Here is a 72,089-nt window from a genome sequence, read left to right as displayed (position 1 = left end):
GAAATATATTCATTTATACATACATGCAGAAAGGCGAAGAGATCAATCATGGACACATTAAAGTAAATAGTGTTGTAAGGTTTCTGACTTGACGGGAGGAGTAAGTGGGGAACTTGCAAACTATAAGAACGGTTAATGGCAGGCTGTTGAAATTTACGGTTAAATAGATATTATGGGAACGGCATTCATTGAGAAAGAGAACCGTAAATTTAAGATAAGCACGTATAGGTTCCAAGGAGACCATGAAGAAATGGGAGATTTAGGATCAAAGAGCAGTTAAGAGGATGCAATAAAAGAATGGGAGTGCAGAAAACAGATTCATGTAGGAATTTAAGAAGGTGGTAAAGAGGCTTCACTCACAAGCTCACATGAAAAAGCCTACAGCTTGATCCAGAATCATATGATCTCAGGGAACGTTGTGTGAGATACCTGCAACCAGAAGCATCTTGACAGGTGGGGCAGATCTGCTATGCTAGGTTCATGGCACTGTTGCTTGCCAGGAGTGATGGGGAACTGGTGATAAGGCAGAAAGGTTGGTACGGAGCAAACTCACCAGCAAGACCACTGGATTGGCTCCATGGTACATTTGCACCTAGCTGACCTCCCTGCTGCCCCTCCTTCTTTCTCTCCCAGTAAGAAATAGCTATCCACTATTTGCCAGGAGGACGCAGGTGGCACTGTGGGTTAAACCACAGAGCCTAGGACTTGCCAATCAGAAGGTTGGTGGTTTGAATCCCCACGATGGGGTGAGCTCCTGTTGCTCGGTCCCTGCTCCTGCCAACCCAGCAGTTCGAAAGCACGTCAAAGTGCAAGTAGATAAATAGGTGGGAAGGTAAACGGCGTTTCCGTGCGCTGCTCTGGTTCACCAGAAGTGGCTTAGTCATGCTGGCCACATGATCCAGAAGCTGTATGCCGGCTCCCTCAGCCAATAAAGCGAGATGAGCGCTGCAACCCCAGAGTCGGCCACGACTGGACCTAAGGGTCAGGGGTCCCTTTACCTTTATTTGCCAGGAAGCAAGAGTAGGAGCTCCACCCCACCCAATAAACTGCTTCTGGCTGTAACAACGCCTGACGACTCCCTACTTTGTTTCTCTGTTTTAATTTCTTCCAACAGGAAATGCATTCTGGATGTTGAATATAGAGGGGGGAAGCGAAGGAGAGGCTTGCTGGTTTTCCTTTGATGGACTGCCTAGTGCAAGATGGAGGAGGACCATAGCTCTATGGGAGACTTATACATAGCTGCCAAAAAAGCCGCTGTACTTTTGCAGGGGACAAATGGCCTTGCAAAAATGTGTGTGCATGTAGATTGTTTGACCCTCTGCTACCAAGGCTGAGTTAGTTGGAGAAAGAGTTTGACAATGTGGCTTCCTACATTTCATGATTTTACTGGAGTGGCATTGGCTTGGTTCAAGCCGTGCATGCTGATCAGCTGACTGCAATCTCCAACGCTGAAGTGATTGTGTAAACCTGCCATCACAGATCACAGATATACAATGCAACAGATGGAACTTCCGCTTTCCAACCGAGTCAGATCGAACAGTTAGCGTCTAACAGCCAAGTGTTCAGTAAGCAACAACAACAACAAAAAGTAAAGGTAAAGGACCCCTGACAGTTAAGTCCAGTCGCAGACGACTCTGTGGTTGCCTTGCTCATCTCGCTTTACAGGCTGAGGGAGCCGGCGTTTGTCCGCAGTTTTTCTGGGTCATGTGGCCAGCATGACTAAGCCGCTTCTGGTGCAATGGAACACCGAAACCAGAGCAGCACATGAAAACACTATTTACCTTCCTGCCGGAGTGGTACCTATTTATCTACTTGCACCTTTTGATGTGCTTTCGAACTGCTGGGTTGGCAGGAGCTGGGACTGAGCAACGGGAGCTTACCCTGTCATGGGGATTTGAACCGCTGACCTTCTGATCAGCAAACCCAAGAGGCTCAGTGGTTTAGACCACAGCGCCACCTGTCTCACAAGCAACAAAAGGAAAGAGGAATTAGGAGGTGTGCATGTTTGTGAACTGGCTCTTATCACTGCCACTTGGTTGCATTGCTACCACTACACCACCTCTCCACCTCACAGGTTGCCAGGGACAGTTTGCACAATGAGTTGAGGTAGCATTTTGGGGTGTGGGTTTCCTGCACGGATGCAAGCAGAAATGACTTGGTGGGCAGGGTGCAGCCACTATATGCTAGCTTCCAAGCAGGTAGGTTGCTGTTGCTTACTTGGGGGGTTGGGGAGGCAGCAGGGTGCAAATGACTGTTTGGTGTTCCTGCAGGTGCATTTGCACTGCACCCACCTCCCTGCTCCCTCACTCTATCCCAGTAAACAACACTGCAACAGTGATCCACCTGCCAATAAATTATCATAGCAGCTCCACACCAAACCACTTCTGGATGCAAGACAGCGATTCATGCAACGACTATTCCACTTCATCCAACTCTTGCTTTGCATTGTAGCCCATATGAGGAGGCTGTTAAAACAGCTGTTCTTACACTCTGTTTTCTCAGTTGAACACTGAACTAATGTCTTAGATCAGGCACCCCCAAACTCAGCCGTCCAGCTGTTTTGGGACTACAACTACCATGATCCCTAGCTAACAGGACCAGTGGTCAGGGATGATGGGAATTGTAGTTCCAAAACAGCTGGAGGGCCGAGTTTGGGGATGCCTGTCTTAGAGTTTATGGCTACAGTCCTATATGTACTTACCTGGAAGTAAACTCCATTTAATTCAGTGGGCCTTACTTCCTTGCAGGCACACATAGGGTTGTACTGCCAGTCGATTTCTAGTCCTGTGAGGAGAGCCTATATTTTAGTTCCACAGTGGTCAGAGGGATCCATAAAACAACAGTCACCATACCCCACACCATAATAAATAGCAGTCGGGAGGGATATGTTACTGAGATGATGTTCTGCTATAAAACATTTAATGTTCACTGGCATCAATATCTATTACAAAGTCAACTGCATTGATATTGCAGTAAAGAAGAGTGAATTTTTTTGTAAAGCTTGAGATAATTAGTGAGCCCAAGCCAGGGCATGGCAGAAATATATCGACAATAGATAGCTCAACCAAAGAACATGACAGGTCCCAAAGAGCTAACCCCAAAACCATCATTCAAAATAGGCAGGTTGTTCAATAGGCAAGTTATTCAGTTCAGTTTTCCACATTTTTGCATTTCTTTGCAGCTTTTTTTTAAAAAAAGGCCATTTGTATTTTTGTATGCATTTCTCCTAATAATAATGCTTTTTGCATGCAATTTAAAGACATTTTTTCAAGCATCTTTCTCCCCTAATATAACTCGTCTTGTGTGCTGTTTTCACCAATTTGTGCATTTTTATTATGCGCTTTCCCTCCAATATACACATGTTTGCACCTTTGTGTTTGTTGGAGAACTGCACCCTCAAATTTGGAGAACACCCATTCATAATATAAGCCAAAACCCATGATGTAAGCGAGAGAAGGTATCAGAGGCCATCAACACCACCTGCTATAGCGGCCATCCAAGACAATGGTGGGCATCACTTGGAAACGCAGCTCAATAATGGCATTTCTTCAGGAAACTAGCAAGAGTTTGGTCAGATAACTAGCTCTGCAATGCTCTGTTCTTGGGAGCAGATACCAAGGGGGAAATTGGGTATTTCAAAGTAGTTGCAGTTAGATAGAATCCAGAAGAGACCATCTCTTCGTTGGCACTTATTCAAGGTCAATGCAGAGCTTACTGAGGTTGATGGGGCAAAAATCTGACTCAGTGTAAGGCAACTTTTATGTTCCTTTGTCTTGAAATGTCTGTGGACTCTTTAATGAGGGACTGACTTTCCCAGAATAAAGACAGAACTGGCTTTTCTTGGTTTGTCCTGGGGTGTATTTCAGAAAAAGCTGGAAGAAACTTACCAAGAATACAGCTTTTGCTACTAACTTAAACCAAACCAGGGTTTTGCTTCATTATTTCTTCCATGTTAACTGGCCCAGGCTCTTCACCATTATTTCAAAGAGATACCCTTTGATCTATTGCACCAGATGGGTATGTGTGTGTGTGAAGCATCCCAGCTTTTAATGCACTATTGATAAATCCATATAGTTCAATTGCAACCTCCTGATAAATCTTTTTTATAGCTTTTAATGTTGCTGCCTCTCCCCCAGCATTTTATATAGTTTAGGTTTTGTTTGGTATTTTAGCGTCGACTGCTTCTGCATTTGATACCTGCAAACCAATGGTCTGGTTGCTAATTTCAAATCACCACGTGAAATTCGCTCTCCTATGACACCTTTGCTCCCTCGGCTCCTTGATCTACAGTCAGAAAGCAGAATTATGTCAGGAAATTGGGGTTTCCTAATTCCTTGTTGCCTCCAGGGTCAAAAGAATGTTGTTGTTTTTTTAAAAAGGTGATAATTGCATTTGCAAGCAGATGTTGATAAAGGTAGAAATTCAGTATCATCTTCTAAAAACACATGCTTTAATAGCACAGAGCATCATCAACAGCCAAAAGTTATAGTTGTACTACTGTATAGTAGCCAACATGGTACCCTCCAAGTGTACCATGGGACTTCAACTCCCATCAGCCCCATGCAGCATAGCCAATAGCCAGGGACAATGGGAATTGTAGTCCAACAGCTGCTCGAGGGCACCATATTGGTTGTTCCAGATTTAAATGCATTGTTTCCACCATCCATACTGGGTAATACAGTTAATGTACATAGCATTAAGGGACACGGGTGGCGCTGTGGGTTAAACCACAGAGCCTAGGGCTTGCCGATTGGAAGGTTGGCGGTTTGAATCCCCGCGACGAGGTGCGCAGGAGTGCCCATCGCCCACCCTTGACACACACTCACTCTGTCTCTCTCTCTCATTTCCTGCTTAAAAGAGAACAGTAAGTTCCCGAAAGGTGGCGCTGTGGGTTAAACCACAGAGCCTTGGACTTGCTGATCAGAAGGTCAGCAGTTCGAATCCCTGCTCCTACCCACCTAGCAGTTCAAAAGCACGTCAAAGTGCAAGTAGATAAATAGGTGCCGCTCTAGTAGGAAGGTAAACGGCATTTCCGTGCGCTGCTCTGGTTTGCCAGAAGCAGCTTAGTCATGCTGGCCACATGACCTGGAAGCTGTACGCCCTCGGCCAATAAAGCGAGATGAGCGCCGCAACCCCAGAGTCGGCCATGACTGGACCTAATGGTCAGGGGTCCCTTTACCTTACATAGCATTAAGGGACAATGCAATGCATATTCATAACGTGGGGCCAAATATGATGCTGTAAGGGATATGTGATTAGTGCTGAGCCATAACTGTTCCTCTTGTCTTCCTGGCAATGCCTTAGCTAACCTGGTGCCCTCCAGTTGTTTTGGACAAATCACTCCTGACCATTGGCCACTGTAGCTGGGATTTATGGAGTCCAACAATATCCAAAGGGCATCTGGTTGAGGGAGGATGGTCTAGTGCAAAAGGCACATGAGTTGGCTGTATTTACATGCCCTTACCTTACCTTACCTCCTGGCAAATAGAAGGGGAAGAAATGGAGGCAGTGAGAGATTTTACTTTCTTGGGCTCCATGATCACTGCAGATGGTGATAGCAGTCACGAAATTAAAAGACACCTGCTTCTTGAGAGAAAAGCAATGACAAACATAGACAGCATCTTAAAAAGCAGAGATCTCACCTTACCAACAAAGGTCCATATAGTTAAAACTATGATTTTCCCCAGTAGTGATGTATGGAAGTGAGAGCTGGGCCGTAAAGAAGGCTGATCGCCGAAGAATTGGTGCTTTTGAATTATGGTGCTGGAGGAGACTCTTGAGAGTCCCATGGACTGCAAGAAGATCAAACCTCTCCATTCTGAAGGAAATCAGCCCTAAGTGCTCACTGGAAGGACAGATCCTGAGGCTGAGGCGCCAATACTTTGGCCACCTCATGAGAAGAGAAGACTCCCTGGAAAAGATCCTGATGTTGGGAAAGGTGGGGGGCACAAGGAGAAGGGGACGACAGAGGACGAGATGCTTGGACAGTGTTCTTGAAGCTACCAGCATGAGTTTGACCAAACTGCGGGAGGCAGTGGAAGACAGGAGTGCCTGGCGTGCTCTGGTCCATGGGGTCACGAAGAGTCAGACATGACTAAACGACTAAACAACAACCCCACACTGGGGGCTGCTTGTGGGAATCCTTATGGAAGAGAAGGCTCCCAGTGGTTACATGCTCTGCCTCCATGGTTGCAGGCAGTAATGCTTCTGAAACCAGTTGTTGGGGATCACAGGTGGGGAGAAAGTTGCTGCATGCTTGCAGGCTTCCCACTGGGACATCTGGTTGGCTCCTGCGAGACCAGGATGCTGGAATAGATGGACCATTGGCCTGATCCAGCAAGCTCTTCTTATGTTCTTGTGGATCAGGAAACTGGGGTAGGCATAGCTGGTTAGCAATGGCTGGTGCTGTTGTTGGGGATGGGGCAGCAAACAGGCTTACAGTCAGTGTTAGACACATTTTCTCATATTTCTCTGGTTGAAGGCTGCCAGCATCGCCCTTGAGCCAGTGCCACCAACTGGACTCATCCACTTCAGACCCGACTGGGCTAGGCGAGCTGGGTAGCACTTCCAGAGACCACCTTCTGCACAGGAACAGGTCAAAGTGCTGTGGACTCACAGCTTAGAGTTGTGAGCACCGGATTCACTCCAACAAGAAGACAGTCGTCGCACAGCAGAGTACTGCAGAATCTAGCAGAGTATATAAACAACTCGGAGAGTAGCTCTGTAGAATATCTTCTTTATTCTATAACTACAACTATAATACAACTATATACAGAGCTAAATAGGTCTAAGCATAAATGAATGCTGAACCGCACTGAGTGTCTGCAGCTGCTCTTAGCAGCAACCTTATCTCTACACACGATCTCTAACACTCAGTCTCGCTCTCTCTCCGACACTGACTGACTGACTGACTTGTTGCTGGAGCAGAATAAGTAGAGAGCAGAACACGCCTCCTCCTCTCTGGAGAATCAGCAGACTCCTCAAGAGATTCTTGGATATGGGAGGGGTGAAAGGCTCTTGAAAGGCACCTCCTGCCTGCCTCCCAAAGTGTAAGGTGAAACGGCTTATTTGTGTGTATCGAGCCCAAGCTCCTGATAGCCAAGCTATTGTTGCATCATTAGCACTTTTGCTTCTACTGTAATCCAAGAAGACCAGGCTCTGTGCTTTGAGGACACTTCCTAGGCCAGGGGTAGGCAACCTAAGGCCCGTGGGCTGGATGTGGCCCAATCGCCTTTTCAATCCAGCCCGCGGACGGTCCGGGAATCAGCATGTTTTTACACAAGTAGAATATGTCTTTTTATTTAAAATGCATCTCTGGGTTATTTGTGGGGCTTAGGAATTTGTTCATTATTTTTTTCAAAATATAGTCCAGCCCACCACATGGTCTGAGGGACGGTGCACCAGGCCATGGCTGAAAAAGGTTGCCAACCCCTGTCCTAGGCTGCAGTACCAAGCTAGCCTGAGCATTCAGCCAGCTGGTCCCTAGAATCATAGAATCATAGAGTTGGAAGAGACCACAAGGGCCATCGAGTCCAACCCCCTGCCAAGCAGGAAACACCATCAGAGCACTCCTGACATATGGTTGTCAAGCCTCTGCTTAAAGACCCCCAAAGAAGGAGACTCCACCACACTCCTTGGCAGCAAATTCCACTGTCGAACAGCTCTTACTGTCAGGAAGTTCTTCCTAATGTTTAGGTGGAATCTTCTTTCTTGTAGTTTGGATCCATTGCTCCGTGTCCGCTTCTCTGGAGCAGCAGAAAACAACCTTTCTCCCTCCTCTATGTGACATCCTTTTATATATTTGAACATGGCTATCATATCACCCCTTAACCTCCTCTTCTCCAGGCTAAACATGCCCAGCTCCCTCATAGCCGTTCCTCATAAGGCATCGTTTCCAGGCCTTTGACCATTTTGGTTGCCCTCCTCTGGACACGTTCCAGTTTGTCAGTGTCCTTCTTGAATTGTGGTGCCCAGAACTGGACACAGTACTCCAGGTCCCTGCCTGCTTTGAGATGCACAACTGCTTCTGATCAAATTAGATGGACAGATGTCCCTTATCCCTGCTTCTAGGACTGCTTGGAGCCTCCAATTACTCAAGAGCTTTGAGACCTGGGCATTCTGATTACAGAGGCAAAAATTAAGACAAATTGCTTGCAGAACTTTAAATTCAAATTATGATTAACTCCAGAGCCCCTTTAGCACTCAGCAGGTGATGACACAGTGAGATTGGCACTGTATCCCAGGGTGCTGTGACATCAGAGCAAATCAGCCAATGGCAGGGCACTATGGGGGCTTCAGGGTCCCTTGTAAGTCTGAGGCAAGCAGAGGATGAGATGACTCGCTTGCGAGGAGAGAGGTTTTATGGGACCCACAGTCCATTGTATGGATGAACCTTTTGCTAATACTGCATATGAACTTTGATATTTGCAGTAGTGCTACGCATAAAGGCAAGAAAAATAATTCTGCTGAAGAATCATAATGAATCTTTAACAGCTGAGCATTGCTCTGAGACTATCAAATAAAAGGTTATTCTCTCAGTCACAATACGGGAACATTCACCATGGCTTCTTTAATTTACATTAGTACTTAAAGTCACAAAAATGTCACATAAAAGAACAAATTCTGCTTATGCTAAGGCAGGATTACAGATTCATCTTGCCTGATCCAGCAGGGGGGAATACAATGTTTCCCCCTTGATTTTCTTCCAGCAGAGTTCCCCAACCAAAAAAACAAACAACAACCCCTTTTATTATGGGTTAAGAAATGAAGCTATAACAGTGTACTATAACAACCTCTGATATATGATATCTGTGCAGCCCGTCCCCATGCGTATCCTGGCTAAATTATTCATTTCAGATATTTATAACCCACCCTTGCCTGGGTCACAGGGTGGGAGGACAGCAACAAACATTTTAAAATCTGATGCAACAAAATATAATACCGAGCCAAACTAAGTATAAATCACCGGCAATGGCCGAATCAAAAGGCAGCAGAAATGAATCACAATGCACCCCTCGACTTTTGAAGGGTCTGGACAAAGAGTGATGTCCTCACCTACCTTTGTAAAGGCAGTAATCCTGAAGCATGATACACCTCAGAGGGAAGGCCACTCCCAAAACATGAAGTGACCATAATAAATAGTAATAAATAGTACAGGTTATTGTTAAGTTATAAAAATTCAAGGAGAGGGAATGGGAAGACACAGTAAGAAGAAGCATGGACAAGGATTCTCCCAAACGCTTGTTGCAAAGGCACCAAGATGTCCCTTATATTTTTATTATAAAAGATCAGTTCTCCCATAGCCAGATATCCCAGGCCCTCAAACCATGCACTTTATGTAGAACAAGTTTCCAGTGACACTTAATCAACCTTCTATGAAGAAAGGTTCGAGAACCCAGGTCTTATGAGCATGATGGAGTACCATAGTTGTATTACCATCTTGTAATTTGGAGCCATTGGTTTGAGTCCTGCCCTCCAGAGCAGGAGAAAAAACAACTTGCTCATCTTCCATGTAACAGCCCTTTAGATATCTGAAGATGGCTGCCATATCTCCTCTCAGTCTCCTCTTTTCCAGGCTAAACATACCCAGCTCCTTCAACCGTTCCTCATAAGACTTTGTTGTTTTTGGGGGGAAGAAATACTCATTGAATTTTTATTTTTATTTATAGAGAGGTGACACATTTATATTTTATAATTTTTTATTAGTTTTTTAACATATCATTTTCAACAGTAATTGAACATACTTTTACATCTTACACAACTTTTTTGACTTCCATCAATCACCTCTGAAAATTTTCCAATCTAATCACTTAATATACATTTCTTCCTTTCACTATTACATTTGAATCTCATAACTAATATCTCTATTCTTTTTCTACTTTGCAATGTTTCATATATTTCTCCTTACAAAACATCTTGTGGTCCTACTAGCGTAATTTGTTGATTACAGTTGCTCTTCAAATAGTTTGTATATTTCTTCCAATCTTCTGTGAATCTCTGGTCCCACAGTTTTCCAATCCTTCCTGTCATTTTATCAAATTCTGCGTAGTCCATTCATTTTGTCTGCCATTCTTCTTTCGTCGGAGAGGTGACACATATAAATACATCTGAGAATATGACCTGCAGGACATATTTTGAGAATATTTTTTTAAAAATTCTCAGATTGATGTGGAAACAGAATGTAATAATGAGTAAAACCACCTGTAAGTGCCACAGATTAGAAATAGACAGATTTCAGAACATACAAATAGCTTGCAGGATCAGACGAGTATCCCTTCAAGTTCTCACAGTTCTCCCTTCTCCCACAGTTCTCCCTTCAAGTTCTCACTGTTTTCACAGTGGCCACCCAAATGCCTATTAGAAGCCAGTTGGTCTAATGTTTTAGAGCTACCTAGTTTGGTGGCTCTCGCTACATCTTGCGAGGGGAAAACCCCATAGTTCACCTCTGTGCTGTCCCAAACCTTTTTTGTCTGTCAAACCTTTCAACATTCAGTTTCCTTGTATGTTCATGAGTTCTAGTGTTATGAGAGAAAATATATTTTCTCTGTCCACTTTCTCTACGTCATGCATATTTTTACACACCTCTATCATGTTGCTTCTTACTCGTCTTTTCTCCATAAGCTTGTTGTTGTTTAGTCGTTTAGTCGTGTCCGACTCTTCGTGACCCCATGGACCAGAGCATGCCAGGCACTTCTGTCTTCCACTGCCTCCCGCAGTTTGGTTAAACTCATGTTAGTAGCTTCGAGAACACTGTCCGACCTTCTCGTCCTCTGTCGTCCCCTTCTCCTTGTGCCCTCCATCTTTCCCAACACCAGGGTCTTTTCCAGGGAGTCTTTTCTCATGAGGTGGCCAAAGTATTGGAGCCTCAGCTTCAGGATCTGTCCTTCCAGAGAGCACTCAGGGCTGATTTCCTTCAGAATGGATAGGTTTGATCTTCTTGCAGTCCATGGGACTCTCAAGAGTCTCCTCCAGCACCATAATTCAAAAGCATCAATTCTTCAGCGATCAGCCTTCTTTATGGTCCAGCTCTCACTTCCATACATCACTATTGGGAAAACCATAGCTTTAACTATATGGACCTTTGTTGGCAAGGTGATGTCTCCATAAAGCTACAAAGCCCCAAATGCTTTGTCCATGCCTGCTGGTTTCTCCAAACGTATCTTGAGCATCTTCAAATTCACTACGTGGCAGGTCATTCTGGTCATTGGTATGGATAGTCCTGAGTTTTGCTGCGCTCACATCAGAATATTGGCTCATGTATTTGCTTACTGTGTGAACAGAATGCAAATTCCTCATCTAGCCCTATTTTTGCACATATCACCTCATCGCCCACCGGCTTAATGAAGTGCAGCTTTCTCTCGCAGGCAATATAGATGCTGTTGCCTGCGAATCTAATTCGACATCCCACACCACGCAAGGTTGATGGCTCTGCCTTTGTTATTCGGCTAGCTGACTCGGCTGTCACATCATGAAAACCCTTCAGTAGCTGCTCACAGAGATTGGAGTCACCCTGAGCCATTGAATAAGAAATCACCCACATAATGCTGCAGAGATACTAATGGCATCAAAGTCTGGGCAGGGAAATTAAACAGCCCATCGGCCTAAACTATGGAAGTGGGATGGGTGGGGAGGTAGGATGGGTGGGAAAGGAGGAATCAGTTTGTCTTGGGAAAGAAAGAAAGAAAGAAAGAAAGAAAGAAAGAAAGAAAGAAACATACTATTTCCAAAATCTGATGTGTTTACTAGCCGAAGGAAATGACATGCAAAATTGATGTCACCCTCCTTCAACTCCCCCAAGTGTCTTTGCCTGGTGCTGCTAAACCGAACTTTGCATTTTCAGCACCTACATGCAGGGAAGATTAATGGAGCAAACTGTGGTTTGCTCTGTCACGATGAGAGCCCATTTCAGGGAGCCTCAGGCTTGCAGTTTCATTTGAATTGTAACTGGTGAAGAAACCAGGCTATCAAAGCAGTGCAATCCCTGTGGCTGGATGCTCTGATTTGTTAGCTACAGCTTGGGCAAACCACAGTTTCCTGCAGTGGTTCTACATGGGAAACGGTTGTTTGTGATAAATGTGATGTGAAGCTTTAAATCTCTACCCCCCTGCATGCAAGGATTGAATGAAGGGGAAGCGTATGAGCCTGAGGCTCGCTGCTCCACCCTCTCATAATGCTAAATCATTGTTGAGTGTTATGTCTGCATATCCTCATCTCACACAAATACGCTTTCCATGTTTTATGTAATGGTATCCAAGGCTGTTAGGTTGCTGTTGACTTAAGTGGACTATTGAAAATTGTTATCTTACAATGCAACAAAACACAGTTACGTTCCAGCAGGCTAAAACTATGAGCATAAATCAAGATGTCTCTGCAACCTTGGTGCTGAATTGAAATGCAGTTGAGTGGAGCCATTCCCGGGCTGTGAAACAGGGGAGGAGGCATTTCAGATATTTTGTGGGGCAGGGTTTTTAATTTGAGGACGATGTGTATGCAGCTGTCTGGTGCTTTCCCCAGCTCCTATCTGCATGTTAGTTTCCTTGGAATGCCCTGGAATTAGAGGTGGGGGAGAAATTCAGCCCAGTTTGCATTTTAATGTGGATCTACTTTATTTGCACTTCTCAAAACCATGTGCGTACCGAAACACAGCTTTCAAAATTTGCCAAGAGTTTAGGTGGGGGCTTCCTATCTTGTTGAGTGGTGTGAGAAGTCCTTTTTCGCTGACGAGGTCAAAGGCTATCATCAGGTGTAAGAAAGCAGTGTACTAGGGAAATCCAGCCAGATGGGCAGGGTATAAATAAATTATTATTATTATTATTATTATTATTATTATTATTATTATTATTATTATTATGGCCATCTCTGCTCCCGGCATTTCTCCTGCAGCTGACACAGTGAAAAAACCATGCTGATTGTTGATCTTTGAACTCCAAAGCTGCATTGTGACTCTGGGTAAACCTTTTCAGTGAGTGACTGTAAATCTGTTGAATAGTACACAGGTGCTCAGCAGGGAGATTGCATGGTACAGTGGTACCTCAGGTTAAGAACTTAATTTGTTCTGGAGGTCCGTTCTTAACCTGAAACTGTTCTTAACCTGAAGCACCACTTTAGCTAATGGGGCCTCCTGCTGCTGCCGCGCTGCCAGAGCACGATTTCTGTTCTCATCCTGAAGCAAAGTTCTTAACCCGAGGTACTATTTCTGGGTTAGCGGAGTCTGTAACCTGAAGCGTCTGTAACCTGAAGTGTATGTAACCCGAGGTACCACTGTAGTTGTTACAGTTGGTGGTCACCTTTGTTCCAGCAGAGGGTGACATTGCTGGAGTTGTGCATATCTTGTAGCATGGCTCCTGTTCCCCAACACTGCTAGAGAAAACCATGGAGGTACGTCATGAGAAGGGACTTGAGGTCAGCTTCTGTTGCGATTCTGTCCTACCTGGGGCTTTCTCACATGCTTGAGAGTCGATGGCGTTCTTCTGCTCATCAAGTGAGAGACATCTAGCTCTTCCAAGACAGGCAGAGTCTGGATGCTATGATTTGCTGTGTCAAAGACCATGTTTTCCCATGAGTACAATTCTCAATAGTGATCTTCCCATTGTTTCATCTGCTTGCTGCAGTCTGTGATGGTCTCTCCATCACAGGTTTTCAATGGTGCAGTGTTTTGACTGTTGGTACCAAATAGTCAGCACTTCTCAACCTATGGATCCCCAGATGTTGTTGGACTACAACTCCCATCATTCCTGAGCTCTGGCCTTGCTAGCTAGGGGTGATGGGAGTTGTAATTCAACAACATCTGGGGACCCACAGGTTGAGAAAGGCTGGCATAAGTGCTCTCTGCTTCTGAGCATCACTTTTACAGATTTGTGCCCTCCCTTTTTGGGTTTCTCCAATGGCCCAACCATCTAAAAGTACAGCAACCTCTGTAATGGAATGGCATGGCCTCTCATATTCAACTGCATGCACAGGACGGAGTAGTAAAACCTCCAGAAACATCAACGGCATATTCACTCTTCATTCTTAATGTATGCTATTTGAGTACGTAATATGCTGGTCATTTAATCTGGACAAATCCGCCTAGAACTATAAATCTGGAATAGTTAAAGAGCAGAAATTATTAAAGGGAATATCTAAATTTGACTTTACTCTTTGAAATGGTGTGTGAGTGTGTGAGTAGGAGCCTTCAAATCAGGAAAAAAACTGGAGGACAAATAATTGGAGGACAAATAATTGGAGGAAAAATAATTGGAGGACAAATAATTGGAGGATATGCAATAGATGTTAGGCTAATTTTATTTTCTGAAATGGTATATATATGTGTATTTATAACCTTTTTAATGAAATTGTGGTATACAAGTATTTTGATAAAGAAATATCTCTGTGTTATATCCAATTGAATGATTCTGCATGCGAAATAATTGCATGAGAGGAATGGAACATCCCCTCCATCTCCTCTCTATGTATCATCTCCAAATTTGCTCCAGATGGTAGGGGTTCCCTACATGACCTGGAAAGAACTGCTAACATCCTGACCCTAATAGCTGCAGAAAAGATCAGAACACTATTCCTTGTATTTGCTTACAGGGGTTAAGATGTACACCTAATAATTCTATCCTATCTATCTATCTATCTATCTATCTATCTATCTATCATCTATCTATCTATCTATCTATCTATCTATCTATCTATCATCTATCTATCATTCTATCTATCATCTTATCACCCAACCAAGAGAATGATACTAAAACAACCCATTTTTAGGTGCAAGGCAAAAACATTCCTTTTCTCCCTGGTTTTTGGCTGTTTAAGTGATTTATGGCCTTTAAAACTATGTGTGCGGAGGGGTAGTTTTGTTCGTTATTATATTATGCATTTTTGTTTTTTAATGCTGTAAACTGCCTTGTGATTCTCAGATGAAAGGGTGGGATATAAATTTAATGAATAAAAAAACAAAAAAACAAGCAGTGCTTGTTTCGCTTGATTTATTATACTGCAGCATCTTTTTTTAGATGTAACCTGCTCTGACACCTTATGGTGAAGGATGGGTATTAAATATAATATGTGATGATGATGCTACCCATGCACAATATTTAATTAAATGTCTTACAACTGAGAAAAATAACTGGGCGACCCTTGCAGGAAATTCAATTAAGTGCTGTGTTTTTAAAGAAGCTGTAGTCAGATCATCACTGAGCCACAAATCCACACAACCACTTTCTGTCCCTTCTTCAACCTTTGGAGAAAAAGAATGTAGGAATTTCTGAACAATACTGCCCAGACTTTCCTTGGCACAACATTGATTCAATGAAGAGGGCCTCCAATTTCTGCCCATCTCTCAAAATTTGAAAAGTGCAAAGGAGGGAAAATATTTTGAAGTTTGTCACATATTTTTTTCCCTTTCCAGTGGCAGCTGTTGGCAAAGTAATTGGAGTTAGTTGGTCTTCTGGGAGATGAAGCACTCAAGCGGGAGCTGGAGGGGGCAGTGAAGTAGACTGAGAATCTGACATTGTTGCTTTGTTTTCAGCAACCAGAGTCTTCTGTTTTTTATATGTGCAATTTTCGGGAAGCGATCTGGTGCTGTCTTTTCTTAGGATGCTCTAAGGAAAATCAACTTCCTCCAGACGGTTATCTTTTTTACCGTTTGGATCCCCCGAGGGATGAATGTCAGCAAACTGCAGCTTCGTCGCTTCCCCTAAAAAATATGTATGCTGATGTAAGTAGATATAGATATGGCCGAAGGTTTACACCGTGTCTCTTTCCAAGCGTCGTGGGATGGAAGGTCGGTGGTTTGAATCCCCACAACGGGGTGAGCTCCTGTTGCTCAGTCACAGCTCCTGCCAACCTAGCAGTTCGAAAGCAATCTGGCCAATGGGACGCAGTCCAAATGGTTTGAGGGACCTATTTATGCCCATGCACGTGACCCAGAGCTTCCTCTTTCAGTGAGTGCATTCGGAACACCCGCCCACGTCTCCCTACTTTTAGGGCTTGTTGCACTTGACCTTGCTATGCCATTGTGTGTCATCTGTCGTTGGGACAGGGGCACGGCAGGAATTTTCCCCACTGGGTGGATTGGCTGTTGCCATTTGGGTTTCGCCTGCTGTGTAGCAAATGATCACAACTTGTAAGGTTGCAGATAGGCTCTGGTTCAGGTGATAAGGATGTGAGAACACTGTCACCATCCCTATGTGAAGGGTATTCCGTTAAAGGAATCCAGGGACTCAATGGTTTGGTCAACCCCTGGGAGGGGGTTGTGCCCATGCCTGACTCCAGGGGGACATTTGGGTGGTGGAGAGAGCCTGTTTCCGGCTTACTGCTTATTCAGGTGTTCACCCTTGACTGACCTATGCTGGAACCCTGGGGCAGCGCTACCTGCATGGCAGGGAGCTAGTCGAACCAGATCCTATGCAACCAGTCACTTTCTGTAATCAATAAAGTTGTGGCCTAAATTCTGCCAAAAACCAAACCAAAAATTTGAGTCAAGTGTGAATTTATTTAGGGGGGAGGTTTCTGAGTCTGAACACACAAATGGCTTTAGTGATTAACTGCGGGTGGCACTGTGGGTTAAACCAGAGAGCCTAGGACTTGCCGATCAGAAGGTCAGCAGTTCGAATCCCTGCAACGGGGGGAGCTCCTGTTGCTTGGTCCCAGCTCCTGCCAACCTAGCAGTTCGAGAGCATGTCAAAGTGCAAATAGATAAATAGGTGCCACTCCAGCGGGAAGGTAAACTGCATTTCCGTGTGCTGCTCTGGTTCGCCAGAAGCAGCTTAGTCATGCTGGCCACATGACCTGTAAAACTGTCTTCAGACAAACGTCGGTTCTCTTGGTCAGTAAAGCGAGATGAGTGCCGCAACCCCAGAGTCGTTTGCGACTGGACTAAACTGTCAGGAGTCCTTTACCTTTTTTTTTTTAAGATCATAAGACGAATCAATGGCCCACTTAGTCCAGCATCCTGTTGGGTTGTCCCAACCCTGCACTGCATTGGCTCAATCTTCCCATGTGTCAGGAAGCCGTCAAGGAGAGCAGGTTGCTTGTAGATCAGAGAAAGAGAGTGAAACACCTGGCTAGCTTACACCAATTATTGCTATTATAATGATTATTAAGGAACAAAGAACACACAGAGGCTTCTGAAGGTTGCTCCTGTCTTGGTGAAGCAGTTGTTGCCTTTAGCTTCCCCTTCTTCACTCCCTAACCGTCTATCTCAGGCCCCTCCCTCTGGCTACGGCAATCCCCAAGGGACCCTCTCTGTGTCTGCTTGGCTCTCTGCCTGGCAACGTGCAACAAACGCTTTCTTCTGGAAGGGCGGGCTGCAAGCTGTCAGCAGAGAAGCTATCAGAGTGGTTCTGCCAAGTCTGATTCCTGTCCCTGCCCTGTTTCCTTGCCTGTTTCCTCCTCTTCACTATTTCTCAAGCTCCCTGCCTTCATTACTTCCCAGCTCATCCCCTCCTCTGGGGTGTGGCTGGTTTCCCACCAACAGGAGTCAGGGTCCAAATCCTCTCCCTCTGTGCTTTCCCTGGGAAGCTCAGTGTTAGAATTCCTGCTCCATGACTGCAGTCATGGGATTTTTGTCTATCACATGACGGTGTATGTTTTGACTCCACAGAGTCGGAAGTGACGGAAACAGGATGTTTGTGTTACTGTGTTCCATGAAGTGGGACTATTGTCCTTTGTTCGTTTTCTCTTTGCTGCCTGATGCTAGAGAGAGAGGGAGCCATGTTGCAGTGCTCCGTGTGTGTTTATATGTAAATAAAGTAGATTAGCCAAAATGCTGAGTTGCTGAGAGGTCTGTTACGCTGAGAGGTCTGTTACGCAAGCTGCGAAGACTCTGCAGATCCCTAAGTGTGCCGATGTCCGTTGGCATCGGTTGCTGTGATATTCGGGCTGAAGAAAGCTTTTGAAGCTCCCGAACGATCGACCAGGAGGGAGAGAACATGCCAGTCGGGCATGTGTCTCTGCCAGGGTCCTACTCGAGTGGTGGACAAGCTCCTGACACTCGGGTGGCTTCCACCACTCCTCCTCATCTAGTCAGTCCCTGACACCATGCCTTACTCCTTCCTGCTCTATCTGGCTAAAGGCTGGTGTTTTGTGAAGCTGGGAGAGCAATGGTGCCCCACCTGTGTGGCCTCAGTGGCCACTATTGAATTAACCTACTGGACCAAGGTAAAATCTACATTTGCTGCTCCACCCACTTTTGCAACACCACTGGCATGTAGTCCTTGGAAGCAGTGGAGGCTGTTCCATTAGGTTGAATGGGGCAGTGTCCCACCAACCTCAATCTGCCTTAACCACTCCACAGCCGACTGCCTTCTTGTTCACAACCAGTCAGAGGGGCGATTTTCCTGTCATTGGCTCAGGCCCTACCTACTGTTGCTCTCTTTGCCTTCCTTCCTATGAGTCACAATGGGCACCTGCCACCACTGCTGTCACTGAGTCTGGCTCCACCTGACTTAGAATATTCTACATGTTTAAGCAAGCCTTGAAAACATGTCTATTTTGGGCCTCTTAGCCCCAGTGGTTGTTTTTTCAGAATTGGCTATTTTAACATCAATGACTCTGTTGGCCGGGTGGTAATTTATATGGATATTTGTTTTAAGTGGCTTCGGTTTTTAAAGGATGGCAAATCCCCTTGCTATAGTTCTGTTGTTTTTGCTATTGGATTTTATAGATGTACTATTTTCTGCTCTGGAGGGGCTGTGCTCAGAAAGGTGGCATCCAAATGATATATAAATAAACATTAAAATAGTGCACACCTCTCCTGGTTGACTTACCAATATGTTAACCCTCAAGTTACAAACTGAATGATCCCTGCTGCTGCAATTTCAATAGTTGCCCCATGTGATGAACTACCAGTCCTGCAACTTGAAACATCCTTTTGATTGCGATATAGACCCTGGACTGGCACCACACATTGGGTCCTCCTGGATAGGAAGGGATACACAGAAGATCCTCTTTTGTTTGGGACCTTGTCTGACCACCTAGGTCTTCCTTTATCTGGTGTATCCCTGTGTGTCCCCTGAACTTTGATTCCTAATTTCTGGTTCCTGCATTCCTGGCTCACCTTTTACAGATGTCCTTATACCAGCAGCCATCTCCATGTGTCTAGCATAGAATGAAGGCATTGGTTCTGGAGCACAGGTAGGCCCTTTATCAACGTGTCCTTAATAACAAAACACAAAACAAGGGCCTGATATTTGGGCTGGCAGATTGCATGATAACAATTCCCCCCACCTGAACGCAATGTTATCCTAATTCTGATTCCAAGGCATCAAGACTAAGTCTCATATTGAACAAAGGCAATCTTTGGGTTGTATCCATGGCAACCGCCTCTCGGAGAACTAAGGATTGAGAGTGAGTGTCCACCGCCAGTGACAGATCCTCGTTCTGCAGCAGACCAAGCAGGCAGGTGTGCTGTCACAAAGCAGCTCAGCCCGTTTCCCCCTGCCAATCACTTTGACGTTCACATAATTACAAGGAAATAGTTCTGCTGCCTCACGATGCAAATCGGAAGCGACTGTATTTGCAGCAAATGCCGGGAGCACAAAACTCAATCTTTCTTTCAAATACATTTTAATAATCCCGTCCCTCCAGACTCCCAACTTTTGCAGCAGGAAGGGGTTCTCTCGTCTTGCTATCTTGTCAATCTATGTGGTAGGGACTCTCCTCAATTTTGGGGTGCCTTAGGCCTAGCAGAGGGAACCAGGCTTAGCAAGGAGTTTCCCATAATGCACTGGGCCTGTAATCCAATCAGTGTTCTGCCAGATGTGGAATGCTTGCAGTTCTGAAAGTTAAAAGCTTCATTTAAGCTTTCTTTTTTACAAACAAACAAACAAACAAACAAACAAACAAACAAACAAATGGTGATGCTCTGCTTTATGGAAAACAACAATTCAGAGCTTTTCAGAACTCCACAGACAGTGTTTTGGAAAGCCCAATGTTATAAAGTCCATTGAAGAAGTGTAAGACCTTTTCAAGCCTATAATGAGTTGAAAAAGGTGTTTAAGTACACCTTTCACAAGAAACCAGAGGCCTTCCTCCTGGGCATTGTGGGCCAGGGAGTGTCAAAGAAAGATAGAACTTTCTTTTTATACGCAACTACAGCAGCAAGAATCCTTATAGCTAAATATTGGAAGGCACAGGAGCTACCCACGCTGGAAGAGTGGCATACCCAACTGATGGACTACATGGAATTAGCCGAAATGACGGGCAGAATCCGAGACCTGGGAGAAGAGGCAGTGGAAGAGGATTGGAAAAAATTTAAGGACTATCTTCAAAAACATTATAAGTTATATGAATGTTGAGAATTTGCTAAGTTTTGGGAAAAACATGCTTCAGTATTGAGATTTGATGATGCTGGGAATTAAGTTATGATTGCGAAAAGTTTAAATTTCTAGAGTTTATAATTAGACGAAAGTACAAAAACACATGAAACAAGGTATCAATTTGCTGTTCATTGTTTATTGTAAAGAAAGCAGGGGATGGAAGACGTGGGGAAGTCCAGTTGATTTTGACAAAAGATCTGGAAAAATGAGTTTTTCTTTTTATATCTAACTTCTTTTTTCTTTCTGTAAAAACGCTTTTGTTGTGTTGTTGACGATGTATTCTGACCTTGGAAAAAAAGCAATAAAAAATTATTATTAAAAAAAAAAATAATGTCTACTGGAGGACAGAAGCACTGGAAAGGAAGGGCTGTTGTGAAGCCGCAAAGTTTTTTTTAATGTATAAGTAGGACTACACACTGCTTGCTCATCTCCTAAGCATAAGAAAGAGACAGACTTCTCTTCCACCACCCCCTTCATGAACTATGGAGGAAAGTGAATTCCTTTTGCTTCCACCACAATTGCCCTTGGACCTATTTGTTTGCAACTTTACACGCTTAATCCAACTTGGAGGGGCTACTGTGCCTGTAAATTCCATCCACTTTGGTCAAAAGAAGGACACGTTAGATCCATTTCTAGATTCCCCAGTATGGTGAAGTAGCGGAGGCTGCCTGGCACTGCCTGGGAATTTGTAGAAACCAAAAATTATTGTGTTTTTCAAATGGGTAGTGCAATTTGCGAATTTGCCCCATCATGCCAACAATTGGGCAAATTCACACCAAAGCCACATTTTGTCCTGCCATCTTGATTCAAAATTGCACTCAAACATTGATGTAAATTGCCACTCCCACTTCATTATTTCAAGAGACATCGTCACCTATGCAAAAAAGAAAAGAAAAGGAAAAATAAAAGGAAAAATAAAAATAAAAATAAAAGGTGAAATCATGCCAATGTCATATTTTGGTCCATCATCTTGAATCAATATGGTGCCTGGCATCTGAACATCAATGAAGACTGTGGGAACCTTCATGCCAAGTTTGGTGACAGTACATTGAGAGGTAGCCACACCTATAGCAAACAGATGGACAACTCGCATCCATCCCATCCAGCATGCCCAATGACCAGGAATGATGGGAGTTGTAGTCTACATCACTTAGAGGACTTCGCATAGGCTACTCTTGAGATAATCAAATAGTGCATTTTGTCAGTGCACAGTATTTTGTACTGTAATGGGGTATTTTTTTATCAACTGGTTTATTTATTGGCTCATTGCTTTAAGTGTTCCCCACTTGCTCCAGGCATTTTGTGATTGGGTGGATTAGAAATTGAAATGAGTGAATGGATCAATAGCATCCATAGGTCAGCTCAACGGGATGACAGCCATGTCAAACCTTTTTTCAGATAGTAAAATGTATTGCTTATAACCTACCAGCTATTGGGGTGGGGATGGAGGGAGGGAGGGAAGGAGAGAGAGAGAGAGAGAGAGAGAGAGAGAGAGAGAGAGAGAGACTGTTAAAGTGCAGGAAGAAATACTGACATTTATAAGCAGGACATGAACTTTTAGTCTGTCCACCACGAGGAGAAAATATTTCATTATTTAAATGGGATCACACTGTCCTCTTCCTGTCTCCACTTCTGTGTTACATTATTGGTCCTTCTTGGTTATAATAAAATCACGACACGCAGGATTCTTGCAAACAACATTCCTGAAAATGTCACTTCAGCCAAGTGGCGAAGAAGAAGAAGAAGAATTCAGTTTTTCTAACATTTTCCAGTTGGACTTTGGTGGCTAAAATGACATTCTTTTAGCTCATTAAATTTATTAGGGTATGTACTCGGGTCTGTGGTTGGAGACAGCTTTTCTTCTTATTTGCTTAAAAATGTAAGGAGGATTTGCAGTGCTGCATCACAGCTCTCAATTTTCGTGAAGTCGTGGCTGGGTAGGGCAGCAGAAGAGAAGGCAGATTGCACAACAGTGGTCATGGCATAAGAGTGAGAAGGATGGAACACTGAGAGGGGGCAAGTAGCGGTTTAAAATAACAGCTGAACTTTGAGCAAAGCAGGGATGGAGGAAACTGAGAGGGAAATGACAATTTTAAACAATGGCAGAAGTTTCAGTAAAATACCTCACTACAATGCAACATCGGAGGGCTCTGCATCAATTATTATTATTATTAATTATTATTATTATTTTATTTGTACCTTCTCACAATGCATTTCACTCTGTATGCAGTTTACAACATGAAGTTCCAGATTCAGTGTAGTAGTTTAGCAAAGATATTTTATTAACAAGCAAACACTCATATACATGCCAACATCCAACAAAGGAACATCACTTTCTCAAACTGAAAACGATAACTGACAGGATTGGTCTTAAAGATTCTAAAAGAGTGGTCAGCAAACTTTTTCAGCAGGGGGCCGGTCCACTGTCCCTCAGACCTTGGGGGGGGGGCTGGACTATATATTTTTTTTTGGGGGGGAATGAACAAATTCCTATGCCCCACAAACAACCCAGAGATGCATTTTAAATAAAAGGACACATTCTAGTCATGTAAAAACATGCTGATTCCTGGACCGTCCAGGAAGGAGGAGGCAGGGGAAAAGGGTGAAGATGATAATTGTGTGTGTGTGTGTGCACAAAGTGTGCAAAAAGGGAGGCTGCACAATAGGTGTAAGCCGTGCTTTTTTTCTTTAAAAAATGTTTAGGGGTACTCTCATTTTCCTACGCATATTGAAATACTGTCCCTCAATGAGGCCAAACTTAGATTTACAAAATATTTAGGGGTATGCGTCCCCCTGCGTCCGCCCAGAAAAAAGCACTGGGTGTGCACTCTTCCCACCTTGGATCAAATCTATGCTTCCAGGTGTCGTAAGAAAGCTGCAGAGATAGCGCAGGATAGTGTACAACCCAAAAATGACCTCTTTCAGCTTCTGCCTTCTGGAAGAAGGTACAGGGTTATAAAGACTAGGACTAGCCGCCTGAGAAACAGTTTCTATCCAAATGCGATTTTGGTTTTAAACGCAGGGGAAGGAGTCTCTGTGGGAGTATATTGTATTTAAATATGGGGTATCAGAGTTTTTAGGGGGCTAACCAGGTTGGGATAGCAGGGATAGCAGTCTTGTTGGTTTTTCAATGTTTTATGTAGATTTTTCAGTTTCGTTGTTCTTTATGGGACAATGACAATAAAGATTATCATATTTGTCAGGGGTTTAGGAGCAGAGGCAAGGCCAAGGGAGGAAACAGAGAGCGAAGGGGAGGAGGCAGAAGAAAAGATGAGTGATGACGACGACCCGAGATCTCCTAGTCTTTCCAGTGAATCAGAGGATTCACAGAAAGGAGCACCAGTGGCCAGGGCAAGGGGGGAGTCTAGGGGGGCACCCCAGGAAGATAGAGCCAGAGGGGACTCAGGGGAGAGCAGTTGGAAATCGGGACCAGCGTCACCGCCAGGGAGCAGGGAAGAAGGAGGGAGCCAGGGGGCAAGCGCTGGCAGCTCACCACAGGAGGGAGGGCATGAGTCAGGAGTGGCCACACCTCCATCGGGGAGCGAAGAAACGGTTAAGAGGAAAGTGGAAGGCTGGGCGCGCGCGCCAAGTTCAAATGCAGAGGAAGGCGGCGCAGTAAGCAGCCCGGAAAGGGAACCAGGTCCTAAAGCCCGGCGCAAGGAGGCAGGAGGGTCCGGGTCAGCGTCAGAAGAATCCAGGAAGGAAGAAACCCCGGGGGGTAGAGGGACCCAGAGGAGGACAGTCAGGCGGAAAAGGTGGAGCAGGGCTAGGATATTAAGTTGGTGCACAAGGGGCGGAGACTCAGACGGAGCTTCGCCGATCTAGCCATTAGAAGTAGAGTTGCAAGTAGCAGCTTGAGAATGGAAACTGTAACTCAATAAAGACTTTTACTTAATGACCGCTGGCTAGCGTGATCCTCTGTGAGCTAGGATCTTGAAGCAGCTCTGACAGTAAGCTCCGTCTCTCAAAAATTGTGGGCATCTACAGCCTCGAGGAGAGGAGAGAAGCAGGTGCCTACTAGCTAGCTCACAAACGGCAGACAACATGACGGCTGAGCAGCAGATAGAGGAACTCAGAAAAGCAGTGTCACAACTGACTGCCGAGGCTCTCGCATCCAGGAAGAGAGAGGAGGAGGCAGCTGCCGCCTGCAGGGATCTCCAGGTCAGGTTAGACGTGCTGACAAAGCAGACACCCCGGCAGGAGGGAATTGGGTTGGCGAGACGAACAGGCGGGCTGGTCTCTCACTTCGATGGGAACCTGCAACAGTATCCCAACTTTAGAGCAGACGTACTGTGCGCACTGCAACTGCTGCATAAAGACTTTAGAGATGAGCAAGAGAGAGTGGGATTCATCATGTCTCATTTGCATGGGGATGCTAAAGCATGGCTACGCAATTTATGGAGAGATAAGGATCCGGCGCTCCAGAATGCAGATGCCTTTATTAAAGCGATGGATGGGTGTTTTTTATCAAGCATTGACGTGGATCTTGCCCGGAAGGAGGTGCATGGGCTAAGACAAGGGAGGGCCAGCGTCAGGCAGTACCATGCCCGCTTTTTCGCCTTGGTCAGTGCCCTGGAGTGGGACAGAGATTCGGCCCCTGTAAGAGACCTCTTTTGGGAGGGGTTGCACAGCTCGATTAAAGATGAGATCGCGAGGGGGGAGAGACCCCGAACCACCCAGGAGGTCGTGCAGAGGGCACTGGCAGTGGGGGTGAGGCTGGAAGAACGCCCGTGGAGCAGGGACGAAGGGCGTGGAGGGCGCGAACCAGCCAGGGGCCCCTCCTTCCTTCCCAGAGAAGCAGCGCGGGCGCAATCCACGCCTCCGCCAGGAGGAGGAGCCGAACCTATGGAGGTTGGAGGTGCAAGGGCTCAGTCAGCAACCAGAGCCCTAGCACCGGCAGCAGTGAAAGCGAAGCCTCCTAGAGGGAACAGGAAGTGTTACGTCTGTGGGGAGCCAGGGCATATGGCGAAAGAGTGTCCCCAGAGGCTCCACAAGCTCACTGCAGCCTCGGCAATGGTGACTGCAGCAACGCAGCAAGGAGGAACACAGCAGGGAAACGAAGCAGTCTGGCTGGAGGAAGAGGCCCTGGGGCCCAGCCAGACGGGTTAGTGCCGCAGTCCCCAGAGATTTTACAGCCCGTGAACCCCCTCCCGCCCAAACCAGTGGTGAGGCTCACCGCATCTCTCCAGCTGCCCAATGGAATCACCATGGACGTGCCCATCACAGTGGACTCGGGCAGCAATGCGGACTTTATAGGGCAGGACTTTGTCGACAAGCACGCTATACAGTTGCTGCCGGCCACACTGCCCCTGCAGGTTGTCACGGTGGATGGCAGGGAGTTGCTAGGGGGGCAAGTGGTGAAGCAGACGCCGCCAATGGCGATGCGACTTGGGAATCACAAAGAAATCATCAGCTTCAATGTCACTCAACTATCGGATACGCCCATTGTATTGGGAATGAGTTGGCTGGACAAGCACAGCCCAACGCTGGCTTGGTACCAGAGGCAGCTGGTCTTCGGCTCTTCCTTTTGTGCTGAACACTGCATCGTGCACCGGCAGGAAGGAGAGGAAGAGGAGTCACAGCTGCTGCTAGGCACGCTGCAAGCGATTCCCCACAAGTACGCAGAATTTTTGGAAGTTTTCTGCGAGAAGGAGGCGGACAGGCTACCCCCTCACAGACCATATGACTGCAAAATTGACCTGCTGCCGGGGGCGGCGCTGCCTAAAGGGAAACTGTATTCCATGTCGGAGGACGAGCTGCAGGAACTCAAAGAGTTCATCGATCATAATTTGGAGCGCGGTTTCATCCGAGAGTCCAAGGCAGCGGGGGGCAGTCCTGTATTCTTTGTTAAAAAGCGAGACACGCCCCAAAAAAGACTGGTCGTGGACTATCGCATTTTAAACAGTGTGACCAAGCCGTCGGACTTCCCCATGCCCCGAATCGACGACCTCCTGGCGAAGGTGCGGAAGGGAAAAGTGTTCACCAAATTAGACCTGCGAGGGGCGTACAACCTCATTCGCATGCGGGAGGGAGATGAGTGGAAGACGGCCATGTTCACGCCACTGGGTACCTACGAATACAGAGTTATGCCTTTTGGACTGCAAAATGGCTCCCACGTTTTTCAAGCTTTCATGCATCACGTGTTGGCGGGACTTCTCTACAAGACGTGCGTCTGTTTCTTAGATGACATCCTGATCTTTTCGGAATCGCAGCAGGAGCATGACAGGCACGTCAAGGAAGTGCTGACCAGACTAAAGCAACATAGGCTCTACGCCAAGCTGGAGAAGTGCCAATTCGACGTGACGGAGGTGGATTTTCTGGGCTACAAGTTGTCTGACAAGGGGCTCGCCATGGACAGCGCCAAGGTTCGAGCGGTATTGGACTGGAAGAGCCCACGCAACCGGAAAGAGGTCCAAAGGTTTGTCGGCTTTGCGAACTTCTATCGCAAGTTTATCAAGGGCTTCGCTATGCAGACAGCGGCCATCACAGACACGCTTAGCTCCAAGAAAAAGAAGTTCGTTTGGACAGAGGAGGCGGAGCAGTCCTTTCAAGCACTCAAGCGTCTCTTCGCGTCGGAAGAGCAGCTGCTTCACGTCAACCCCAGCAGGCCGATGAGGGTGGAGACAGACGCCTCGGACAGAGCCGTGGGGGCGGTCCTGCTGCAAAAGGACCAGCAGGGGGTGTGGCGACCGGGAGCGTTTTACTCCAGGAAGCTCAGCAAGTCCGAGCAGAACTACACCATCTGGGACAGGGAGTTGCTGGCCATTCATGCAGCGTTCAAAGCGTGGAGGCACTTCCTGATCGGCGCCAAGCACATGGTGCAGGTTTGCACGGACCACAAGAATCTGGAGCACTGGCGCATGGCACAATTCCTAAACCAGAGGCAGATACGCTGGGCTGAGTTTTTTGCGAACTTCGACTTCCGCATAGAGTATGTCCCGGGGGACACTAACATCATGGCGGACGCCCTCTCCCGTAAGCCACAGTATCTGGAGGACGCAACGCCAGCGGCAGCCATGCACATCTTCGCACCAACAGTATGGGCGTGCGCCGCGGCCACCGTGCACCTGGAGGCGGTGCGACGAGCGTTGCAGGATGACTCCTTCGCGCAAGCAAAGATGGCAGAGGTGCAAAGGGGCAAGGCTGTGGCCGACGGTTTCCAGCTACGAGATGGATTGCTCATCCGTAAAGGGGCCATCTACGTGCCGGGAGACGACCTTCGCGCCAAGGTGCTGCAGCAGCTGCACGACGCGCCCACGGCCGGGCACTTTGGCAAGGAGAAGACGGTGGAATTAGTAGCCAGGGATTTCTGGTGGCCTGGAATGAGAGGGGAGGTCGCAGACTACGTGGCGAGGTGTGACACCTGCCAGAGGGCCAAACCAGTGCACAGACCGCCGGCTGGACTGTTGGAACCGCTGCAAACTCCGGTCGAACCTTGGGAAAGGGTGGCTCTGGACTTTGTCACGGATCTGCCCAGCTCGAGGGGCAAGACGGCAGTGCTGGTGGTGGTGGACCTGTTTTCCAAGATGGCCCATTTCATTCCGTGTGCTAAGGTGGCCACGGCGGAGCAAACCGCCAAACTGTTCATAGACCACGTGTTCAAGGTTCACGGTCTGCCACGGTCTATTCTGTCCGACCGCGGGCGGCAGTTCATCTCGAATTTCTGGCAGAAGCTGATGGGCTTCCTAAACGTCAAGATCAACCTGGCGTCGGCGAGGCACCCGCAGACCAACGGGCAAGCGGAGCGGGTCAATGCCATCATGCAGCAGTACCTGAGATGCTATGCGAATCAACAGCCTGCGACGTGGGTGGATTACCTGCCGCTTGCCGAGTTCGCCTACAACAACACGAAGCACGTGTCCACGGGGGTCACGCCGTTCTTCGCCAACAACGGGAGGCACCCCAGAACCTTCCCGGGACTGGAAAGAATGGGGGAGGGGGAGCCGCAGACGGCAGATGCGTTCGCGTCGGAGCTGCAGGAAGTCCACGATCAGCTGAGGCGCCACCTGGAGCTGGCCAAACACGCATACAAGGTACAAGCGGACAGACACAGAAGGGTTGGCGAAGAGCTCCACGTGGGAGACTGGGTCTGGTTAGCAGCCCACGCAGTGCCGGCCAGGTCGTTGGCCAAGAAGAAACTAGGGCATAAACAACTGGGGCCCTACCAAGTCGAAGAGCAGGTCAACCCGGTAGCTTTCAGACTGGCACTTCCGGAGGGTTCCAGAATGCATCCGGTGTTCCACAGATCGGTGCTCACTCCCTACAAGGCACCGCACAGGTTCCAGGAACCAGGAACGGCGCCGAGTCCGGTCAGAGACAGAACAGGGCACGCGGGAGTGGCACAGAAGGAGCGCATCAACGAAGTCACAGAGATTTTGGACTCCAGATGGGGGGAAGAGGGGGTAGAATACTTTCTCGCCAAGGAGGGCACCCCGGCCAGTGCGAACAGCTGGGTGCCGGGCTACGCCTTGGACGAACCTCTACTCAAAGACGAGTTTCATGCCCTCTTCCCACATAGACCTATGCCAGCAGACTTTTTCGACGACTGGCTTTTCACGCCCACGCTTTCGGCCAGCACTTTCCGGGGGTTCGACTCGGAAGAGGACCCGACACAAGACGTCCGTTCCCCGGAGGGGTCACCCTCGGGATCTGCATCAGAACCCTCGTATTGGTGGGACGATAGACCAGAGGAGCAGTTCCGCAGAAGGTGGCTGGAAGGCCCAGGACGAGCAACGCCGCCAGGAGGAAGTGAGGGAGAAACGGACATGGACGTTTTCGGGGACGACCCTGGTTTCGAGCACGGCGGCACAGAGATGGAAGCGGAGGTGACCGTCGTCGACGAGAGCAGGGAGGAAGACCCGAGAGACTTCAGATGGAGGCCCGCCACGGGAAGCGAACGATATCCGACGTTCGTCCCTTTGCAACAGCAGCACCCAGCTCCAGCACCGGAAGGAGGGGAGGGGGGAATGGGGGGCTTCGAGGGGGGGATGGATGTCAGGGGTTTAGGAGCAGAGGCAAGGCCAAGGGAGGAAACAGAGAGCGAAGGGGAGGAGGCAGAAGAAAAGATGAGTGATGACGACGACCCGAGATCTCCTAGTCTTTCCAGTGAATCAGAGGATTCACAGAAAGGAGCACCAGTGGCCAGGGCAAGGGGGGAGTCTAGGGGGGCACCCCAGGAAGATAGAGCCAGAGGGGACTCAGGGGAGAGCAGTTGGAAATCGGGACCAGCGTCACCGCCAGGGAGCAGGGAAGAAGGAGGGAGCCAGGGGGCAAGCGCTGGCAGCTCACCACAGGAGGGAGGGCATGAGTCAGGAGTGGCCACACCTCCATCGGGGAGCGAAGAAACGGTTAAGAGGAAAGTGGAAGGCTGGGCGCGCGCACCAAGTTCAAATGCAGAGGAAGGCGGCGCAGTAAGCAGCCCGGAAAGGGAACCAGGTCCTAAAGCCCGGCGCAAGGAGGCAGGAGGGTCCGGGTCAGCGTCAGAAGAATCCAGGAAGGAAGAAACCCCGGGGGGTAGAGGGACCCAGAGGAGGACAGTCAGGCGGAAAAGGTGGAGCAGGGCTAGGATATTAAGTTGGTGCACAAGGGGCGGAGACTCAGACGGAGCTTCGCCGATCTAGCCATTAGAAGTAGAGTTGCAAGTAGCAGCTTGAGAATGGAAACTGTAACTCAATAAAGACTTTTACTTAATGACCGCTGGCTAGCGTGATCCTCTGTGAGCTAGGATCTTGAAGCAGCTCTGACAATATTGTATTATCGTATCGTATCGTAAGGCATGGAAATGGAGGTGATCTGTGTGCCCGTGAAAGCTGAAAAAGCAAGGAGAGAGGAAGAAAAATGGCAACGATGGTGAAAATTGGGGTGTGTGTGTGTGTGCAAAGGTGGTTGCCTAAGCGAGGGAGCAGGAAGCATAGGGATGGGGCTGAAGATGAACACAGGTTCATGAGAGGGTCTGCAGAATAGGAGGGGATGGTGACCTCAGAATTGGTCAGAAGGTGAAAAGGGTGCTTTGCGTGTCGAGGTCCCCAAGCCACCCCCCAAATAACTCACAACGCACACTTAATTTTTGTTTAAGGTTTTTGGCATAATTTTGGCCACAACTTTATTTAAATACAAAACCGTGAGTGGTTGTTTAGGCATTGGTTAAGACTTATCTGTCCCCCCGCCTGGGGACAGAACTGACTTCCGGGCACCACTGAAAGACAGTGCGGGGGAAAGCAAGTCGGGGAGAAATGGAGCTGAGTCACAGACCCTCACCTCTCATCCGCATGCTCCCCGAAGGCTTGCCGGCCCTAGTCCCATTCCAGGGATTGGACGAAAAGATGGCAAGCCCCAGGATTCCTTTAACGGAATTCCCTTTCCGCAGCAACCATGGAGGGGCAGGCCCAGCCTATCCTAACCCCTCCTCCACCAATTTATAACCAATGCCTAACCACAACCTTACAAGTTGTGACGATTTGCTACGCAGTAGGCAAAAACCAAATGGCCCAGCCAATCAGCCAGATGGACAAAATTCCTACCAGGCCCCTGCCCCAACGGCAGACGACCCCATGACAGGCATAGCAAGGTCAATGCAACAACCCCTTACTCAAGGGCGAGTGGGCGGGTGATCCGTTGCACGCAGCAAAGAGAAAGCTCCAGGCTGCGTGCAGAGTATTTAAACATTTTACCGCTCCCACCAAAATTGCAACATAACTTTTACCCCAGCAACCCAGTGAACCAATCACTGCCCCAGGCCATCTTTAGAGACCCTGCCTGGTAACAGAGGGGTGGCTCAGCAGACCCCACCGCAACACGTGCTCTCCATGAAGGAGAACATCTTTATCAACGACTTGGATGATGGACTCAAGGGCATCCTGATCAAATTTGCAGATGACACCAAACTGGGAGGGGTGGCTAACACCCCAGAGGACAGGATCACACTTCAAAACGACCTTGACAGATTAGAGAACTGGGCAAAAACAAACAAAATGAATTTTAACAGGGAGAAATGTAAAGTATTGCACTTGGGCAAAAAAAATGAGAGGCACAAATACAAGATGGGTGACACCTGGCTTGAGAGCAGTACATGTGAAAAGGATCTAGGAGTCTTGGTTGACCACAAACTTGACATGAGCCAACAGTGTGACGCGGCAGCTAAAAAAGCCAATGCAATCCTGGGCTGCATCAATAGGAGTATAGCATCTAGATCAAGGGAAGTAATAGTGCCACTGTATTCTGCTCTGGTCAGACCTCACCTGGAGTACTGTGTCCAGTTCTGGGCACCACAATTCAAGAAGGACACTGACAAACTGGAACGTGTCCAGAGGAGGGCAACCAAAATGGTCAAAGGCCTGGAAACGATGCCTTACGAGGAACGGCTAAGGGAGCTGGGCATGTTTAGCCTGGAGAAGAGGAGGTTAAGGGGTGATATGATAGCCATGTTCAAATATATAAAAGGATGTCACATAGAGGAGGGAGAAAGGTTGTTTTCTGCTGCTCCAGAGAAGCGGACACGGAGCAATGGATCCAAACTACAAGAAAGAAGATTCCACCTAAACATTAGGAAGAACTTCCTGACAGTAAGAGCTGTTTGACAGTGGAATTTGCTGCCAAGGAGTGTGGTGGAGTCTCCTACTTTGGAGGTCTTTAAGCAGAGGCTTGACAACCATATGTCAGGAGTGCTCTGATGGTGTTTCCTGCTTGGCAGGGGGTTGGACTCGATGGCCCTTGTGGTCTCTTCCAACTCTATGATTCTATGATTCTATGAACATGCTTTGTAGTTGCTGTGGTGGAGGGAAGAGGAAGATGCAGGAGGTTACTTTGGGGCTGGTTTGTGTGCATGGGGGGTTTGCACAAAAGAAGGGGGAGAAGGGATGGACATGGGGTGAAGGTGAAAACAAGGATGTAAAGCAAGACTGCAGAATAGAAGAGAGAAGTGGCTTCAGAAATGGGGTTGAGAAGGTGAAAAGCAAGATCAGTAGTTGCATGGGGTGGAAAGGTGAAGTTCTAGGAGGTTAATGTGGGAAAATAGCAGGGTGGTTGGTAAGCAGAGCAAACAGGGACAGTCCCTTGTTAAAAATAAAACAAAACTGAATCATTATTATTATTATTTTAGCTTCAGGATCTGTACAAGTAATTAGCATAGGCAAATCATATAAAGTATGCAGCACGATGAGTCAATAATAGATTTCCCCCCAAATTATTATAATCTGATGACTTCATTATCTGGCATGTCAATTAACATGTCAGGAAGGGAAAAGATAGGAAATATCGTTCTTTTGCATTTTTTGAAATCTGTCATCCTGTGAGCAGTACATTTGTGAGAATATCTCGTAGCCATCACTGTTCCAATTTGAATAATAAAATACCTTACGGCTGCAAGGATTGGGCACAGATTGCATGTTCTACATGCACGTGTCAGTAAACCTTGACCCAGTTGAACAGACGTTTTGAAGATGGCTGGGAAGTTATAAGCAAGCAGTTTGGAGAGAGGTTTGGCAGGACCACTAAGAATAACAGAATCATGGAATTGTAGAGTTGGGATGGACCGCAAGGGTCATCTAGCCCAACTGCTTGCAGTGCAAGAATCTCAGCTAAAACATCCATGACAGATGGCCACTCAACCTCTGCTAATAACCTCCAAGAAAGGAGAATCCACAACCTCATGAGGCAGACTGTTCCGCTGTTGTACGGCTTTTACCCTTAGAAAGTTTAATTGATGTTTAGCTGGAACCCCCTTTCTTGTAACTTGAATCCATTGGTTCAGGTCCTTCCATCCAGAGCAGGAGAAAACAAGTTTGTTCCATCTTCCATAAGACAGCCCTTGAGATATTTGAAGTTGGCTATCATATCTCCTCTGAGTCTCCTCTTTTCCAGGCTAAACATACCCAACTCCTTCAACCGTTCCTCATAAGGCTTCCACCTCAAACCCTTGATCATTTTTGTTGCCCATGCTCCAGCTTGTCAACAACCTTCTTAAACTGTGGCATCCAGAATTGGACACAGTCCTCCAGGTGTGGTCTGACCAAGGCAGAATAGAGTGGTACTATTACTTCCCTTGATCTGGACACTGTACTTCTGTTGATGCAGCCTTGTATAGCATTAGCTTTTGTTGTTGACTTGTGATGGATGTGAGGACTGAACCTGAGACACCCCATCTCCAGGTTCACGGGCGGCATGCCTAGGAATACCACTTGCTAGGGAGCACCAGTGGGAAAGGGCTAACACCTGTATGGCCTGCTTGTGGGCTTTCTGAAGCCATCTGATTGGCTGGTCTCAGGATGCTGGATTTAAGGGTTCTTTGGTCTGGTCCAGCAGGGCTCTCCTTATGCTCTTATGCATGCAAAGCAAGTTCTCCTCCAATGAGCTACGGCTCCTTCCTGCTACCTATTTCCCACTAATGTCTTGACATATGGAGCAGGCATCACGGTGAGCAAATAAGGCGTCCTTTGACATAGTGTGCAGCTCTTCCGCATAATCTGTATCGGTTCCCTCCACTTCCTCAGTGCTCCCTTCTGATTCCCCAAACTATGAATAAATTAAAGACAATTTTCCATAATGTTTTACCTTGTGTTATATAATATGTCTCGAAGGAACCATTACATTGTTCGGGTGCTTAGAACTGCTTAATAATATGGCAGGATTTGTGTCTAGCAATATCGTAGTTGCTAAAGGAGTTGTTATGCATCCAAGGGCTCATCATGGCCAGCGAAGAGCAATTTTCTTTCCCCTTTTTATTAAGAGATGTGCGATAGTTCACGCAGAGAACGAGAGGCTCCTTTGTATGCAAAATGGTGCAGCATCCCAGCTGTGCTCTGCTCTGAGGGAGCTGGTTCGTAAAATTGGTTTCAAGGATGGCCTTCTGAAATATGCCCTCCTAACTTTGCCTCTGCCTTCAGGCCAGCTTCATTTTGCTTCAGGTTTTCCAAATAATGCCACTGGCATGTGGTAGAGCTGAAAAGAAAGGCGGGGATGGGCAAGTGGAAATAAGGGCTAGGGACACAGGTGGCGCTGTGGTCTGAACCACAGAGCCTAAGGCTTGCCGATCAGAAGGTCGGCGGTTCGAATCCCTCCGACGGGGTGAGCTCCCATTCCTCGGTCTCTGCTCCTGCCAACCTAGCAGTTCAAAAGCACGTCAAAGTGAAAGTAGATAAATAGGTACCACTCCGGTGGGAAGGTAAACGGCGTTTCCGTGTGCTGCTCTGGTTCGCCAGAAGCGGCTTAGTCATGCTGGCCACATGACCGGGAAGCTGTACACTGGCTCCCTCGGCCAATAAAGCGAGATGAGCACCGCAACTCCAGAGTCGTCTGCGACTGGACCTAAGGGTCAGGGGTCCCTTTACCTTTAGCCAACAGCTACTGGTCACAATGGCTATGTTCTACCTCCGCTGTGAGAGACACAATGCCTCTGAATACCAGTTGCTACAGGAAGGCACAGGAAGGGAGAGTGCTGCTGCACTCTGCATGTCCTGCTTGAAGGCTTTCCACAGGCATCTGGCTAGCCACATGAGAGGAGGACGCTGTATTAAATGGACCACTGGTCTACTTTAGCAGACTCTTCTTAATGTTCTTAGGTCTGCTTCCTTGCGAAAAGTGCCATTTTTTGCAGACTGGTATTTATAACAAAATGATTTATGGTCTCTTAATTTCTCATCCCCTGTTATCTCCAGTGATGGATGCTATTCGACTGAAGGGTGTTGGAAAGGAAAGAGGGTAAAAGTGTCAGATTTGGCATTGAAGGCAATCAATGTCTATTCTGAAGCGAACCCCAGGCCTAATCCCAAGGAAATGCATACAGAAAACACACTTATGTTGGGAAGGGCTGCAGCTCAGCAGTAATGCATCTGCTAACATATAGAAGGTCCCTCATTCAATCTTCAGGTAGGGTTGGGAATATTCCCTGCCCCAAACCCTGGAGAGCTGCTGCCACACTTTATGCACAATATTGAGCTAGATGGACCAATGGGCTAACACAATATTAGACAGAGTCCCTTCTTCTTATCTACTTGCTAGCCCCACTGGATGCAATTTCATCCAAGAACTGCATCCAAGAGTATTAAAAGAACTGGCAGATGTGATCTCAGAACCACTGGCAGTCATCTTTGAGAATTCCTGGAGAACAGGAGAAGTCCCGGCAGACTGGAGGAGGGCCAATGTTGTCCCTATTTTCAAAAAGGGGGAAAGAGAGGACCCAAATAATTACCGCCCAGTCAGTCTGACATCAATACCAGGGAAGATTCTGGAGCAGATCATTAAGCTAACAGTCTGTGAGCACCTAGAAAGGAATGCTGTGATCACCAATAGTCAGCATGGATTTCTGAAAAATAAGTCATGTCAGACTAACCTGATCTCGTTTTTTGACAGAATTACAAGCCTGGTAGATGAAGGGAACGCAGTGGATGTAGCCTACCTTGATTTCAGCAAGGCATTTGACAAGGTGCCCCATGATATTCTTGTAAAGAAGCTGGTAAAATGCGGTCTTGACTATGCTACCACTCAGTGGATTTGTAACTGGCTGACTGACCGAACCCAAAGGGTGCTCATCAATGGTTCCTCTTCATCCTGGAGAAGAGTGACTAGTGGGGTGCCACAGGGTTCTGTCTTGGGCCCGGTCTTATTCAACATCTTTATCAACGACTTGGATGATGGACTCAAGGGCATCCTGATCAAATTTGCAGATGACACCAAACTGGGAGGGGTGGCTAACACCCCAGAGGACAGGATCACACTTCAAAACGACCTTGACAGATTAGAGAACTGGGCAAAAACAAACAAGATGAATTTTAACAGGGAGAAATGTAAAGTATTGCACTTGGGCAAAAAAAATGAGAGGCACAAATACAAGATGGGGGACACCTGGTTTGAGAGCAGTACATGTGAAAAGGATCTAGGAGTCTTGGTTGACCACAAACTTGACATGAGCCAACAGTGTGACGCGGCAGCTAAAAAAGCCAATGCAATTCTGGGCTGCATCAATAGGAGTATAGCATCTAGATCAAGGGAAGTAATAGTGCCACTGTATTCTGCTCTGGTCAGACCTCACCTGGAGTACTGTGTCCAGTTCTGGGCACCACAGTTCAAGAAGGACACTGACAAACTGGAACGTGTCCAGAGGAGGGCAGCCAAAATGGTCAAAGGCCTGGAAACGATGCCTTATGAGGAACGGCTAAGGGAGCTGGGCATGTTTAGCCTGGAGAAGAGGAGGTTAAGGGGTGATATGATAGCCATGTTCAAATATCTAAAAGGATGTCACAAAGAGGAGGGAGAAAGGTTGTTTTCTGCTGCTCCAGAGAAGCGGACACGGAGCAATGGATCCAAACTACAAGAAAGAAGATTCCACCTAAACATTAGGAGGAACTTCCTGACAGTAAGAGCTGTTTGACAGTGGAATTTGCTGCCAAGGAGTGTGGTGGAGTCTCCTACTTTGGAGGTCTTTAAGCAGAGGCTTGACAACCATATGTCAGGAGTGCTCTGATGGTGTTTCCTGCTTGGCAGGGGGTTGGACTCGATGGCCCTTGTGGTCTCTTCCAACTCTGTGATTCTATGATTCTATGATTCTTCCAAGTTGGCATACATAGGATAGGATAGGCTGTAAAGTATGATCCTAAGCACTCACTGACCTGGGAGTAAGTCCCATTGGCCTCAATAAGAATCACTTTTGATTAGTCAGCCTGGCTAGCTCAGTTGGTTAGAGCATGGTGCTGATAATGCTAAGGTTGCAAGTTCAATCCCTGTATGGGACAGCTGCATATTCCTGCAGTGCACAGGGTTGGACTAGATGATCCTCAGGGTCCCTTCCAATTCTATGATTCTATAGCATTTTTAGAATTGCACAGGGAATATTTGTGCATTATTGGAGCATATTCTTCCCATGCAAAAAGTTCTGATTCAATTCTGGGCATCTCCAAGTGGTGCTGGAAACGACTGCTATCTGAAAATTTGGAGAGTTTCTGCCAGTCAGTATAGACCATGGATGGGGACCATCTCTGGTCCTCCAGATGTTGCTGCCTTAATAACTACTATCCATCCCTAATCATTGGCCATGCTGGCTGGGGCCAATGGGAGTTGGAGTCTAGCAATCTGGAGGTTCACACAGATTCTCCATCCCTAGGGTAGATCATAGTGGGATACATTGGAGCTGACTGTGAAACTTAAGAACTCCCCTTTTCTTATGTCGCCTGCAGTAGGGGATCCATACATCCTTGTGGTGGAATCCCATACTCCTGGTAAGTGACTGTAAATATTCCAACCACATGAGTGGGGCAGATTTCCTGAATCTCCCACCTGATTAGCATCTACTCTTTCAGCAGGGTTCTGATTGGGAGAGAAAGGCACATGTGACTGGTCTTTCCTATATGTTTGGAAAAATGGGGATATGGGGTAGAAGCATCAAAGTTAGAAGGAGACCCCTCCCCCCTTTAAAATGTTACATTTATTTGTTGCTTGCTACATACAATGTCTCCGATTTCTTCAAATTCTCAAAGTGCCATGTTTCTGAATTAATTCTTACAGATTTAACCAGGTGCGCTGTATTGCTGACACTGTTTCAATCTGCATTTGGCTTTTGAATACCATATTTTGATATGAGTTTTTGTTGCATTGATTTTTAGTCTGATATTTTGTATTAATTGAATTTCTGTTTATGTTGCTGGCTGCCCAGGAAGGAAGAGCAGGATGTAAGCAACACATGAAATGGTGAAAGAAAATGACCATCAATTTTAATAATTGAGTAATAATCACTTTTTTTAAAAAAACAGCAACAACCTGTTCTGAAGGGGTTCCTTCCTTTTAGTCTCCTCCTTCATGAAGCTGTGGAATCCTCAGGTGGCAACCCAAGCGTTGCCATGGCAGCTGAAGGTGATGTCCCAAACCCAACATTCTAATCTGACCGAGTCCAAGTAACCAGGCAGAATTAGGTGCAAAAGTGTGAGAGAGACTGGTTTTCATAATTAGCAGACATGAGAGGGCTTCAGGAAAAGGCTACAGGCATAAAATTTTGCTTGTTTATTATATTGTTCTCTTGCCCTCCCATCCCAAGTTTGCCTCTGTGTGAAAGCCATTTAAAAAGAAAAGAAAGGAAAGCAATGTGAATTACCTTGGCTAATGCAGAAATACATCTTGTACAATTAAATGCTCACAGAAAGACGAAAACAATAACATTAAGACCAAAGCAGCTTCAACTCAGGAGTGAAAAAGGACCCCCACTGATTATAATGGGCCTTGGGGTGCTGCTAAAGAAGGAGGGTGAATTTTATCAGAAAATTATTATAGCATCACCTATTGAAGTCAAATAGAAGCTAAATTTGATATTCATTGCATTTTTCCTGAGGCTTAGAGTAGGGTTGCAAAAACGCCAGGAAAAGCGTGATTTTTCGATTGACTTGCCTAAAATCCAGGACAAAGCACCACATTTCTGAATTTTTCCCCAGACGTCAATTACACCTTTGAAATCCTGGTAATGTCCAAGGAACTCCAGGTGTATGGCAGCCCTAGTTTAGAGGGAAGGCTTCTATTGTGTTCGCAATCATGTTAACGAACGTAACATGTGACCTGCAATATAGAATTTCCTGGAGGGATGCTGTGAGTTTTCTTCTGATGGTAGCAGGCAAACTAAGAAGACGATTAGTAGACAACAACAATACATGGACAGGCTAAGATGGGAGCTGGCGGGGCTCCAATATAATCCCAAGGACTATATGGATGCTAGCAAATTAAGTTGTAACTCTTTCATCTCTCTCATTCACTGGGAGGGGCAATGTGGCAGGGAGGTTGGTGTGGTGTAAACAGACCACCAGGAGCACCCTGCAATGGCTGTACTGGTGTGTTAGCACTGCATGGGCCTCCCTGTTGCCATGCCCCTACCCAATAGCAACTCAGCTGTTGGGAGGTCAGGTGTGTATTGCCATCTCACCATGCTGTCCAGTACTGTTACTTTCAAAGTTCAAATGCAGCCCTTCTGGAGCTATTCAGGATATTTAAATCATGCTCATTAACGCTACAAAGGACTTATCTCTCTTGTCTCTCTCTCAATAACCATTTGAGATATACCTCACTCTCAGAATGTTGATGAATATTTTTTACTTATATGACCACTTTGAGTTTTAATGTCTGGGTTGCAGTGACATACTGGCCTTGACCCAGTGTACCTGAAGGAGCATCTCCATCCCCATTGTTCAGCCCTGAGGTCAAGCGCCAAGGGCCTTCTGGTGGTTCCCTCACTGCGAGAAGTGAAGTGAGGTTACAGGGAAGCAGGCAGAGGGCCTTCTCAGTGGTGGCGCCCGCCCTATGGAACGCCCTCCCTTCAGATGTCAAGGAAATAAACAAGTACCTGACATTTAGAAGACATCTGAAGGCAGCCCTGTTTAGGGAAGTTTTTAATGTTTTATTGTGTTTTTAATATTCTGTTGGGTGCCTCCCAGAGTGGCTGGGGAGGCCTGGCCAGATGGGCAGGATATAAGTAATATATTATTATTATTATTATTATTATTATTATTATTATTATTATTATTATTATTGCAAGATCTCTTTCATAAGATATTTCCTCACGTGTAATCATGGATGTTGCAACAAATGCCAAGACCAGGTAAGCTGCCTGGTGACACTAATGTCCCACTAGGCTGGAGGCAGCCATTGTGGTTGTTATGTACTGAAGTTCTCACCCTGGGCCAGCAGGGAGGGATACTGTGGATAGTTTTCACTCAGGTCCACATATGCAAATAAGGGATTGAAAGTGACGTTCAGTGATTGGATAGTTACAGAAAATGGTTACTGTTGCGTTCTAGTGGAGCTCTATATAAGCAGGCTGGCTGAACCCGTCAGTTCGGTTCTGTTCTGGCCTGTGAATAAACAAGAGCTGTTTGAAGAATCACTGTGTCATCTGATATGTTCACCCACAACTTAACAGTAGTCCCTCTAGAGATTGCAGACTCCAACTCCTATAATCTCTGACCGATGGCCATGATGGTTGGGGTTGATGGGAGTTGGAATCCACCAGTCCTGCAGGTCACCCTTGCGCTAGGCCAAGCTGCAGATGAGCGCATGATGACCAATGAACCTCTCTTGGTGCTTTTCAAGCATTTGACAGCTAGCAGCATGTAACATGGCATGTAACATCCATAATTGTTATAATGGAATAGGCATTTGCTCAGTTAAGCAAAATAATACCTTCTGCAAGGCACAAATTAGGCACAATACATAATTAGTGGTTCTATGCTTTGACTGGACTTTTCTGAAAAGTGTCACCACTCAATTTCTCGATAGAGTGTGGCTGAAGTTCTTGTGGGAACTCCAAGCATGAAGAAAAAACTATTGCTTTGCAAGGATTTGTAGCGCTTACTAGCCTTTCAGGCATAGCCAAATAACATGGTACACTGTTTATTCACTGGAGGAACACAAAAGCCTTGATTTTGAAGCGAATTGTCACAGACAGCGCTTGGGCGCCATTGCTGTTCCAAATGATCCTTGGGCTGTCAACCCCACAGCTGCCATTTTAGGGACTTAAAGGTAAAGGTAAAGGGACCTCAGACCGTTAGGTCCAGTCATGGCCGACTCTGGGGTTGCGGCGCTCATCTCGCTTTATTGGCCAAGGGAGCCGGCGTACAGCTTCCAGGTCATGTGGCCAGCATGACTAAGCTGCTTCTGGCAAATCAGAGCAGCGCACGGAAATGCCGTTTACCTTCCCACTAGAGCGACACCTATTTATCTACTTGCACTTTGACGTGCTTTTGAACTGCTAGGTGGGCTGGAGCAGGGACCGAGCAACGGGAGCTCACCCCGTCGCAGGGATTCGAACTGCCGACCTTCTGATCGGCAAGTCCTAGGCTCTGTGGTTTAACCCACAGTGCCACCTGCGTCCCTTTAGGAACTTACTGTTCTCTTTTAAGCAGGAAATGAGAGAGAGAGACAGAGAGAGAGTGAGTGTGTGTCAAGGGTGGGCGATGGGCACTCCTGCGCCCAGAGCCATAGGAAGGGGGTTGCGGAGGTTGTGGACTGCCCCGGGTGTCATCGCTGAGGGGGGTGACATTTGGCGCACCACCTGCCTGTGACTCCCACGCCTACCCCAAGCTGTCAATGTGTGTTGGGTGTGTGTGCCAAAAAAATTCTGCACCGGCTACCACCTGACCTTGCTACGCCTCTGCCTGGGTCCACTTTTTCAAGAAGCGTTTTGATCGCTATTCTGGATTATTTATTTATTTAGCCCGAAATTAAAAGGGAGAGTGAGAGACTGGTTTCACTATTATCAAATAATGGAGCTTTTTAAGATGGACAGGAAAATTGGCTTCCAGGTGGAAAAATCAAAATTGGAGAGTGAGTTGTTAGAATCCAGTACTAAAAATTTGTCAAAAATGTATAACTTGCTGCTGAAATGGAATACACAGGATGAAACGGTTAAATCAGCAATGATTAAGTGGGCTCAGGACATTGGTCATAATATCATGTTTGCTGACTGGGAAAAGTTGTGGACCACCGGGATGAAATTTACGGCATGTAATGCCTTAAGAGAAAATATTATGAAAATGATTTACAGGTGGTACATGACCCCAGTCAAGCTTGCAAAAAATTATCATTTGCCGGACAATAAGTGTTGGAAATGTAAAGAAAATGAAGGCACTTTTTTTCACCTTTGGTGGACATGCCCAAAGATTAAGGCTTTTGGGGAAATGATATATAATGAACTGAAAAAGGTATTTAAATATACCTTCCCGAAGAAACCAGAGGCCTTTCTCTTGGGTATTGTCGACCAGGGGGTGTTAAATAAGGATAAAACTTTTTTTATGTATGCTACAACAGCAGCAAGAATACTCATCGCAAAGTACTGGAAGACACAAGATCTACCCACCTTGGAAGAATGGCAGATGAAGGTGATTGACTACATGGGTTTGGCAGAAATGACGAGCAGAATCCGAAACCAGGGAAGAGAAACAGCGGAAGAAGATTGGAAAAAATTTAAGGACTATTTAAAGAAGTATTGCAAAATTAATGAATGTTAAAATGATGCTGGATCAGAAAATAAGCAGTAACTAGCAGTAACGGATAAGCTTAGGAGAATAAGTAAGACTAAATTCAAGTTAAAATAAGGGAAGGATTTGCTGAATAATTGATTAGAAATTGGAATACAGAAAGGGGAAGTATGAGGAAGTCGGGGAAGTAAATTATAAGAAAATAAGATTTTGAAATTGTACCTGTTTTTTTGTTTGTTGTGTTTATTGTATTGTCTTGTTTTGTTTTTGCTGTTATAAAAATTATGGAAACTTTAATAAAAAATTTATTAAAAAAATTAAATATTTATTTATTTAGCCCGTCACCTTTCCTCCAGCAAGCTTAAGGTGGTCCACGTTGAGGTGGTGGCTCTCCCCCCAACCTCGGTTTCTCGTTACAACAGTCCACTATACTACATTGGCTCTCTCTTCTCTCCTTCCCCTTTAATTTTTTACATGTCTATTTTTCTTTGCAGCCCAAAGATGGGGAAGGAAGGAGTTTCAAAAGATATCAAGTCGAGATCATGATCTTTGTAGCTCAGTAATAAAATGAATGTTTAGGATATTACCAGCGACCAACCCTGAGTCCTCTGATTCAGTGAGGGGGGTGGAGACATTATTGGGGGACGTTATTGATAGGCTCCACTCTTCTTCTTTTTAAATGAACATATAATACATAGCTGGCCTTCAGTGAATATTCCCAGGGTGGCTTCCTTCCTTCCTTCCTTATTTATTTATTTAACAAGCTGTGTATACACACACACACACACACACACACACACACACACACAAACAGTTTAGAATAATGCAAAATATTCATAAGAACATTTACAAGCAAAACAACATGAGAATATAATACATAACAATTAAGATCACCAAAAAATAAAAGGAGAACATTTCATTGGTTTTTCCGCTTGTAAACTGCCTTGTGTGTAGTAATATAGGAAGGTGGTATACAAATTAAAAGTGAAATTGCATAAAACAGGCTAGATTTAAAAGAAAAAAAATGGGTGAACAATAATATGATGCCAATATGACCACAAACAAGGCACTGGGTGAGTCTCTTTGGGGAGGCTGTTTCATAACTGGGGTGCCACTGCCCATCTTGGTAGCCACTCACTTCTCTTCTCTTGGTGGTGGTACATAGAACAGGGCCTCCAAGGAAGATATAGGTTTGGGTAGGCCCTTCCCCAACCTTGCTTTCCTTCTCAAGCGCCCTCCCTTCACAGAAGGCATTCCTTTATTTCTGGACCTGGACTAGAACTTGCTAAAAAGCAGCAGGTTCTGGATTCACTCTGGAAACACTACCACCATGGTTCCAGTCTGGATTTTAGAGCAGATGAAACTGTCCCCAGCCTCTCCCATGTTTAGTAAAAGTTACATGCTGACAACAAGTGTCAATGGCTCCAGTATGATGAGTTTCTGATTCAATTTGTTATCCTTCCTTTGTTCCAAAAATAAACGCTTTCCCTGATGAAGCCATGATTGATCTATTCTGCATAGCAGAAGGGCCTCTATCAGATTCATGACAGGCTAGCTTTTTGGCAATGAAAAAAACGAGTGTAGAGACAGCAGGTTCAGCACTTTCTTTTAAATATACCGATGAAAGCAGAGAATGAAAGCAATAATGACCGCTCCCCACATTAAATGAGGGCACCCTTTGCGTGGTCGCGCGCAGCCCCTGGACCCTATGCGGCTCCATTAGCACAGGCTTGGCTTCGCCTCTCCCCAGGTGGGATACCTGGAGGTCTCTACCTACCTCAGTCAGTTGCCCAATCCCGCCTGGGGAGGCATTGCCAAGGTGATCAGGCCAGGTAGGGGGAGGGACTACCTGCCCACACAATAGGGGGAGGATCTTACCTGGGAAACGTCAGTTGGCTCCAGAGCTTCTCCCACCCTACCCACCCTCAGTTAAGACTTCTTTTGCAGGTTAACCTTTTCTTCACCGGTATGCGGGCGCTGCTATGTCAGGGTCACTGTTGAAGGGCCGGAAAGGAATTCCCCTGCATTGGCAGGTTTGCTTTTCCCATAGCAAAACGTCACAACTTTGGCGGTATCAGGCCTTGGACGGAATCCTTTAGTCTATCTTCCCTGAATGGGGGGGGGCGTGCAGCAGTGACCCACGCCCCCCTCTTTCCTGTGGCGAAACCAGGGTTCCCCATTAAAGGGGTTGTTTGAGGGGAGGCATTGGCCGTACACCTAGAGTTCGTCATTGCTCTCCCCTGTGACGGCAGCGTAACGGGGGTGGTCTCTCTCTGCTTGAACATATGTTCTCCAGAGCCAGCTCATTCCCCCAACACACTGGATAACCCTGATGTTCCCCAGATCCCCGGCGGGGGACTGGGAGGGATAAACGCCCATTGCTTGAGCCAAGGTCTACTCACATCTGAAACATAATAAAGTTGTGGCCAATTTTAATCCCATAGCACGTTGTCTTGAGTCGTTATTCCACCCAGGGTTTGGGGGACTCCGCCTGTCCACGCAAAGGTCTTTGTGATCACTGAGAAGCAAGCTTGCTTGGTTGGAAATGGTGTTGATAAAGTGGGAAATAGATCCTGGGAACATCTTATTTTTCCAATTCTCATTGCTTCTGGATGTTGCATAGAACCCAACCATTAGTGGCTGCTAGCTACATCACACAAATCCCTTCCTAGGCAAAGGGTCAACACATTTTGGAACTTCTGATATTGTCAATATTGGGGTCCAGAAAACATCTGGAGCCCAGAGTTTAAGATGGCGTAATACCCCTCAGGGTAACTCTAGACATTTTCATTCTGTGAGGCTAAGTGAAATAGAACAGCTTTTTTGGCTATGGTTTTTGATCCAGTAGTTATCTCTAAATTAAAACTGACCTCAAGATTCTCCCAAAGCGAGGCGAATGTAATCACATTCTAGGAAACAGCAAAAAGTGTCCCAAGGAGGTCTGACATACCTATTGTCTCCAAGAAACCGCCTTCAACCGGCAGCCCAATTCAAGTGTTCAGTAAGTGGTGATGATTAAGCATCATCACCTCCAGATAGGTGTCAATGCCTTTGCTGACCTCCTCTGCCTTTGGTAATTAACATCAGACCTGGCAGAGTCCAGCTTCAAAGAAATAATCCCATATTGGCTACTCAAAGTTTGCAAGTGTTGCTGAACTCTTGCCCTCATGCCTGTTTGGGGCAAGCATCTCAGAGGAGAACATCACCACTGAGGACTGTCGTTTTGAAACTAAAGGCTGTTGCTTCCAAGTTGCTTCCAAACTTTTTATTTACCTAGGTGGTTGACAAATACAGCACCAATGATCTCCAGCAGGGGCGGAAACCTTCGGGCTGTGAGCATAATCTGACCCACCACATCCCTCAACCCAACCTTCCGGGTCCATTCCTGCAAACCCTAACCACCTGCTAGTCATTGACAATCTGGAGCGAGTGCAGAGGAGGGCAACCAAGATGATCAAGGGTCTGAAAACCAAGCTTTAGGAGGAATGGTTGACAGAGATGGGTATGTTTAGCCTGGAAAAGAGGAGACTCAGAGGAGATATGATAGCCACCTTCAAATATCTCAAGGGCTGTCTTATGGAAGATGGAGCAAGCTCGTTTTCTCTTGCTCCAGAGTGTAGGACCTTATCCAATGGCTTCAATTTACAAGAAAAGAGATTCCGACTCAACATCAGGAAGAACTTTCTGGCAGTAAGAGATGTCTGACAGTGGAACGGACTCCCCAGGGAGGTTTGCCTGGTGCCTTCATCATATATTATTCTATATTCATTATATATTTTTAGGTGCCAGGCAAAAACGTTCCTCTTCAACCTGGCCTTTGTCTGATTAATATCCAATAGCCTTTTAAATGTATCTGTGGGAAAGGGAGAGGATATTGTTTTGTTGTTTTGGTTTAATTATTTGCTGGTTTTTTTATCTTGTATTTTATTCTGTGAGCTGCCCTGGGATCTCTTATTGAAGACTAGTATACACATTTGATTGAAAAATTAAATAAACGAGTAAGGTGCAAACACAACAGCAGGAGCTCCAGATTGACGCCGCTGGTTTGTTTGCACCGCACCGGCCTCACCATTGCATCCCTCTTCTTCCCTGTCCTGTTGTGACTCAGCTATATGGAGGTCAGGTGAGTGGCAAAGCCCCACCACGCTGGTGACAGGTCTGCCATTGCTTACAGACAGCCTCCCAATCAGAAACCAGCAGCAGCTCACAAAACAGATCCACAAACACAGGGACCAGAACCTCCAGCAAACCCGGATCCCTGCTCTAGCCCCGTAAATCTACGCAGGCAACATTATTGCAGGACCTAATCCTGTTGGTCACAACACTGAGAGATGGTTCACCCACTCATCTTCCAAAATGATTCACTGGCATTGCTCTTCTGCCTTATTTCCATTAACCTGCAGGAGCTCTCTGCATAAGTGCAGAGCTGTGCATACAAGTGTGCATTATTGGTAAAAGTCAAGCACCACCCATTGCATGGCTCTCTCATTTTTTATTGCCCTTTGTGGTCACATGCTGCATGACGTAGCTTCATAAACAAGAGAGATGAAGAATAGTATTTATGCTTGTGTGGCAATTGTGTTTATGAAAATACAAGTAATACCTTGCAAATGGGGATAAGCTTCGTTGTCAACTGAACGGCCATTTATCAGGAAATTCAATTCTATCACCTGTGGTTTGAACTGGGATTATGGGTTTTTATCCCACTACAAGTGTTATTTAGCTATCAATGCCATGGTGTTTGTGCTATCATCAGCAGGGCCTTGGTAATGGTGTACTGGCAAAGAATTACAGAACTGTAGAATTGGAAGGGATCTCAAGAATCATCCGGCCCAACATCCTGCAATGGAGGAATCATAACTAAAGAATCTCTGGCCCATGGTCAAAGAGAAGGTTCAGAGGCATTACATTCTCGAAGTAACACTAGTTCTGCTCCCATTCCATTATTTAAGACCCAGGCACAATATTGCCAGTCCATCTGCAATGAGGACATAACGCCAAATATAAAATGTGCTGTATTTAAAGAAATCCTGTATTAAAACACACACACACACCCTGATTAATTTCTCAGAGGGAAAAAGCGGCGCTAGCTGAAAAGAACAGCGATGTTGATCTCATTCCATTACTTTCAACTCTGCGATGCCTACTGAAGCATAATGATGTTTTAGAAGGAAAAGGAAATAAAGTGTTTCGCAGACTGCAAAGGAGTTGTGACATTTCACAGATTCATAATAGGCTTTCTGAAGTTCTGGCATTAACTCTTTTGTGCTACTGTACCTTGGTACTAAATGCAGCCTTTGTTCCACACACAAATGATCTTGTTTGGAGTTCTTCAGTAGCTCTCAATTCACAGCAAGGAAACTTGCGGATTTTTTTCTTTCTTAGCCTAGTTTAGTTGTGAGGTAGCTAATCTGGGACAGGACTTGCCAGTTCACCTCATCTGACCTGAGTTTTCAAGGTTTTAGGACCTACATGGGGAAAATAACAGAAACCTGGGGGTGAAAATCCTTAGGATGAGTGATTCTGTTTTCATAAAATCATAGCATAGGAAGGGGACTTGGAGGTCATAAAGTGAGTCTGTGCACATCCACACCTAGATCTGGTTCAGGGCCCAATTTGGTACCTTGGATCTGGCCTTATCTGACTCAGGATGAGCCAGACCTGATCTGACTTGGGGTCCAAACCAAAGTGGGGGCTTTGCACAGCTCTATGTTTTATTAGGGGTTAATCTCCCCAATCCCTGAGTCCGTCCTCCAAGTCCTGCCCATCACTTCACCCCAGTCCTATATTCCTCACTGTTGTTTTTTGCTGCTTGGGTGAACAATATGCAAGGGGGTGGGTCGTGGAAGGGGAAGCATCTGAGAAGAAGAGTGTGTGTCTATCATATCCAGGGAATTTAATTTTGCACCATGGGCTTTGTAGTGTCACACACTGAGTAAACTCTCTGCCATTCCCATGCAGGCATGCTTAAAGAGTGAGGCTAAGGATAGTTCGGTGCTTGCTCCACCTCCCCAAACTATGCTTTCCTCATTCTGTGTCCTGCATGATATATTTTTCTAGCACCACCACACAGCAAAGGGGGAGTGGGGCAGTGTGACCAGTTTCCCTGAGCTGAGAGCATGCCTTCCCACCTCCTTCTCAAAAACGAGCAATCACTTGTTTTGCATTTCCCCAGCTTTGGGGACCCTGACGGATCCCTCCTACCTCCTTCCCAACCCCCAGTGCCTCGCTTACCTGGTTTTGGGAAGGCAGAGTAAGCGTTGGGTGATGGTGGTGGGGATTGTGTCAAATTTTGGCCTCTCACAGGGCACCACACAGTCGTACCTTGATTGTCAAACAGAATCCATTCCGGAAGTCCGTGTTAGTTTCTGTTTGCCGCTGAGCAGTGCTTTGGAGTCACAAGACTCTGTTTACATTCCACACATTCCATACTGTTGGAAGTCTCACAGAGACGGATGTGACGTACAGTGGTGCCCCGCAAGACGAATGCCTCGCAAGACGGAAAACCCGCTAGACGAAAGGGTTTTCCGTTTTTGAGCTGCTTCGCAAGACGATTTTCCCTATGGGCTTGCTTTGCAAGACGAAAACGTCTTGCAAGTGTTCCGATTTTTTTCGCTCCCCCCTTTTTTCTAAGCCGCTAATCCGCTAATAGCCTTTTAGCCGCTAATCCACTCAGCCTTTAATAGCCGCTAAGCCTTTAATAGCCGCTAAACCGCTAATAGCGCTAATCCGCTAAGCCGCCAATAGGGTTGCTTCGCAAGACGAAAAAACCGCTAGAGGAAGAGACTCGCGGAACGGATTAATTTCGTCTTGCGAGGCACCACTGTACTGGTTTCCTGTTCCTTTGTTCCTTTGTTGTTCAGTTGCTCTCTTCTTTCATAGAGAGAGGACGTATTTTTCTTTGCTGTCTGCGTAGCGAGAAATAAAACTCTTTAGCCATGTAGCCACAAATCTCATCACTTCCGTGTGCTGCTTTGATTCTCTGCTGGATGGGAATGTGCCTGAGGCCTCATCAAAGGCTCAGGTTGTTAATCACGTCAGGAGGCGATTCTGAAGGACTCGGCCGGAGGAAAATGAGCTTTATCAGCTTGGCCGAGCAGAGATCCCAACAGTCTGTTCGACTTCCAAAAACATTTGACAACCAAGGCACGGCTTATGATTGGCTGCAGGAGCTTCCTGCACTAGGTCAAAAGCTGCAGAAGCTGTGTTGGATGTTCAGCTTCCAAAGAACGTTTGCAGACTGGAACACTCACTTCTGGGTTTGGGGCGTTCAGGAGCCAAAATGTTCAAGTCACAAGGCGTTCAGGATCCAAGGTATTACCAATGCCCACTCCTGATTACAGGTTACAAGGAATGGAAGGTTATTATAGATCCCCACGCCATGATGTGATACACGTAGAAAGTCAAATAACCTGCTATCAGTAAGAAAAAATTATTTTCCCCCTCATTCGTGATCGGAAGCAGTAATGCATTTGCACATGTATGCATTAATAAGAAGCTTGTGACATATCAATATGCAATGCTTGCAGTCTGACGGCTACAGCTATTTTATTGATTTTAACTGGAGCTGAAAGGTGATAAAGTTACCTAACCTGCCATGACCGGATGTCTGGCAGGAAGAAAATAATCCTACAATTAATGGCATTTCTGTTTCCATTATCAGCTGTTCCTGGTACCTAATTACAGCGACACAAACTGAGATGGGGATGGGGCATGTGAGAAAAGAGCTAACTGTCACCTGACAGTTCAGAAGAAGATTAATGGGTAGTATTTATGAGGTACCAGCAATAAATAAGATAATAAGGTTTCCGGAACATGGCACAAACATTCATTCCAAGTTGTAAAGCGGCGTGAGTACAGTAATAAATCTTTAGTTTGTTAATCATTTTGTAAGTGATAAGGTGAGCCATAATTTGGCCATGGAAAGCTGAGGAGCTGGAAAGACATTCAATTAGTTCCTCGGCAAGGAGGCCGTGCCACACACTACATTATCCTGTCGGAGAGATGTCAGGGAATCCATTCCCATCAGCAACCTAATCCTAAATGCAGAAGATCTAGGAGGGGAGGGCCCTAGATTAGTGGCAGAGTAGGTGCCTTACATGCAGGTCTGAACACCTCAGTCCCTGGAAGTTCTGGTCGAGAGGAAGTCAAGTACAAAGGCTGGGAACAGGGATGGCCCAATCTATTCATTCCAATTTCAATCACTTTCACATTTTTCCAATATTGAGTTCAGCTTGCTCAGTCAGTTTGCAGTTTCCACCCCCTTAAAATAAAAATAAAAATGGCACAAAATTCCATACACATTGTCAGAGAGCCAGTGTGGTGTAGTGGTTAAGAGCAGTAGTCTCGTAATCTGGGGAACCGGGTTCACATCTCCGCTCCTCCACATGCAGCTGCTGGGTGACCTTGGGCCAGTCACACTTCTCTGAAGTCTCTCAGCCCCACTCACCTCACAGAGTGTTTGTTGTGGGGGAGGAAGGGAAAGGAGAATGTTAGCCGCTTTGAGACTCCTTAAGGGGAGTGAAAGGCGGGATATCAAATCCAAACTCTTCTTCTTCTTCTTCATATATACTCAGTCCAGCATACCTAAAGGAGCGTCTCCACCCCCATCGTTCTGCCCGGACACTGAGGTCCAGCACCGAGGGCCTTCTGCTGGTTCCCTCATTGCAAGAAGTGAAGCTACAGGGAACCAGGCAGAGGGCCTTCTCGGTAGTGGCGCCCGCCCTGTGGAACGCCCTCCCATCAGATGTCAAAGAGAAGAACACTGTATTTTAATACTTTGTTGGAAGCCGCCCAGAGTGGCTGGGGAAACCCAGCCAGATGGGCGGGGTATAAATAATAACAATAACAATAACAATTATCATAACCTTCATCTTGGTGATCTGAATTGGGATGCTCATTTTTGTTGTTCCCAAGCTCTTGCGGGAGCCGCCTGACTTGCGAGACCCAAAAAATGAGCATCTTTTGGTCCAGTGCTCTGGTGCGAGCCAGCTGATTTACGTCAGAGCTTGAGACCAAAAGACAACATCAACACAAAAAACCACGGGGCGTTCTGGGATCCAATGAGAAGCTGGGAAGACTTCTGTAATTCCAGGATGTCCCACATAAATCAGGAGGGTTGAGCGGTATGCATTTTCATGCGTCTTTCTCTTGATATAATGCACATGGCAAGCAATTTCCCCTAACGTAATGCAAATTTTTGTTTTGCTGTTTTAACGATTGCAGCACATTTTTGTGCGTGGGTCTCACTAGTTTATGCCTTTGCTAGGCGTTATTTGGTGGGAGAGCTGCACAGCAAAATTTGGAGCCATTTGGCTGCATTTCAGAAAGTGCATATTACCGTATTTTTCGCTCTATAGGATGCACTTTTCCCCCTCCAAAAATTAAGGGGAAATGTGTGTGTGTCCTTTGGAGCAAATGCAGGCTCCTTGGCTTCAGCAATAGCAATGCGAAGCCTCCGAAGCGCAGAGGGAGTGCTCCTTCTTCTCTCCAGAGGCTTCGCGTTGCTTTCGCTGAAGCCTGGAGAGCGAGAGGCGTCGGTGCGCACCAACCCCTCTCGCTCTCCAGGCTTCAGGGGTAGCCCCCTGAAGCCTTCAGAGTGCAGCGCGAGTTCCCACTGCATTCTGGAGGCTTCAGGTTCCTTTCGCTCTCCTGGCTTCAGCAAAAGGAACCCAAAGCCTGAGGAACGCAGCGGGAACTTGCGCTGCACTCGGAAGGCTTCAGGGATAGCCGCGCGCAGGCCCTCCGGCAGGGAGAGGCTGCATACGGCTATGGCTTCTTTAGCCCCGCACAGCCTCTCCCTGCTAGAGGGGTTGCGCGCGGCTCTAGCACAAGCCAAGACAGCGAGGAGGGTGGAACATCACTGTCTTGGCTTGTGCCATAGCCGCGCGCAACCCCTCCAGCAGGGAGAGGTTGTGTGCGGCTAAAGAGGAAGCCAAAACAGTGAGTGGGATCCATTCCGCTCGCTGTCTTGGCTTGTGCCATAGCCGCGCGCAACCCCTCCGGTAGGGAGAGGTTGTGCACAGCCTGTACGCTGCTCTTTGGGGCTGGGGGGGGGAAATAAGATTTTTTTTTGTTGATTTCCCCCTCTAAAAACTAGGTGTGCCCTATGGAGCGAAAAATACGGTAGGTACTGCATCACTCCATGGAGAAGCCAAGCCTGAGCAGCCACAGCTTCCTTCCTTCACAGCCCCTTTACCTTTCCTCCCCAAATTCAAGCACTAAATGAGGCTTCCTGTGAGAACTTCCTAATACTTTTTCTAGTAGCTAGACGACTGACTGGACCTTCTGCACTGACTCACAATTTGCTTCCCAGCACAATGCAAACACTTTTATTCATATTTAGGCGAAGGGCAGTAGCTCAGTGGTAGAGCTTCTTCCTTGCATGTATAAGGTCATGGGTTCAATCTCTAGCAACTCTAACAGGGAGGTCTGGGTGGGACTCATGGTCTGAAAATCCAGAGAACCAATGCTAGTCAATATAGGAAACATGGAGCAAGAGAGATCAGTAGCCTGCCTCAGTGTAATACAGCTTCCTTTGCTCACATTTAAAGTCTTATACCGAAGATGGCTGTCCAACGAGGCCTTACAAATAGCGGGGGAGAGAAGGCAAGCAAAATGCGAGGGAGATAATGAAAGATACAAGAAATTGAATGCAGATTTCCAAAGAATAGCAAGGAGAGACAAGAAGGCCTTCTTAAACGAGCAATGCAAAGAAATAGAGGAAAGCAACAGAATGGGAAGAACCAGAGATCTGTTCAAGAAAATCGGAAATATGAAAGGAACATTTCGTACAAAGATTACCATAATAAAGGACAAAAGTGGTAAAGACCTAACTGAAGCAGAAGACATCAAGAAGAGGTGGCAAGAATACACAGAGGAATTATACCAGAAAGATATGGATGTCTCGTACACCCCAGGTAGTGTGGTTGCTGACCTTGAGCCAGACATCCTGGAGAGTGAAGTCAAATGGGCCTTAGAAAGCACTGCAAATAACAAGGCCAGTGGAAGTGATGGTATTCCAGCTGAACTGTTTAAAATTTTAAAAGATGATGCTGTTAAGGTGCTACACTCAATATGCCAGCAAGTTTGGAAAACTCAGCAGTGGCCAGAGGATTGGAGAAGATCAGTCTACATCCCAATCGCAAAGAAAGGCAGTGCTAAAGAATGCTCCAACTACCGCACAATTGCACTCATTTCACACGCTAGCAAGGTTATGCTTAAAATTCTACAAGGAAGGCTCAAGCAGTATGTGGACCGAGAACTCCCAGAAGTGCAAGCTGGATTTAGAAGAGGCAGAGGAACCAGAGACCAAATTGCAAACATGCGCTGGATTATGGAGAAAGCTAGAGAGTTCCAGAAAGACATCTACTTCTGCTTCATTGACTATGCAAAAGCCTTTGACTGTGTTGACCACAGCAAACTATGGCAAGTTCTTAAAGAAATGGGAGTGCCTGATCACCTCATCTGTCTCCTGAGAAATCTCTATGTGGGACAAGAAGCTACAGTTAGAACTGGATATGGAACAACTGATTGGTTCCAAATTGGGAAAGGAGTACGGCAAGGCTGTATATTGTCTCCCTGCTTATTTAACTTATATGCAGAATTCATCATGCGAAAGGCTGGGCTGGATGAATCCCAAGCCGGAATTAAGATTGCCGGAAGAAATATCAACAACCTCAGATATGCAGATGACACAACCTTGATGGCAGAAAGTGAAGAGGAATTAAAGAACCTTTTAATGAGGGTGAAAGAGGAGAGCGCAAAATATGGTCTGAAGCTCAACATCAAAAAAACGAAGATCATGGCCACTGGGCCCATCACCTCCTGGCAAATAGAAGGGGAAGAAATGGAGGCAGTGAGAGATTTTACCTTCTTGGGTTCCATGATCAGTGCAGATGATGACAGCAGTCATGAAATTAAAAGACGCCTGCTCCTTGGGAGAAAGGCGATGGCAAACCTAGACAACATCTTAAAAAGCAGAGACATCACCTTGCCAACAAAGGTCCGTATAGTAAAAGCCATGGTTTTCCCAGTAGTGATGTATGGAAGTGAGAGCTGGACCATAAAGAAGGCTGATCGTCGAAGAATTGATGCTTTTGAATTATGGTGCTGGAGGAGACTCTTGAGAGTCCCATGGACTGCAAGAAGATCAAACCTCTCCATTCTGAAGGAAATCAGCCCTGAGTGCTCACTGGAAGGACAGATCGTGAAGCTGAGGCTCCAATACTTTGGCCACCTCATGAGAAGAGAAGACTCCCTGGAAAAGACCCTGATGTTGGGAAAGATGGAGGGCACAAGGAGAAGGGGACGACAGAGAATGAGATGGTTGGATGGTGTTCTTGAAGCTACCAGCATGAGTTTGATCAAACTGCGGGAGGCAGTGGAGGACAGAAGTGCCTGGCGTGCTCTGGTCCATGGGGTCACGAAGAGTCGGACACGACTAAACGACTAAACAACAACAACAACAACACCGAAGATGGGGAAGTTGGGTCTCTCCAGATGTTGCTGAGCTGCAATCCCCATTGCTCCTGATCCAGTAGTGGCCTGTGGGGTTGGGTGGAGCGGGCCTCCTGATAGTGGCATGGTTGCAGTTTACCTGGGACTCAGCTACATTTGTAAAGATAAAGCACTTTATATGTGTTATAACTTCTTCTTCCTCTTCTTCCTTCTTTGGCGATCACTCATAGCCGAGTAAGATTATCTTCCATAAACACGGTTTTAACAATGAGTCCGTAGGTGACTGTGGAGGCCAATTCTGGATCCACATGTCCTTCCACAGTGGGGACATTGGTTTCCGGGCAGGAGTTGACTACAGTGTGGATTTGCTAAGTGTGCCTTCCTCTTAGCACGTTTCTCCCTTGCGTCCTGAGTTTGAGTGTCTTCAAAGCCCATGACACCTTAGGTAAAGGCTGTTCTCCAATTGGAGCGCTTGCAGGCCAGTGTTTCCCAGTTGTCAGTGTTTATGCTACATTTTTAAAGATTTGCCTTGAGACAGTCTTTAAACCTCTTTTGTTGACCATCAGCATTACGCTTTCCATTTTGAAGTTCGGAATAGTTTGCTTTGGAAGACAAGAATCAGGCATCCACACAACATGACCAGTCCAATGAAGCTGATGTTGAAGAATCATTGCTTCAACACTGGTGATCTTTGCTTCTTTCAGTACACTGGTATTAGTTCCTGAACTAATATGCATTATAACACTATGACACCAGATGGCTCTTTGGAGTCCCATTTTTTGCCAAACGTTGGGTGGAATTGCTTCTTTGATGTGTTTTGATCCAGCCCTGGAGAGGGCTGGAGCAGGGCACCAGTGATGTCAGGGTTGTGTGTGATGGTTAGAAGGACCACCTCTTGGCTGCAGTGGTACACCTGCAAACCCATGCATTTCCTGTTCTCAGTCCCATCCAGGTAAGGTGGGAGGTTGTCTCAGTGGCTCTGACCTATCACCACCCAGTCTACCACTGCTCTGATCATTGGCCACCTCTGTAGGGCTGCTGGTTCTCCTGTTACCTTAAAGATCACCTCCCACTTTTTATTCTGGAAAATGAGCCCCAATTTTCTGTTCTTGTTTTCAATTTGCTGATCTTATTATTAGGTCTTTATAGTTTATTGTAAGCCACTCTGGATATTTCTGAAAATTGAATTGCTTAAATAAATAAATAAATTGTTTGCTGTAAGGAGTCTAACTTTCATAGGATGAGAATCTTTAGGACAGGGATGGGGAACATGACAGTGTTGGACTCCCAACTCCCATAAGCCCTTGTGAGCATAGTCACTTGCTGGGGGGTGATGGGAACTGTAGTCCAACAACATCTGAAGGAACAAAGGTTTCCTGCAGGATGCCTTACTCAGCCATTTTGTTTCTCACAATAATTTATACTAAATGCCAGAATAAGTGTATAATGATGTTCTGGCAATTCTGACTTGCAGATTATGGGGAGTAGAATGAAGCATAAACTGTTGTAAACCGGGGCTTGTTTGTTTTTAGAAGAAACATTCATTATTGTAAAGTTGTCTTGTTAGGACCTAATATTTTTCAAAGTAATTGAAATCGGGCGTTTTCTCCCTCCCCAAGTCTGCACACACTTCTATTGTTCAAAGAGCAAGCGGCTAATCTACCTGAGATCAATTCTCTTCAGACAAATCTCTTCTCCCTAATTCCCCTGTTGCCGTAGCAACAGCCAACTCCATCTGGCCTGACTCAGCTCCCAACAAAATGGAACCTGCCCTGTTTGCCATGATCCGTTAATTTATTTAAAAATGCAAAGATATGAAAGCAAGTGCATGACCCTAGGTGAGCTTATCCTTGCAACAGCTACCTATTAGCTTTGAGGTTTATCTTGACTACCAAAATGGCATCCGCAGACCTTCCGGAAATAGCTTGCCTTTGGTTCAACAGACAACTAGAAAGGCCGCAGTTCTTGCAGCCATCTGCTGAACTTCAGCCAAGTGGGGGACTTTGGGGAGGTCTGTAGATGCTGATCAGACTGGACAAGAGGAAATGAGCAGTGGAAAGTGGTTCTTAATGTATCTGCTAGATCAGAGGTGGGCAACCTTAGGTTCAAGAACCAAGTGCAGACCTCCAGGCCTCAGAAGACTTCCCTTTTTTATTATTTCTCTTTTTTAATTTTCATACACACATATACACGCATATGTACAGAAAATAAATTCTTCATGAAAAAAATAATAAGAACAACATAACTTAATTATAAGGAAAAAAACAAAAACAAAGACAAACATGTAAGCTATTGACTTCCCTCCACCTCAGTTTTGGGTTATGTAATACATTTCCCCCCCACAGTTTATCTTTAAAACTTTTGTATGTCGAAGGGTTATATTAAGCCCACTGTGATCTTTGGATTTTTTAAATCTACTTCAATATAGGTTATGAATTTATTCCATTCTTTAATAAACTTTGTTTCTTTCTGGTCTCTGATTTTTTGTGTTAATTTTGCCAATTCTGAATATTCAAATAATTTACTTTGCCAATCTCTTACTGTTGGGATATTGATTGATTTCCAATTTTGGGCGATTAAAATTCTAGCAGCTGTTGTTGCGTACTGGAATAAGGTCTGGTCCTCTTTCTTAATTTCATTGCCAATCATTCCCAGAAGAATATGTTCAGGCTTTTAAACAAAAGTATATTTAAACATTTTTTTTAGTTCATTATAAATGAGCTCCCAGAAGTTCTTGATTTCTTCACAAGTCCACCACATGTGGTAAAAACTACCTTCCTTGTTTTTACACCTCCAGCACATTTTATCTCCATTCTTATAGATTTTTCCTAATTTTACAGGGGTGATGTACCATCTGTACATCATTTTTTCCATGTTTTCTCTTAAGGCAACACAAGCAGTGAACTTCATATCTTTATTCCAGAGCTTAATCCAACTATCGTATTCCAAATTATATCCCAGATCTATCGCCCATTTCACCATAACTTCTTTTATTTCCTCATCCTTAGTATCCCATTCTAACAGTTGATTATACATTTTTGATAAGAGTTTTGAATTTCCTTCCAGTATTTCTATCTGGAATCTTGATTTCCCCCCGTTTATCCCGATCTTTTTATCTTCTGTCCACAGTGCATTAATTTGATGGAATTGTAACCAACTCGTTAATTTATCTCCTAGTTTTGATCTGCCAACCTTTTTCTGTTCTCACCAATAGATCTTCATATGTCCATCTCTTACCTTCTATGTTTGTTTTTTTAATTGTTAAAATATCTGTTGGTGACAACCACCAGGGAGTTTTCCTTTCAACAAGATTTTTATTTCTTTCCCAAACCTCTAATGATGTGACTGGAGAATTCTTTATGTACTTTTGCTTTATTATGCCACAAATATGCATGCCAGCCGAATCTGGTGTTAAAGCCTTCTAAATCTAGTAGGTCAGTGTTTTTTATTACAATCCATTCTTTAATCCAACAGAGGCATGAGGCCTCGTAATACAGTTTCAAATTCGGTACCGCAAAACCTCCTCTTTCTCTTCTATCTGTAAGCAATTTAAATTTAATTCTAGGCCTTTTCCCCTGCCAAATGAATTTAGATAAAATTTTCTGCCAATCTTTAAATACTTTGTTTCCTCTTATCACCGGAATATTTTGAAATAGAAATAACAACTTTGGAAGTATATTCATCTTAATTGCGGCCATTCTTCCTGACCGTGATAATTTTATTCAGTTCCATATATCTAAATCTTTTTTAATTTCTTTCCAGGTTGTTTCATAATTGTCTGTCATTAAATTTATGATCTTCATAGTTAGCCAAATTCCCAGGTATTTTACTTTTTTTACCGCTTTAATTCCAATTTTAGCCTCCAGCTGGTTTTTCATAACTTCTTCCATGTTCTTCATCATCATTTTAGTTTTTGATTTGTTTAACTTAAAACCCGATAACTTTCCAAATTCTTCTAACAATTCTATTACCTTATGGACACTTTTTTGTGGATCTTCTAATGATACTGTCAGAGCTGCCCGAGGTCCCAGCTCACAAAGGACCAACTGTGCTGGTCCCGGGGGTAAGGTTGTTGGAATTCTGCTTGGGTCAGAGGAATGTGCCACAGCGTAGGCACCGGCAGATATTCCTGTCGACCTCCCCGCGTCTCCACTCTGCTGATAAGCAGGCGAGGTCCCGGCGATTCATCTCAGATGTGTGAGAGGAACACACCGTTCACCCTCTCTCCCCTTTGGTGTCCCCCAGGAGGGGAAAGAAGCAGACAGAAAACTATTTACATCTTTTATTTCTGTCTCTCATAGCAGTACAGAGAAACATGTCTGCACTCGACAACAGCAAGAAGAAACTCCACCCATGTACTTCCAGTACAGGTCATATGACACACACACTGAGCTAACATCCGGTGCTCAGTACGGATTGGACTGCCCCTTTGTTTCCATGGCAACAGTCACAAACATCCTGTCTGGCTTTCCAGCCACAAGCAGCTGACTGAGCTGCTGGAGCCTTTGCTTGCTGCAGCATTGGTGCTTTATGGTAACATACTCCCCCTAAAGTATCAATGCGTGCTGCGAGCAAAGCGTCATCCAGAGAAGAAAACAAACAGTTGTTATACTTATAACATTCCCCTGTTGTTTCAGTTCCACCCTTGGAACTACCCGCCACTGGTTTTACCAATGTACCTCTCTGGTTGTGTGACTTCACATTTCCTTGGTTAACAACTCTCTGTTGTGCCTTTGTCTCTGACTCAGACACAGCTTCAATCTGTCCTTGATCGTTTACAACAGCAACATATGCAAGGTTAGCAAACTCCTTTGAATACCTCTTGGGTGGTACACCCTTCGTTGCTCTCTCAGACCTTCGTAAGAGCTGCTGCTCTTCTCTGCTTTCTGGTTCAGCCTCTGAACTCTCTGGAGAACCAGTACTAAGCTTAATCAGTGGTTTATCCTCCTCTTCTGAGGGTCTAGTCATTATTTGAGATTTCCTCTCAATGACTGTGACAACTGAGCTGTCTGAGCTATCAGTGTCATCATCATCAGTACCACTGAACTCAATAAGATCAAACTCATCATCATCATCATCAGAATCATCTGTGGAAAAAGTGTGAACAATCACTCTTTCCTGTTCAGGAGCACTCTCTAGAAACTTTGTGAGAATCACCTGACCAGATTCAGACAAAATTACTCTGTAGAGACCTTTTTCATAACCCACAAAGATGCCTCTGGCATTCTTTACCCCACTTGGAGCTTCTGTTCTCACATGAGACCCGAAAACCTTGAAATAGGCAACAGAAGGTTTTCTATTAAACAGCTTCTCAAAAGGAGAACAACCCAACTCTGTTGAGACTTTTCTCAACCACACATGAAGATAGGACGCTAGAGATTCGGCCCAATAATCATGTGGCAAATGTGAACTCAGCAATTGCGCATGCATCCCCTTTTGCAATTCTTTGTTCACCCTAACACAGACACATTTCTTCCATGCTTCTTCGGAACTAGCAAGTTTGTGTCTCATCCCTTTTCCATCCAGGAACCTCTGGAAATCCTGTAAAAGAAAAACTGGCTTGTCATCTGTGAAAAGACAATCAATGTTAGCATCATGCATACCTTTAACCTTGTCACAAAACTCCTGAAACTTTTCTAAAGTTTCCTGCGGTTTCTTCATCATATAAACCCAAGAATAATTAGTGTAACAATCAACACACACAAGGTAATATTTTGCACCGCCTCTAGATGGTTCTAGAGGACCAATCACATCAGCATACACCCGCTGAAAAGCTCTGTGGACCTTCTTAGCCACCTTCCTGGTGTCCACACTGGTCAGACCTGTAAGAGAAAATTCGTTAGAATCAGAAGTATTACATTTCATGTAATCACTTTGATCAAAAGTCAACAAATACAGTCCATCTTTCTCTTTGGCAGTAAGAAACAGTTCTCCATCTTTGTAGATCTTGCATTTTTTAGCATCATAGTACAGTTTTAGTCCCTTCTTTGCAATCTGCGAAGCACTCAGCAGACTAAATTTCAGTTCTGGAACCAGGTAAACATCGCTTATAGTCAAGTTCAGACTCTCAAGATACACAGTTCCAATTCCGGTCGCTTCCAGTTCTTGACCGTTGGCTTGTTTCACAGTGAAGCTTTGCTTCTTCAACGTCGAAAACAGTCCTCTGTGTGGGCAGAGATGCTTTGTGGCGCCCGTATCGATTATGAATGCGTTCCCAACATCTGGCGTGGTTCCTTTCGCCATCATCGCCTTTGCAGGTTTCATCTGGCACTTGGTACGGCTTTTGCTTGATGCCTCAGGCTTCGTAGAGCTGTTCTTGGCTCCTTTTGACTGTCGTGGCTTCTTACAGTTTCGCTGTAGATGCCCAGTCTGTCCACAATTATAGCATCGGACGGCACTCAATGCTACGGCATGCTCTCCAGTAGATTCAGCAGTGGGAAGATTTGAACTCTGTTCTTGCCTCCCTCTGTCTTTCACTTCCAGTGCAGCAAGTCTGTCGTGTTCGTTCAGGACCACAGCACACACTCTTTCCGCGGTTAGCTGAGCCGCCGGTAGGGAACCAAGCTGACTGGCAACAACCTTATAGGTGCGACTAAGGCTGTTTATCATCATGAAGCAAAACACTTCCTCCTGTAGACGGAAATTGCGTTCCACCATCTGTTGACGCAGAAACTTCATCTCTGTCAGGTGCGCTTGAACATCTCCATCAGGCGCTAATCTCAGATTGGTCAACTTCTCAAAATACAGCAACGCTGAAGAACCAGCATCTCTCTGATGCGTTGTACGCAGCGCGTTCCAAACCTCTTGCGCAAATTCCAAATGCTGTATATGCACAAGCTGCGAGTCTGAGACACACAGAATTATAGCAGTCCTAGCCTTCACATTCTGTGACTCCCAAGCACGTGTTGGTGCTGCTGGGATGGGATTCTCAATCACCCCAAACAGTCTCTGATTCTGCAGCAGGGCCTTCATCTTTACAGACCAAGATGAATAATTGTCGTTGGTCAGGAGGGGTGGAGAAGGCAAGCCTCCCCCCTTCTTGGCATCCATTTTGAGTCCTTGCATTGACTCTAAAACACAAGCCTCTAAAATCCAATAGCTGGCTTGTTTACTGTCTTGACACCTGGCAACTCTGACACTGGCTGCGTTGGAAAGTCCCTTCCAGCAGTTCGTGAGGACCTAGTCATAACAAAACTTTGTTTACGCCTCTCTGAGGCATAGTCTGACTGTCCAGCCCTCTCGAGTGGCTTTCCATTTCTCCTCTCTGAGGCACAGCCTTCTGAAGGACGTTGCTTAGCAACAGCGCATTCCTTTCCTTGGACAGGAAACCACAAAAATGCCTGGTATGCAGGCCTCTTCTAAGTTGGAGCTGTTTTCCCACACTCGCTCTCCGTGAAGCAGAGAATGAATCATTCTGCATTCACACTTTTAAGCCCTTAAAAGTCTCATACCTTGAGCATCGGCTTGGCTGTCAGCTTCTTCTGGTCAGCTTCTGGCTGCAGAGAATCAGCCTCTCCCAATAGGCTTCCATTGAGCAGAGGAGGACAATTCACCAGCCTCTCATGCAGATGTCCGATGGAACGAAGAAAACAGCAACCATCCGAAGGCTGCCATTTTGTTGGAATTCTGCTTGGGTCAGAGGAATGTGCCACAGCGTAGGCACCGGCAGATATTCCTGTCGACCTCCCCGCGTCTCCACTCTGCTGATAAGCAGGCGAGGTCCCGGCGATTCATCTCAGATGTGTGAGAGGAACACACCGTTCACCCTCTCTCCCCTTTGGTGTCCCCCAGGAGGGGAAAGAAGCAGACAGAAAACTATTTACATCTTTTATTTCTGTCTCTCATAGCAGTACAGAGAAACATGTCTGCACTCGACAACAGCAAGAAGAAACTCCACCCATGTACTTCCAGTACAGGTCATATGACACACACACTGAGCTAACATCCGGTGCTCAGTACGGATTGGACTGCCCCTTTGTTTCCATGGCAACAGTCACAAACATCCTGTCTGGCTTTCCAGCCACAAGCAGCTGACTGAGCTGCTGGAGCCTTTGCTTGCTGCAGCATTGGTGCTTTATGGTAACAAAGGTACCGTGAGTGTAGCAGAGTCCACACGAAGCGGGGCGAGGTCCGATGCAGAGAGACGGGCGGGGAACAGGAACGCTGGAACAGAAGGCTGAGCAGGTAACAGGAACACCGGATGGTCGGGAACAGGAGGCCGAGCAGGGAACAGGAGTACTGGATAGTCAGGAACAGGAAGCCGAGCAGGGAACAGGAGTACCGGTTAGTCAGGAACAGGAGGCCGAGCAAGGATCAGGATCACAGGAAGGTCCGAAGCCAACAACGACGTTGCTCCCGCAACCTGGGGCCGGGATGAGTGGGCTTTTATCCTCTTCTAAGGTCAGGGGCGGTCCCGACCCCCAGGAGCCCCGCCTACTCTGGCCTTAAGGCGAGCACTCCTCCTGGGGGCAACCAGTTCCCTTCGCCTCTCTGCCCTAAGCCTCTGCAGATCAGGAGAGGCCGAAGGGTTACTGGGCCCTGGAGGAGGCTCACCTGTGGCCACTGAGTCATCAGGCCCCTCTGGGGCCAGGAGGACTTCACCTGGGGCCAGCTCCTGCTGCACTGCCACAGGTGCAGGCTCTTCAGCCTCTAGGCCTTGCCCCAGTTCAGCCGGCCCTGGAGGCGGGGACTCCTGTGCAGGCTGGGATTCCTCTGTTTCATCCTCCGAATCGGAATCCCAGGCCATCACACCATCCCCCCTCCCAGGCCCCCCCTCAACCGAGGGTCCGGACCCGGCTTGCCGGGGTACGTCGCATGGAACTCTCGGAGGCAGGCAGGTGCGTGGACGTTGGCCGCTGGTTCCCAGGAACGGTCCTCCGGTCCGTACCCCTTCCAGTCAATGAGATACTGTAGCTTTCCCCTGCGGTATCGGGAGTCCAGGATGCGTTCCACCTCGTACACTGGGTGCGGTTGGGGACGGCTCGGGTGGAACTCGTCGGGTGGGGCCACAGGACTCAAAAGGGACCTGTGGAAGACCGAGTGAACCTTCAGGGTTGCGGGTAACCGGAGACGGAATGCCACAGGAGAGACTTGGTCCACGATAGGGAACGGGCCGGTGAAGCGGGCGTCCAACTTCCGCGAAGGTCGAGAGGGGTGGAGATGGCGAGTGGAGAGCCAAACCAGGTCACCGACGCGAAGTTCCGGCCCCACCTGGCGGTGGCGGTCGGCCTGGGCTTTGTACGCTTCCTTGGCCTGGTGCAGTTGCTCCACCAAAAGCTGTTGCTGGGACTGGAGCTCTTGAAGCCACTCCGTCACTGCCGGGACCGCGGATGCCGGCAGCACCTCTGGAAACAGCCGTGGATGATAACCATAGCTGGCCTGGAACGGGGTCTGCTGGGTGGACGCATTCACCGCGTTGTTATAGGCGAACTCCGCCAATGCCAGGTGGTCGACCCAGTCATCCTGCTGGTAGCTGCAGTAACACCGGAGGTACTGCTCTAGCACCGCGTTCGCCCGTTCCGTCTGGCCATCGGTCTGTGGGTGGTAGGCTGACGAGAGGCAGACCTCTGTCCCGAGGGTCTGGTGTAATGCTCGCCAGAACCGGGATGTGAACTGAACGCCCCGGTCGGACACCACGCGCTCAGGTAGTCCATGCAGGCGGAAGACATGCTGAAGGTACAGCTGCGCAGTTTCCTTGGCTGTGGGTACAGATGGACAGGGAGCGCAGTGTACCATCTTGGTGAAATGGTCAGAGAAAACCAGAAGGCAGGTACAGCCACGAGACGAGGGTAATTCCACTACAAAGTCCAACGAAACCGTGTGCCAAGGGCGCGGTGGAACTGGCAATGGCTGAAGTAGGCCGGGGGGTCGCCCGGTAGGACCCTTGGCGCGACGGCAGACATCACAACCAGCAACGTAGCGAGCCACGTCAGCCTTCAGGCGGGGCCACCAAAACTCCCGACTGACCAAATGGGTGGTCCGATACCGTCCAAAGTGCCCCGCTGCTGGGGCATCATGGGCCATCCAGAGAACCTCCAGCCGTAGTGGCCCTGGCGGGACGTACAGACGACCGTGGTGCAGCAGCAGGCCCTGATGCAGGACCAGCCCCAGATATTGTGGACTGGACCCTTCAGCCAGCTCCCGGAGACGATCCTGGGCCCAAGCGTCGACCCGCTGCTGTTCCCGCACCCGAACCTGCAGTGGCTGCGCCTCCTGGGTGGCCAGGAATGCAGCCGGAGGTAGAATCGTGGTGGGTTCTGCTTGCTGTACCGTGTCTGCGTTGTCTTCAGGTTTCCGGGACAGAGCATCCGCCTTCTGATTCTGAGAGCTAGGGATGTAGCGGATCCGAAACTGGAACCGGGAAAAGAACAACGCCCACCGGATCTGTCTTTGGTTCAGCTTGCGGGTGGTCTGGAGGTACTCCAGGTTCCGGTGGTCGGTTCTCACCTCCACCGGATGTCGTGCCCCCTCAAGATGGTGGCGCCAGACCTCAAAGGCTACCTTGATGGCCAGTAGTTCCCGCTCCCACACAGTATAGTTACGCTCCGCTGGGAGGAGCTGGCGGGAATAGAAGGCGCAGGGTAAAAGTGGCGCTTCCGGTCCGTGCTGCTGAGACAAGATGGCACCGAGAGCCGTACTGGAGGCGTCAGTCTCTACCACAAAGGGTCGAGAAGGATCCGGATGTTGCAAGATTGGCGCTCTCTGGAAACAGGCCTTCAACCCTTGAAACGCCTCCTCCGCCTCCTTGTCCCAGGAAAACGGCGTCTTGGGGCGCAGTAGTCGGGTCAACGGGGTGGTGCGGTGAGCATAGTCCACAATGAAGGTTCGGTAATAGTTGGCGAACCCCAGGAAACGCTGTAGGTCCTTGCGGTTCCGAGGTGCCGCCCATTCTCGAACCGCTGCCACCTTCCCAGGATCCATCTGCACCCCACCTGGTGAGAGTCGGTGACCCAGGAAGTCCACTGACCGCTGATGAAACTCGCACTTGCTGAGCTTTGCATACAGACGATGCTCGCGCAAGCGCTGCAGCACGGTCCGGACATGGCCTTCGTGGCACGCCGGGTCATGGGAGTAAACCAGAATGTCATCCAAGTACACCACCACGTACTTGTCTAGCAAGTCCTGGAACACGTGGTTGATGTACCGTTGGAACACAGCAGGCGCGTTGCACAAACCAAAGGGCATAACCAGGTATTCGAACTGTCCGTACCGGGTCCCAAATGCGGTCTTCCACTCATCCCCGGCGCGGATCCGAATCAAATTGTAGGCACCCCGGAGGTCTAGCTTGGTGAACACCTGCGCCCCTTGCACCCGCTCCAGTAACTCCGAAATAAGGGGCAAGGGGTACCGGTCCGGGATGGTGATTTTGTTCAGGGCCCGGTAATCATGGCAAAGGCGGAGCTCCCCACATTTCTTTTTAACAAAGAGCACTGGCGCAGCAGTGGGCGAGGTAGAAGGCCTAATGAACCCACGCTCCAGGTTCTTGCGCAAGAAGTCCTGTAAAGCCTCGCGCTCTGGCTCGGTTAACGAGTATAAGCGACTCACCGGTAGAGGCGCTCCGGGCTGGAGGTCTATGCCACAGTCAAAGGACCGATGCGGCGGCAGCTGGTCTGCCCCCCGTTCCTCAAACACGTCGTGATAGTCCCGGTATTCAGCGGGGAGCGTTGCAGCAACCTCCTCAGTGGGCGCAGCTGCTAGCATCTCAGTCTCAGCAGGAGAACTGGGGTCTGGGAAGTGTACAGTCCGTTTGACCCAGTCAATCCGCACATTGTGAGCCTCCAGCCAGTCCATCCCAAGCACCAGGGGGAACCGGGGCATGGAGGCAATATCCAGAGTTCGCATCTCACGGTGCTGCTGGAGGCACAGGACCAGGGGCTGGGTCTCCTGAGTGACGGCACTCGAACGCAGGGGCCGTCCGTCGATTGCCTCCACCTGCACCGGTTCTGGCTTGTTCCGCAGTGGCACCCGATGCTGGGCAGCAAAAGCAGCGTCCATATAAGAGCGGGTTGCGCCCGAATCCACCAGCGCATGGGTAAGAATCCATGGCCCTCCTGGAGGGTATAGATTTACCGGAACCATAAGGTGTTGTAATTCAATTGGTGCGGCCCCATTCTGTGCTGTTTGGGACCCCAGGTAGCCAGGGCCATCAGCTACTGGGGTTTGGTGGTTTCCCTGCGGCTGGCGTTTCTCAGGACAGGACCTTGCATAGTGTCCGCTTCCGCCACAATAGAGACAAAGATTCCCCTCCCGACGCCGCGACTTCTCTGCGGGGGAGAGGCGTGGCCGCACTGCCCCAAGCTGCATAGGTTCCTCCAATGACTTAGCTGGGCCTGTGGGGCTGCTGGTCGACACTGGGGCCAAGAACTGGAGGTGCCGGCGGTCCCGAGCCTGACGCGGTCCTCTAGCCGATCGTCAATCTGTAGACTCCATTGGATAAGGGTGTCTAGCGTGGTGGGGCGTTCCATCGTGGCCAGCTGGTCCAGTATCTCATCTGAAAGCCCCTCGAGATACTGGTCCCGGAGAGCCGAGTCGTTCCAGGTCAAGTCCTGTGCCAGCAGCCGGAATTCTGTGGTGTATGCGGCCACCGTGGACTTGCCCTGTCTCAACCGCCGAATCGCCCGGTTGGCTTGACTCCCTTTCTGGGGGTTGCCGAACGCGGCCTCCAAACGATTGCAAAACCCCGTATAGTCTGCCAGCAAGGGGGAGTCTTGCCTGAGCAGCGGCAACGCCCACTTGGCCGCCTGGTCCTTTAACAAACTAATCAAAAAGTGCACCTTGGTGCGGTCGTCAGGAAAGTTCCGGGCTCGCCCCTGAATATATAGCTTGGCCTGGGCCAGGAACATAGGAAAGCTGGCCGGGGCTCCATCAAATTTCTCAGGCAAAGCCACTGGGTACTTGCCAGGAGTCGGGGCGTCGGCCCCAGGAGCCGGTAGGGCTTCTAAGCGTTGCTGAAGTGCCACGACCGCGTCACTGAGCTGCTGCACGGTGTGAGTTAAGGCCTGGTTCTCCTGGGCCAAAGTCACCAGTGCAGCCGCCTGGTCCTCCATGGCCTCTGGCTCTTCCCGAACGCACCCCTACGAAGGGGGAGTGCGGGTGTGGCGGGAGCAAACTGTGCTGGTCCCGGGGGTAAGGTACCGTGAGTGTAGCAGAGTCCACACGAAGCGGGGCGAGGTCCGATGCAGAGAGACGGGCGGGGAACAGGAACGCTGGAACAGAAGGCTGAGCAGGTAACAGGAACACCGGATGGTCGGGAACAGGAGGCCGAGCAGGGAACAGGAGTACTGGATAGTCAGGAACAGGAAGCCGAGCAGGGAACAGGAGTACCGGTTAGTCAGGAACAGGAGGCCGAGCAAGGATCAGGATCACAGGAAGGTCCGAAGCCAACAACGACGTTGCTCCCGCAACCAGGGGCCGGGATGAGTGGGCTTTTATCCTCTTCTAAGGTCAGGGGCGGTCCCGACCCCCAGGAGCCCCGCCTACTCTGGCCTTAAGGCGAGCACTCCTCCTGGGGGCAACCAGTTCCCTTCGCCTCTCTGCCCTAAGCCTCTGCAGATCAGGAGAGGCCGAAGGGTTACTGGGCCCTGGAGGAGGCTCACCTGTGGCCACTGAGTCATCAGGCCCCTCTGGGGCCAGGAGGACTTCACCTGGGGCCAGCTCCTGCTGCACTGCCACAGGTGCAGGCTCTTCAGCCTCTAGGCCTTGCCCCAGTTCAGCCGGCCCTGGAGGCGGGGACTCCTGTGCAGGCTGGGATTCCTCTGTTTCATCCTCCGAATCGGAATCCCAGGCCATCACACCAACGCTGGTTCGTTGTTATATACAAAAGTCTTTATTGAAGTTCAGTTTTGCTTTCACAGCCGCAGCGTGCAGCTCTACGTCTGAAACTCTAGACCGCCGAAGCTCCGTCTGAATCTCCTCCCCCCAGACACCAGCTTAAGGCCCTAGCCTTGCTCCACCTCTTCCTTTGCTCCTTCCTCCTCTGGTTCCGCCTGTCAGCTGGGGTCTCGCCCTTCCTAGACTCTTCTGACGCTGAGTCCCCTGAGTCTTCCCCCTGCCTCCGGCGGGCTTTAGGACCTGGTTCCCAATCCGGGTTTTCTGCTGTTCCACACGCCTGCACATTCGAACTTGGCGCGCGCGCCCAGCCGGCAACCTTCCTCCTGACCGTTACACTGCTCCTGTCACTGCTTCCCCCTTTGGGGAGGCTAGCTGGACCTGACCTCCCCTCCGTTCCCCCACTCTCCGATAGAGGCGTGGTCAGCCCTGACTCATCTTCTCTCCCTGCTGGAGGAGACGCTGGCCCTGACACATGGGACTCTTCCCCCCCCCACTACGCTCTGGTGGGGAAGCTGGTCCTGATCTCCCGCTGCTGCTTTGGGAGTCCCCGCTGGCCCCTTGTTTCTGGTGTGTCCCCCCTGGGACCCCCCCTTGCCCTGACCATCGGCACCTCCTTCTGGGAATCTTCTGATTCACTGGAGAAGCTCATGGAATCTCTCGGGTCACTGTCATACTCCCCTACGCTGCCCTCAGATTCTTCCCCTTCGCTCTCCATTTCCTCTCTCCCCCGTGCCTCCGTTCCTGAGCCCCTGACAGATACCATCAGATCATCAGCGTATGCTTTCAGTTTGTATTCTTTTTTCCAATTTTAATTCCACGTATTTCTGGAGTTGTTCTTATCTTATTTGCTATAATTTCTAGTATCATTATAAATAAAAGAGGTGATAGAGGGCACCCCTGTCTCGTACCCTTTGAAATTTTGAAATAATAAGTTAAATCGTTATTAATAATCAATTTTGCTTTCTGGCTTGAGTAAATAGCTTTTATCCCTTCCAGGAAGGCGCTCTCTATCCCTACTGTTTCTAGACATCTTACAAGGAATTGCCAAGATAAATTATCGAAGGCCTTTTCGGCGTCTATAAAAATTAGTGCCGCAGGTATTTCATTCTTGGCCTCTAGATATTCAATGATGTTAATTATATGTCTTATGTTGTCTTTTAATTGTCTATTGGGTAAGAATCCGACTTGATCTGTATGGATAAGCTTTCTTAAACATTTCTTAAGACGGTTGGCCATTACTTCTGCAAATAATTTATAATTATTGTTTAATAATGATATTGGTCTGTAGTTTTTCATATCTAATTTATCTGTGTCTGACTTAGATATTAATGTAATATAGGCTTCCTTCCATGAGTCTGGTGTCTTTCCGCCGCTTAAGATGTTATTCGCTACTTCGCACAGCACCGGGGCTAAATATTCCTCTAGAACTTTGTAGTATTTAGCTGAAAGGCCGTCAGGCCCTGGAGCCTTTCCTAATTTCATTCTTTTTATTGCATCCTGGATTTCTTCAATTTTTATAGGATTATTTAATTGTGTTATTTCTTCTTCTGTTAATCCTTTTAGTCTATTTTCATCTAAATATTTCTTTATTTCTGTGCTGTCTTCTTTTTCTCTTTTGTATAATTTACCATAAAAATTGATGAAATTTTCCTTTATTTTCTTAAGTTCTTCCACAATTTGCTCTTCTATTCTTAATTTGTTGATCATATTTTGTTTTTTGTTTTTTCACAATTGCCACGCTAGTAATTTTCCGGTTTTATTTGCTGATTCAAAGAATTTTTGCTTCCATATCTTGATTCTCCATTCTACTTCTTGGCCTACTAAATTTGAGTATTGTATTTGTAATATTCTATAAGTTTGTTTAACCTGCTCCTCAGTTGGATTTATTGCTAGTTTTCTTTCGCAATCTCTTAATTGATTAAGTATTTCTTCTTTTTTTTGCTCTCTTAACTTTTTCAGAAGACTTCCCAAGGCAACACCACATGGTTTTACCTGGCGAGAACTGAAATAATCAGTGGCGAAGCTACTTGCTCCGGCAGCGGGAGTTGTGTACACCTGGGGGGGCGTGGCTGGCGTGCGTCCCAAGGTGTGTGACACATGTCCCAGGGGGTGTGGTGCACCACCTGTGGGGGGCGTGGCACACATCAGGAGTGTGTGCAGCAAACGGCGAGCATCTCAGGGGTGTGCGCCGAGCACCGAGCGCCCCACAGAGAAGGATGTGTGAGTGTGCCTAGAAATCACCCTACTGTAAAGGTAAAGGGACCCCGAACATTAGGTCAAGTTGTGGCCGACTCTGGGGTTGCGGCGCTCATCTCGCTTTATTGGCCGAGGGAGCTGGCGTACAGCTTCCGGATCATGTGGCCAGCATGACTAAGCCGCTTCTGGTGAACCAGAGCAGCGCACGGAAACACCGTTTACCTTCCCACCGGAGCGGTACCTATTTATTTACTTGCACTTTGACCTTCTGATTGGCATGTCCTAGGCTTTATGGTTTAACTCACAGCGCCACCCGCGTCCCACCCTACTGTACAAAGGGGGAAATAATAATAATAATAATAATAATAATAATAATAATAATAATAATAATAATAATAATAATAATAATTTATTTATACCCCGGCCATCTGGCTGAGTTTCCCCAGCCACTCTGGGCGGCTTCCAATCGAGTGTTAAAAACAATACAGCATTAAATATTAAAAACTTCCCTAAACAGGGCTGCCTTCAGGTGTCTTTTAAAGATAGGATAGCTGCTTATTTCCTTCACATCTGAAGGGAGGGTGTTCCAGAGGGTGGGCGCCACTACCGAGAAGGCCTTCTGTCTGGTTCCCTGTAAACTCGCTTCTGGCAATGAGGGAACTGCCAGAAGGCCCTCGGTGCTGGATCTCAGTGTCTGGGCTGAACGATGGGGGTGGAGACGCAGACACGAGGGGAAAATGGAACCAAAGACTTTTGAGTGTTAGATTGAGCATTGTTAACAAACTCCTACAGATCCCCTAGGTGTCCCTATTTTCCAGGGACTGTCCTGGATTTACAGAAGTCGCCCCAGGTTCTAATTTGATCCTGGAATGTCCTTCTTTTCCTTGTTGTTGTTTAGTCGTTTAGTCATGTCTGACTCTTTGTGACCCCATGGACCAGAGCACGTCAGGCACTCCTGTCTTCCACTGCCTCCCACAGTTTGGTCAAACTCATGCTGGTAGCTTCGAGAACACTGTCCAACCATCTCGTCCTCTGTCGTCCCCTTCTCCTTGTGCCCTCAATCTTTCTCAACATCAGGGTCTTTTCCCGGGAGTCTTCTCTTCTGATGAGGTGGCCAAAGTATTGGAGCCTCAGCTTCAGGATCTGTCCTTCCAGTGAGTTTTTCCTTAGGATATTCCTATTTTCATAGGAGAAATGTTGGAGGGTATGGAGTTATGTGACCCCTGAGCCAAGGAGATAAGTAACTATGCAACCTTTAGAAGACAGTTGAAGGCAGCCCTGTATAGCGAAGGGTTTTAAGAAATGTTTTATTATGTTTTCATATATGTTGGAAGCTGTCCAGAATGTCTGGGGTAAC

General features: G+C 47.1%; 1 long non-coding RNA gene across 1 annotated transcript; it reads right to left on the bottom strand.

Moving 5' to 3' along the window:
* Window positions 1-19,051: 19,051 nt before the first annotated feature.
* Window positions 19,052-48,707, bottom strand: LOC308584263. Its single transcript, XR_014006718.1, has 3 exons — window positions 48,482-48,707; window positions 47,525-47,715; window positions 19,052-19,144 (listed from the first exon to the last, which is right to left on the bottom strand). It is a non-coding gene; the product is annotated as an uncharacterized lncRNA (long non-coding RNA).
* Window positions 48,708-72,089: the final 23,382 nt, after the last annotated feature.

Source organism: Podarcis bocagei (genome assembly GCF_964188305.1).
Source record: "Podarcis bocagei genome assembly, chromosome: 3".
Taxonomy (NCBI): Eukaryota; Metazoa; Chordata; class Lepidosauria; order Squamata; family Lacertidae; genus Podarcis; species Podarcis bocagei.
Note: the sequence above shows the minus strand (reverse complement) of the source record. Positions and strands in the feature narration are given on the sequence as shown.